We start from the raw sequence: 52,587 nt of genomic DNA, 5'->3' as shown, positions 1-52,587 counted from the left end.
CATTGTGGACGACCCCACACACCCCTCACACACACTCTTCACCCTCCTGCCGTCTGGTAAACGGTATCGAAGCATTCGGGCCCTCACAACCAGACTGTGCAATAGTTTCTTCCCTCATGCCATCAGACTCCTCAACACCTAGAACTGGACTGAAGGAAGGAACACACACACACATACATATACACACATACACACAACTGAACATCTTCCATGCACATGTTTTACACATGTTTTGCACATGTTTTATGCTGCTGCTGCTACTATTATGTTTACACATAATACATTATGTTTACATTACTTCAGTTATTTATATCAAACTCTGTATTATTTGCACTATTGTCACTTGGTCAATTTCAAACAGAACTGCGTACTGGTTGGTGTTGTAGTTACTGTACTGTCTTGTTCTGTCTTGTGCGTCCGCACGTTTGCACTTGTGCACTTTATGTTCAATTTATGTAGTCCCCGTAGTTCTGTGTCGTTCTGTGTTGTCTTATGTAGCACCTTGGTCCTGGAGAAACGTTGTTTCGTTTCACTATGTACTTGTATATGGCTGAAATGACAATAAACTCCACTTGACTTAAATGCGTGTAAAGCAGTTCTTTCCACATGACTGAGTGAAATAAACTGAACAGCTCCTCCTTCAGGCCAAAGGAGTCACAGCAGGAGATGGTCATAGAGAGAAACTCATTAACCCAGTGTTAATTATGGCTTTACAGGACTGTGACACTGATACACACCGGCATGATTAAGTAAAAAAAAAAAAAAAAAAAGATGGTCATTTGTCATACACACTTCAATAAATGACCTCATTTAAAGACACACTGCATCTCAATGCAGCATGGTATACATGATAAACACTATATATTTATATATTTGACTGAATCTTGTAAGACATATTGAGGATGAGCATTCCTTTTTATTACGCTGAGTTACAAATAAAGGAAAAAATAAACCAACAAAACAAAATAATGCTAAAGTAACAGATATATACACCAAACAAAGTAATAAACAGTAATAAAATACACTTAGGTTTAGGGGTAAATATTTAAAATATTCCAGCATACTCTATATGATAAACATAAAAAGATAAAGTATAAAAATACAGTATAACCATATATTTATACATTATAAATCAACACAACAATTATCATATAGCATGTTATAGATAAGGGATTTCACCCCTGAACCTAGAGAAATGATGAACACCCCCTTAACATGAAATTTCAACTTGGGGTAGTCTTCTCAAGTACCAGTTCCTTCCCCTTTTACGGAGTTACAGCACAACAACACGGCCGCTCGTTCTGTGAACAGTGTAAAGTTGGTCTTCTCTACTTTTAAATGAGTTTAAAGCAGTACTGGCTTTAGATCAGTTAATATATAGACAGTATAGTTTTGAGAAGGTAATCATCAACATTACAGTAATCACTAATGTACTCTAGCTTATTGCTAAGCTACTCACTGTTGTCTGCTGTAAGTGCTGTGATGCAATTTTAGTCCAAAATGTTGCATGAATGTTTATAGGGAACAGAACCAATAGTGCGGTTATAGTAGCTGTTTATGAGCTTCTACTCTGACAGAACAAACAAAAGACACGCTTTTATGGAGATGTCCATGTTTTTTTTTTTCTCCACTTTGCGAATTGCAAATTAGCTATCGATAAATGAAAAACAAATACATTTTTAGATTTCCAGTATGTACAGGCAGAAGTTTTATCAAAGTCTGGTGATGTTGATCATAATAAGCTGAATTTAACCAGGTGCTATATTTTCATTGGGCCTAACTGGATTTTGAGTTAGGATCCGCAAGTGAGTCACATTTACATTTACATTTATCTCATGGGGCTGAGGCTTTAAATATTCAAAATGTGAACGTTAGCTAACAGTTTAGTCCAAATATTTTTTTTAGTTATCCAATGTTCTCCAGTTACACTTGGTTGCACATGATATACACATCAAGACATCAGAAGGTATCAAAAAATAAAAAATAAAAAAGCTCATGTGGCATCTGGAGAGTTTCTAGAAGCTTTCCACTGACCAGGTGGGAGCTGTGGTGAGGTTGAATAAATGGGTGAATGTTGATTAATTCACTCTGCTGTAGATCACAGTGGGATCCTCAGCATTGGAAGGCCTGCAGAAAAAGAGTAAATGATCAGAGTAAGATCCAGCAGAAGATCATTTCCAGCTCTGTTGGAGTGGAGGAAACAGACGGGCTCCTCTCACCTGTAGTCAGCACCGGTGCGAGTAAATCTAATACTAGCGTACTGAACCTCCTTGTCCTCAGAGGCAGAAGCTTTCACAGCAGAACTCTCAGCGCTTCCGGGGTCACCGGCACTCCGGCGTACAACTCTGGCATACAGGACTTCATCCTGATCGGCTGATGCTGAATCAGGTACAGTGTTGATTGGATTTGTCATTGCTAAATTGGCATAAAGATCATCCTGAGGTGGGAGAACATGACATCACAGAGACAGAGGAGTGAAAATGGTGAACATCTACATCACAGTGTCGTAGAATTCTGGATTGTGATTGGTCAGAGGGTGTTGATTAATTTTCTATAACAGCAGCTCTGACAGTAGGGTGGCTGCAAATCACAGGTTTATAGTAATGCACTCATTCGTTATACGTTATCGTTTCTATAGTAACGGCTCATTCACAGGGGTGTGTACAGTGGATGCTGCACATAAACAGATTAAAAAATGGGTATAATCATTGATATGGTTAAGTCTTCTGTAAGGAGACATGTATTTAACATTTATGGAAGGAGTCTCCAGTGTCTTTGTAGCAGTCAGAGGTAAAGCTGTAACTTTAAGTTTTTTTGACATCTTCAGGACAGAGGACTTTACGCTTTGCAGTATCTGAGGGAACGACTGTTTATAGCTGCGATAACATAAATGTGAACAGGAACTAACTTGTTTCACGGATGTCCCACAACATTAAATGTAACTTTAAACAGATAAAAGTATGTAGTGTGGTACTGAAATAAATAAACAAGTAGAACTGGGGATGCCTCTGTCACATAAAGCAGGTGCAGGCGAGTTTAGGCCGATGCAAATGCAGTAAAGGTTTTACTGAAGAGAGGCAGGCAGACGAATCCAAAACGACAGACAGAATCAGCATCAATGAGTATGCGGGGGTCAGACAATCAGCAAACAGAGAACGCTGGGCAAAGGCAGAACACGAAAACCGAGAACTAAACGAAGTCGAGAAACCAGGAAAACAAACACAGAACAAAGGCTTGGTATGGATTAGGCCACAAAACAATGAAACAATACTTTGCAACTTTACAATGAACCAAAACCCAGACGTGTGCTGTCACGGTCCAAGCTGCATAACACGCTGACACTCAGCACGGTTATACCCGACTGCCACCACCGCCAGGAAGTCCAGTCCTTCTTGTCACTAATTTGTGTTTCTGATATATCAATAAAATATAATTCAAACAGGATGGAAGCTATGGATGAAAACATATTTCTGACATTTGACCTTGATGTGACCTTGACCCTGATTGGATCAATTCCAAAATGTATTCAAGTAAAAATCTATTCATCTACAGCTTATAATGTTAATGCCAAATAAACAAACACTCAACACTTGTTCTTGAGATTTTTTGCTTACAAGTTGTATGCACAGAAGGACCTAGTGGCGGGGGCAAAAAAATTGTAATCCCTGGCAAATCGCTGTTGTATAAGAGGAATAAAACAGTTAGGCACATGCTGTTATAGGAAATTAATCACAGTTGGGGTGGTAACAATAACTCACCACTCCATTGTTGGTTATTTTGCTATAATAGAAATACACTGGAGTTTTTAAATGATAGTATAAACACACTTCTCAACAATTATCTGTACATTTATTTACCTGTTTTGAACTTTGGTCTGCTGTTGAACCATTTCTTTTCTTTTTCCTGTTGAAAAAAAAAAAAACAACAATAAAATATCTACATTGAATGAAATATAATAAATCCATTAGTCCTGTCACAGTAAACATTAAACATACAAAATATGGCCAAAAGTATGTGCACCCCAACCATCACACCCATATGTGGTTCTTCCCCAAACTCTAACCACAAAGTTGGAAGAACACAATTGTATAGAATGTCTCTGTATGCTGTAGCATTACAATTTCCCTTCACTGGAACTAAAAGGCCCAAACCTGTTCCAGCATGACAATGCCCCTGTACACAAAGCGAGCTCCATGGAGACATGGTGTGTGAAGGCTGGAGTGGAAGATCTCAAGTGTCCTGCACAGAGCCCTGACCTCAACCCCACTGAACACCTTTGGGATGAACTGGAACACTGACTGCACCCCCAGACCTCCTCAACATCCCAACATCAGTGGCTGATCTCACTAATGCTCTTGTAGCTGAATGAACACAAATCCCCACAGCCACGCTCCAAAATCTAATTTAAAAGCCTTCCCAGAAGAGTGGAGCTTATTATAACAGCATAATAAAGATGTTCAACAAGCACATATGGGTGTGATGGTCAGGAGACACATACTTTTGACCATGTAGTGTACATAAAACTTGGTCAATTAAAAACAGGAGTGTTTACTAGAAAAATATTCAAACGTGCAGAGCTGTACAACAGAAAATATTGTAAAAATTCTGACTATGACCTCACTCCAATTTTTATATTAAGGTGAAAAAGAAATCTTGTATTTTCTTACCTTATAAACATGAAGGTGATAATCAGACAAACACCCACAAACACAACAGCCCCAACACCTGCGTACACACCTAAGCTCTGAAACCCTGTGTGGACGATGATGTGATAATGATTCAGTGTTAAATATTTATCAGTGTGATTCTGAGTTATCGATTTACATCATCGCTCTCACCGTTTAAAGTGACGGACACTGCAGCTGATCTCTCAGAGCCGTGCTTATTCTCAGCCTCGCAGTAGTACTGTCCACTCTGTAGAGCCCTGTAACTCTGTCCAGATCCTACAGGTGATGATTCTTTCTCCTTAAACCAGGTGTAGTTCTCCACAGGTGGGTTAGCATCACTGCTGCAGGTCAGAGTCACTGAACTGCCCTCCACTATCTCACCAGAGGAGCTGATGGACACTGAGACATTCTTTGGAGGATCTAAAATGGGTAGGGAAGTTAGACTTTAAATTAAATCTATGATAGTTTTATCTCTTATTGGCTGGGAGGAGATCTTCAGCTTTAACTTACACAGAACATTCAGTGTTACACCGATGGAGTCCTGATGTCCGACTTCATTACTGCACTTGCACTTGTACTCTCCACTGTCCTCAGTTCTGATCTTGGAGATGATGTAGGCCTTTCCTTTTGCTACTGATGTCTTCCCCTTAAACCAGGTGTAGATCTCTACAGGTGGGTTAGCATCACTGCTGCAAGTCAGAGTCACTGAACTGCCCTCCACTATCTCACCAGAGGAGCTGATGGACACTGAGACGTTCTTTGGAGGATCTAAAATGGGTAGGGAAGTTAGACTTTAAATTAAATCTATGATAGTTTTATCTCTTATTGGCTGGGAGGAGATCTTCAGCTTTAACTTACACAGAACGTTCAGAGTTACACCGATGGAGTCCTGATGTCCGACTTCATTACTGCAACTGCACTTGTACTCTCCACTGTGCTCAGTTCTGATCTTGGAGATGTTGTAGGTCTTTCCTTTTCCTACTGATGTTGTCCCCTTAAACCAAGTGTAGATCTCCACAGGTGGGTTAGCATCACTGCTGCAGGTCAGAGTCACTGAACTGCCCTCCACTATCTCACCAGAGGAGCTGATGGACACTGAGACGTTCTTTGGAGGATCTAAAATGGTTAGGGAAGTTAGACTTTAAATTCAATCTATGATAGTTTTATCTCTTATTGGCTGTGAGGAGATCTTCAGCTTTAACTTACACAGAACATTCAGAGTTACACCGATGGAGTCCTGATGTCCGACTTCATTACTGCACTTGCACTTGTACTCTCTACTGTCCTCAGTGCTGATCTTGGAGATGATGTAAGTCTTTCCTTTTCCTACTGATGTCTTCCCCTTAAACCAGGTGTAGATCTCCACAGGTGGGTTAGTATCACTGCTGCAGGTCAGAGTCACTGAACTGCCCTCCACTATCTCACCAGAGGAGCTGACGGACACTGAGACGTTCTTTGGAGGATCTAGAGAGTTCCATGATAAGAGTGAGGAAAGCAGTTCATGATCATAATCAGTGATTTTCTTGATTCCTTTACTTTCATTAAATATCATGTGCTTCATCATCAATTGAGTTACACTATATATAAGAAAAGATAAATAAAGCTCACATCTGACGCTGAGGGTTTGAGCAGGAGAGGGGAGATGTTCATATCCTCTTACAGCACAGCTATAACTGCCTGCATCCTCACTGCTGACCCGCTGCAGGTGGACTTCATTGCTCTTGGTGGTCTTTGTGGCTGTTTTTGTACCAGATGAATGTGGGATCAGTCAGACTGCAGGTGGTTTTACAGGTCAGAACGGCTGATTGTCCCTCTGTCACTTCTGCAGGAGTGATCACCTGAAGATCTTAAACAATGAGAGAAACATTAATCTGCTTCAGTGAATAATCTACCAGCTCGTTTCCCTCAATCAGTCCTTCACAGTTTTTCTGCAGATAAAGAAAATAAACTCTGTGTTTTCCTCAACCACCAGTAAAGCTAAAAGTTGTCAAACAAACAAATAAGCAAACAAACAAACAAATAAATAAATAGTAGGCCCTGATTTACTAAGTGTTTGTGCGTGTGTGTGTGTGTGTGTGTGTGTGTTTGTGATAACAATGGCAAATTGTCAATTTTGGGTTTGAATATGAGATTTGGAGGTTTTCTATGTACTAACTAGTAAAAACTAGTGGGTGGAGTCAATGCAAATAAAATAATTTAGCACCTACAGTGTGAGTTATTGTCTTATAGAAATGAAAAACTGGTTTAAAATTCTCACAGTAAAGTTTTAGATTAGATACTCACCACAATTTTAATCATATCTACCTTATTAACAGAAATATGCTAACGTCTGTACTCTTTCATTTTTCCTTCATATTGTGGTTTGAAGTTTTCAGCACATCATATGACTTTTTATTGACATTATACTCGACCCGTAATTACACATACATGCGGCTGATATTAAATATAAAACCAACTTTATCACAGAAATATAATCTTAATTCTGAGAATCTTTCTTACTGTGATTATTTTTAGGAACTGAACATAAAGTCTTTATAAATGTACATTTTTCCTTTAAGTGGTGAACATGGGATTATATAAAGATCTATTTATACCAAAGTCAGCATTTTTAAATTGCTTAAAACTTGTTAGTCTTCAAATTTAGCGGTTTTTATTACATGCTATTGTAATAAATTCATCTTTTGTGTCCTCTGTTATCATGTGTAATGGTAGCGTGGAACTACATTACCCATCAGCCCCTGTCACGTCACCCTCAGCTGTGTCTCAATATACCTTCTTATGCTATTTAAGTTCTGGTGGTTGTGTGTTTCTTGGTCAAGCTTTTTGTTGTTGTTAGTTGTTATCTTTGTAAATCTAAGCTTTTAAGTGTTTAATTTAAAAAAAATAATAATAATAATTCAATAAGAACATTCAATTCAATTCAATTCATTTTTATTTGTATAGCGCTTTTTTACAAAGGTCATTGTCTCAAAGCAGCTTTACACAAACAAAAATATATTTTTCTTTATATATAATATTTTTCTTTATATTAAATATTTTTCTATATTTTCTTATTTTATGTCGGAACAGTTGTATAAAGCATTTCACTGCAAGTCGTACTGTATATGGTTATGCATGTGACAAATAAAATTTTAATCTTAATTTGAATATATGTATCAGTTTATCTGTTCATTCCATGTAATATATTCACAGTACAACATTTAAACACATGTTGAGTGAAAACAAAGATACTAACCGAACTCGAAAATCTGCTGTAAAGTTTTGTTGAGAGTGCAAACATACTCAAATGCATACACATCTCTAATCTGTACCCATGTGGATATCACACAAGTAGTTATTGATATATTCTTGACAGATTTCATACCATAAACAATGGCCAACCTATGAGCCATTTGCTGAACATAAACAATGTAGAGAGAATAAGGAAATACTATAAAGTTACTTGGTACATCATAATCGTAATCCTCCAATTAATATTACAATTACTGGTCAAGAAGACGCATATAATGGCAGATAAACCCTAGAGGTTATTTATATAGCAAGTAATAATTATCATTACTATTTTATACTATATTATTATAATAATCATCCTGCATTCTAAAATACATGTGAATGACTTAATGTTTTGTATGTGAATGTAACACTCACTATCACTATCAACTCACATGTTAGAGATCTTCATTAATCTGCTACCAAACTCTCACACTCCTGTATCTACAGAGAGATTATGGCCTGAGTGATATATTTAGAAAATAAGATGATTTTATTTACCTGTAACAGTGAGTGTAACTCCAGGAAAACCCTGGAATTTTTCTTTGTGTTCGTTTGTTATGATTCTCAAGCAGTACATGTGTTCATCTGTTTTCTTCACGTCTCTCAGTCTGAGGGGGAAGTGTTTCTGTTCATCTCCTAAATACTCCACTCTGCCTGAGTAACCTGGTTCATTACGCAGATCAGTCGGCTCTTTACCCTGAACTGGGTTTATTAACCAAAACCTCTTCTTCACTGTAAGACGTGTTGGGTGTGTGTAAGTGCAGTTCATAAACACTGTAGATCCTTTTAAAGCACAGAGATTTAGTTGGCTGTATTTCACACTCCATTCATTCCCAAGAGCTCCTGAAACATGATACATGAAAGAGGTGATTAGAGGTCATTATCCTGAGCCCCATAAAACACTGAGCTAGCTTACAGCTTCACTTCTCGTCCTCTAGAACTCCGGGTTGGAGAAATAAAACCAGTTCTTTACCACTGGAAGAAAATCGTGTACAGGATTTGGACATAGCAGTGTGTTTTAAATTCAGAGCTCGTAATGTGGAATTAACATTTAACAGCATCCACTACTATTCAGTCGTCACTTACGTCTGTTTTTCTTTAAATCCAGCGTCACTGATAGACAAATTGTAACAAGAATATTTCACCTGGACTTCAGGTTTTGCGGGCAGGAGATGATGTTATTGTTTATTCCATTTTATATCTTACTAAGAGTTGAGTTAAGCACACACACATCAGTATTCAGACCTCAGATTAAAGTTGTATTTATTGTCTCTGGGGTGTGTAGTTGTGATGATGTTAATGTGTGACTCACCTGAGATCAGGAACAGAAAGATCAGATAAAGTGGAGAAGCCATTCTGAGGGACATCATTGCTGGAAAGCTTCTATAGAAATGAAAATATATAAAATTTACTTATAATAAGTCACAACAACAACATACAATCTACTAAGCTGTTAATCCTCCAAATAATTAAGAAATAACAGACAATTATCACAGCATCCAACAGAAGACTTTCATTAGCAGAGGAATTATTTATTTTTATAGCACAGTTCAGTTGAATTCTGGTTTCTGATTGGTCAGAAGGTGTTGATTGATTCTCTATAACAGCAGCTCTGATAGTAGTGCAGCTGCAAATCACAGGTTTATTTTAAGGCGCTATACTTCTGATACATTATTGTTTCTATAGTAACAGTTCATTCACAGGGACTTGTACAGTGAACGCTCCACATAAATGGATTAAACAAATGACTGTAATCATTGATAAGGAGAAACATTCTGTAAGGAGACAATTATTTAATGGAAGGAGTCTCCAGTGTCAGAGCTTTGTAATAGTAAGAGGTAAAGCTGTAGCTTTAAGTTTTCTGACATTTTCAGGACAGATGAGTTTATGCTTTACATTACACAGATTAAACAGATAAAAAAGTATGATGTGTCATTTGTTGAGAAAAAATGTAATTGTGGGCAGATTATTGTGGTGTAAAAGGAATAAACAGTGGGAACGTGCTGTTATAAGAAAAGAATCAACTTCAGGGTGGTAACAGTAACTCCACTTCATCACACCACCCCATCACTCAGTATTTTACACCACACACACACACTGTTTTATTTTTTCTTCAACAATAATCATATTATATTCTCTGAATATGAGGACTGCTCTTTTTAACTGTTTATAGAGCTTTTTAATTAATCACAATAATCAAACATTCACAAGCCACAAAAGAAAACCTGTACATGAATTCACTGTTACCAAATCTACTCAGAGAAGCTCACACATGCTTAAAACATTGCTTACTTGTCATGCACTAATGTGCATAGTCTTAGAATTGTCATTATTTGCATATCAGAATCTGAGAATTGAAGGAGAAGTGTTCTGGAAAGATGTAGAATAGTAGACAAAAAAGTAAAAGTAGAATAGTAGACAAAAATCACACATATTTTACAAACCAGAATGCTTTAAAACAAAAAGATGCAGTGCTATCAGTTAAGATAAAGAATCGTCTAAAAAGAGAATAATTATGTAGATTTATTACTTGTGCATGAAGCTAAGCAAATATTTCAAGTGTAAGTAGTGCATGCACTCGTGGGACAGACAGCAGTGATTATTGATTCGTGGAAAGAGCAGGTATATAGAAGACAAACTGAACATGAAACTCTAGCTGTATGAAACACATTTGATAAATGAATAGAGCTAAATGTATTGGCCCCGATGGCCTTCCACACTACATCACCACAGTACCACCTACAGCCACAGCTACATAATCAGCCTTTCTCTTCTCTGCTCCTGGAGTACTCCTGCTCTACTAATGTCAGTGTTTTCCCTTTTCCCAACACACCTCATTCAACTCATCAGATAATTAACAGATAATTGTCAATAAACATGACAATAGGTGTGGGCCACATGACCAAAATATCAAATCACACTTCATACCATACATGAAGACATTTTCAGGGTACACAATATGTATCACTATATAAACACTTGCTAGGGAACTGTCAGCAAAATTTAAAGAAAAAAAAAAAGAAGAAACTGTTACTACACTTACTACGGCCTGTCAGTAAGTCTGTGCGTTACCATGGCAACATGCAGCCTTGGCTTCTTTGAGAACTATTTCTATCGACGGAGCAAAAATAACCAACATATTTGGCCATATTGTGTCTGACATGTCAGTTACTTGATATTAATTTCTTATTAATAGAATTGTCACACTTGCAATCGTGCTGTTTATCTGTGGCCTCGTGCCTACGGCCACATCACAGCCACGCCCAGATTCCGTATAACAGCATTCTTGCTCATGTCTTATTGCTTAATTAACTTTAAAAATAATTATTTATCATAAAAAAATAAGGAAACATAAAAAATATTAGCAAAAAATTGCAACATTTTGCCATTTTAAATATCCAATACAAATATTTTAATATTGAGTTTGAAATTGTTATAAAAATACACAAAAAGCCACAATTATCACAGATACAATTTATCATGAAATCAGTATTATATCCATAATTCCCATCACAGATAAGCGAAAAAAAAAAAAGTTACCAAAAGTCATGTAGCTCCCAATTTAACAACACAAACTACAACCGCACTGAAAAAAACCAACAAGTAGCCTCTCTATGTTCAGGAAATGTACATATACTGAGGAAATTTTGTAAAATATTAAACGTTAATGTTTTCTTACTGTGCCTTCTCGACCTTGATGTCCAGCAACCAAACTACGACTAAAGAAAAGCGTGAGAGAAAGAGTGTGTGGTTAAGAGGTGTTGCTGATGTGTGTGAAAACACGCCTTTTTGTTTCCTCTTTATTGCTGATTCAGTCCCTACTTCAGAATTGGAGAAAATATTCAGACAAAGAAAGATAAGAGATACACGTTTTTAATGAATCTAAAAGAAAATACTCTACATGCTCCCTAAATATATTTTTAAGAAACCCTAAGAGACTAGCACTGAAGCAGAGAGTTTTCGCCTCGAGTAGGATGAAGTCATTTTTGGGAAATGTGCTGCGTGCTTGTGCATTTATTAATAAAACTGATGTATTTCAAAATTAATTACATCAGACTTTTTTAAAAATTATTATTAAATAAGCCAAAAAAAAACTTTACTAGTATTTTCAAACATGTGTCACTGCATCAGCAAGACTGTCTTTGCACCAGAGTAAAAACTGTGAATGCGTTGTGTACAGTACATTTCAACACATCAGTCCAATGTGTGAACAAATGAAACCATTGCCATGCCAACTGAGGAAGTGAAACAACACCCCAAACCACAAAACACACACTACACAATGTTTAAAACTGTCTGTTTTATTTTTAAAATGAGTAATTTATAGGTATTATGAGTATTTATCTAATTGTGTGGTATATTTTATCTTATTATGAGACTTTCTATCCTCCCTAATGTGATACAACAAGCATTAGGAGTTTTTATCATCTATATCTAAATTACGAAGTAAGCCAATGCCCTTTATAAATAAACAGCTCAGCTCATTGCTTAAAAATGATCTAATGCTGGTGCTAATCTTTGCTAATGCTAATCTTTACTAATGCAAACTCTAGTTAAAATGTACTCTAGGGGCCTCCGTACATCCTGGGGCAGATCTCTGTGAACATGGGCAGGAATGGGGTCAGCTCAGGGAGCAAAAAAAACAAAAAAATCATTCAAATGTTGATCCCAGCTACTTAACCTTTAGACTCTGGACTAATGCAGCTTTAACAGGAAGTGTTGGTGTTGAATTGTCCTGTAGTGCAGTACCGCTGCTCTGCCACAAGGGGCAGTCATGAGCAGTTACTTTTCTAAACACTAATCTCACATTTCAATCCTGTCTTCAATGCCTCCCTTCATCACTCTGAAGTTTATATTGTAATACTGTAATACTGAATATTGTATCAGTAAAAGGTTAGAATGTTGTGACAAGAAAAAGCTCCCAATTCCTGAGAAGACAGATTTTTATTTAATAGTGATTGAATGTATTATGAAATGAAAGTTTCTGTTTGTGTAAGCTAAATGTGTGTAAAGCAACTCTTTCCACATGACTGAGTGAAATAAACTCAACAGCTCCTCCTTCAGGCCAAAGGAGTCACAGCAGGAGATGGTCATAGAGAGAAACACATTAACCCAGTGTTAATTATGGCTTTACACGACTGTAAACACTGATACACATGATGAATTAAAAAAGAAAAGTAAATAAATACATAAATAAAGATGATCATTTATCACACACACTTCAAGTGAATGACCTCATTTAAAGACACACTGCATCTTAATGCACCAGTGTATAAATGATAAACACTATATATTTATGTATTTCACTGCATCCTGTAAGACTTATTGAACATGAGGCTTCTTTTTTAATATACTGAGATACAAATGTAACCAGGTGGTGTTTGAATATATAACCCCGAAAAGAAAAAAAGTGTACTTCCCCTTTAAGAGAGCGGCCGCTGAATATGACGCGTTAAGAGTGCGATCTAGAGACAGACGGCTTAAGCAGTGCATGAGAGACGGATCCGATAGTGTATCATCCTGAGTTAAATCCATTATCTACGTGAGTAAATGTGATGATAATCATTTAATCTGGCGTAATAGGCTGTGTTTATTTCATCCTGTGTATGTAACATGTGTATTTTATGGTTAGGGTTCGGGATGATCGCAGATTGTACGTCGTTGCACGTGAGTGTTATGAGTTCTCGGTAAAACAGAATTCGGTGACTGGCCAATGTAATGTTTATGTGCATAAGTTCATGTGCATGTTATATTTGATTTTTGTGTAATAGTATTGGAATTGACGTGAGGAAAATGCTGACAGTGGGTTTTGTGTTTATGTGTAGGGTGCCACTACCGTGTTTGTGTGATTCTAAAGAGTATTGTTTCACCCTAAAAGTGTGCCCTAACATTGGTAATAATTCAAAGTTCGGAAGATTTGACACTTTATTTTAGTTAGCTGTAATGTTTGTAGGAATATTTCTGCGAAATCTGAGTTTGAAGATTATACACTATTATAGTGACCCCCGTGTGGTGAATTTGAGTATTGCTATCTTTGAATGTAATTTGAGTGATACTGAATTATCACCTGTTATTTGTTTAACTATTTATTTGAAATCATTTAAAATCACAACAAAAGAAATCTAAACAACTGATTGAGTTAGAATAAAATATGCAAATATAAAACGTGATTCAGTGTCAGTTGATTTATTTTGTTAACTGGCAACACAATTAAAGAAATAAAACAGAAAACACAAAATAGTCATAAAATACCAGATATAAACTAGTAAATGTAATATTTACAATAAAATATACTAAGGCTTGTGATTAAATATTTAAATATGTTACTACATATGTAATAAACATAATGATGGTAAATTATCATAAATATATTGCAAAATATAAATGAGCAAAAACATTTATTACCATGTTGCAGGTAACTGTCGTCGCTATTCCTTCATGTTGGTGGCTTTCCCAGACTTTGTAAGGAAGGAATTTTTTTAAACTGGCCCTTTATGAATTTTAGTTGAATACTAAAGCTTTAGAAGAAAGCTCTTTGGATTAAAGATCATCTCAAAAATTTTAAAGACCAATAAAATTCTAGAGGGGATCTTTAATCCAAATAGCTTTCTTCTATTATAAAGTGGGGTACTTTCTGATTAAGTCAACAACATTGTCATGCTGGTTGTCTGGTAGATAAGAAAGGCATGACTCGAAAGTAGTCAGGACAGCAGAATTTAGCAATTTCCCACAAGAGATTTCAGCATTTTTATCTTCCAATTCGTCTACTTCAGGGGTATACGGATGATCAACTACATTAACCACTGATACTGGTTCAACAGGAACAACAGGTTTAATCATATCCCTTGAGATATAAGTCTTTAACATTTTTATGTGACACACTCTGCTTTTACGATGTCGATCAGGGGTATGGATGGCGTAATTAATGTCACTTAGCTTTTTCTCAATCACACATGGACCAGAGAATCTTCCCTGCATGGCAGAGCCAGGAACAGGGAGTAGCACCAACACAGCATCACCTGGTTGAAAACTGCTCACAATACATTTCTGGTCGTAACGGGTCTTCATCTTAGATTGAGCTACAGAAAGATGGGCTTTAGCAATATCCCAAGCCTTGTGAAGTTGCTGACCAAAAGACCTAACATAATCTTAGATAGACACACTTTTTATATGCAAAGCCAAATCTATTCCTTTTTATTGATTCAACTCTCTAATCAGTCACTCAAACCTTCATATTCAACTTTCATTTTCTAATGCATTCGTGCGGCTTCAGAATAAACTCAGGACATCACTGTAGAATTGTAAAACATTTTTTTCCCCCCATCACATCAACCTAAACTCACTCAACTATCAAATCCTCCTCTAGAGGGTAGTGTAGCTCTGCTGTGTGTGGAACGGAGCAGTGGACATCTTTAACTTCAGCTGTTACACTCCATAAAAATAAAACAAGCAGCTGCATATTCACAAACAACAGCAACCTGTGAGCTCTTATGTTGACGTGCAATGAAGAGTGATGAGTGAACTGCGTTTGTCTGATCATATAACAGTCTCGATCAGATTTACAGAGTGGTATGAAATGCTTCATGTGATTTACGCTGATGATGTTGTTAGACTCCTCTCCATCTGGTGTTCAGTCAGAAGAATACGTGTTATCTTTCTTACTAATAATTTTTTTTTCCCGCATATATTTCTATTGGTTTTTATATTTCAATATTTCTTTGTTGTGTTTTGCCCAAATCCATTTCTTAATCTGTGCTGGTGCTCTGTACACAGTTCAAATCACTGGAATCACCTGATTTATGATCTATAGCCCAGAAACCCCACAGCAGCCTGCAGCTGGACGCACTACAATAACAGATGCACTTCATCATTCTGACCATCAGGTGTCACTATCACACACTGAGGTGAAAATATTTGCGTAATGAACTCTTTATCGATACATTTGGCTACTATCACTAGTTACTGCACTTTTTATGAAGTGAAATTTCAAGCATTTTTTCAGCACTTTACAATAAATATTCAGAAGGTGTTGATTAATTTTCTATCACAGCAACTCTGATAATAGAAGTAGCAGTAGTAGTAGTAGTAATGACTTGTATGATGCTCCAGTAGCACTCTGAGGTTGATTATTGTTTTAACAAAAGTTAACCAAAAATGACCATTTTTGAGTTTGGGCGTATATGTGTGTGTGTTTGTGTGTTGTAGTTAATAGAAATAAAATAAGTTCTTGTATTCAGCAGTTCTGTGGTTGAGCAAGAAAAAGTGAAAGACTGAGTATATTACAGTTTCCAGTTTTAGATTTAGTCTTATTTTAATCCATCTTGGCTCAACATCTTACCGTCCAGAGCTGTGAAGATTCAATTCAATTCAATTCATTTTTATTTGTATAGCGCTTTTTACAAAGGTCATTGTCTCAAAGCAGCTTTACACAAACAAAAGTAAAGTGAAGTGTGTGTGTGTGCCGTCTCTGATGAGCAAGCAGGGCGACGGTGGCAAGGAAAAACTCCCTGAGATGGTGATAGGAAGAAACCTTGAGAGGAACCAGGCTCAACAGAGAACCCATCCTCATATGGGTTTACACTGTAGTGTGCGTGTGTGTGAGCACAATGTGTGTTGGTGTAGTCCATGGAAAACAGCTGAAGCGTTTTCGTGGCAGTATGAAGCATTGCCGGTGGACAGGTCCAGAGTGAAGGGGGGGAGGTCTGGATCACCGGCAGCTCAGGAGTGTAGCTCGGCAGAAGGAGAAGGAAAGTGGTTAGGTACACTCACAGTCACCGTGTGGAGATAAAACTCAACATCCACGAGTCCCCCAGATCTACTCCTTTGATAAAAACACTAGTCGCTAAATGCTAGGTTAAATAAATAAGTCTTCAACCTCGACTTAAACACTGAGACCGTGTCTGCTTCACGTACATTAACTGGGAGACTATTCCATAATTTTGGGGCTTGGTAAGAGAAAGCTCTGCCCCCTGCCGTGGTTTTGGCAACGCGTGGTACTGATAGACAGCCTGCATCCTTAGAGCGAAGTAGGCGCGGCGGAACGTAAGGTACTAACATATCGCTTAAATACTGCGGAGCGAGACCGTTTAATGCTTTATAGGTTAGGAGTAATATTTTAAAATCGATGCGGAATCTTACTGGGAGCCAGTGTAATGTAGATAAGACTGGCGTGATATGCTCATACTTCCTAGTCCTAGTCAGGACCCTCGCTGCTGCGTTCTGAACTATCTGAAGCTTATTTATGCATCTAGATGAGCATCCAGATAGTAAAGCATTACAGTAATCTAATCTGGACGTGATAAATGCATGGACTAGTTTTTCAGCATCACTTAGCGAAAGTATATTTCTAATCTTAGCAATATTTCTGAGGTGGAAAAATGCTAACCTGCTTACATTATCTACATGCGCCTCAAATGAGAGATTAGAGTCTATAATCACACCGAGATCTTTTACTGTTAGACTACTTGAAACAGAGAGACCATCTAAAGTAACAGTGTGATCTCTAAACTTACTTCTAGCGGCTTGTGGTCCCAGTACCAGAACCTCTGTTTTTTCTGGGTTTAGCAGGAGAAAGTTGCTTAGCATCCAGTCTCTTATGTCTATCGCACATGCCTCAACTTTCTTTAACTGGCTATTCTCATCTGGCCTAGCTGAGACGTATAACTGTGTGTCATCAGCATAACAATGGAAGCTAATATTATGTTTATGGATTATGTTACCTAAAGGGAGCATGTATAACGTGAAAAGCAGTGGGCCTAAGACTGAACCCTGCGGAACGCCATATTCTACTCGATAACGAGCTGAGTGGTCACCGTTTAAATCTACAAACTGATAGCGATCGGTTAAATAAGATCTAAACCAGTCGAGGGCTGAGCCCTTAATTCCTACGACCTTTTCCAGTCTGTGAAGAAGGATATTATGGTCGATAGTGTCGAACGCTGCGCTAAGGTCGAGTAAAATTAATAGACTAATGCAACCCCGATCAGAGGCTAATAGCAAGTCATTGACTACTTTGACTAATGCTGTCTCTGTGCTGTGGTGGGGCCTGAAACCTGACTGATAAAGTTCATAGATATTATTACTTTGTAGATATGAAATTAGCTGCTGCGCTACTACTTTCTCTAGTATTTTAGATAGAAAGGGAAGGTTTGAAATCGGCCTATAGTTAGTTAAGTTGTTAGGGTCAAGGTCTGGTTTCTTCACTAGTGGTTTAATAACAGCTAATTTAAGTGATTTTGGAACGTACCCATTGCTCAGTGAGGAGTTAATTATTTTAAGCAGGGGTTCAGTTACGGTTCCAACTATTTGCTTAAGAAGACGTGTTGGTACCGGATCTAATAGACAGGTTGACCTCAAGATGACCTCAGTGTACACATCACTACTGACTCTGTCCTCTGCACACTAGTTATTATAATAAACAATTATGAGCTACACATAGATAAAAATTAGAATCGCTGAAGATGAACAACTGACAACCTGTGGTTTGGTTTAAGGAAGTGAAGATGCCCTACTTTTACATTGGGTTAATCAAGTGAAACAAGAAATCCCCCCTTTCTCAAAACATATTAACATAGGGAATAAGTCAGATGATTCAGGGCCATATTTAATTATATTTATATTTATATATTTATAATTATATTTAATTGGCCACAGCAGACACCCATGCTCTGTTTGGACAGATGAAGAAATAAAAGTTTTATCTGGCAACATGAAATGTCACTGCAACCCAAATTAACACTTAAGTCAGTGTAACCCAGAAAACTTTCTGCTTGTCTCTGAAGTACATATGTATATGTGTGTGTGTGTGTGTGTGTATATATATATATATATAATGTATGTATTTGTATATATTATTTGTCTGAGCTTAGCCTCATCTCCATTTCTGAAGAAGAGACTAATTCAACAGAAAAGGAAACAAAATGGTGTTTGGATGTTGGATGTAGTTAAGGAGGCAAAGTAAGAAAATATAGTCCAATATATTTTAGATAATAAATGCACTCATAAGACTAATATCTACATTTCCTGAACATGGAAAGTCTCAGTGTAGTTTTTTAAAGCAGTTAAGTTTGTGTTGCTGACTTTCAGAAGCATTTAATGGTCACCTCTCAGTGCTGTGAGATATAGATATAGAATATTGACTTTATGACAAATAATGGCTGAGATAATTGTGGTAGTGTCAGTATTTTTGTAACACATTTAATCTCTGATTGGAGGCAGAAGATTAAATGTTAAAATATTTGTATTAATATGTAAAATTGCAAAAGGTTAACTCGTTAGATTTTTATATTTTTTTTCTCATTTTCAGTGGCAAATAATTATATTTTATGATAAATAAAATGAACTTTTTTTTATATATATTTTGCAGTTTGTCATAAAACTGTTTATATTTTGATACTTATCTTGTACCCTAATATTTCTACAAGTATCATGATATTTTTTAGATATTTTGGACCTACTTCCTCATGCTGTGAGTCCTGTTACAGGAGTAATCTTGTCTTGTCTCATATAATGTTTTTGTCTTATATAGCATTTTCCTGCTTTAAGACACTCACCTCTGCTTTGTTAATTATCTGTTGAGTTCAATCAGGTGAGTTGGGAAAAGCGAAAACAAAGACATTTACAGGAATTTATAGGAGGCATCGGGATGGAGGAGGAGGACCTGGTCTCCAGGCTGGAACTCTCGGGGTTGTGCGGGACGATTGGCGGTCCTCCTCTGTTCTTGCTGGGAAGCCTCCATGTGCTCCCAGACAATGGGAATCACCCGGTCGATCTGTTCTTGCATCTCCTGAACGTAAACGTGGAGGGAGCACTAGGGGTAGGGTTGCTTTTCCCATGCCTCCCGGGCCACGTCCAGCAGTCCTCGAGGTCGCCGTGTGAAGAGGAGCTCAAAGGGGGTTAACGCCTGGGGGGTCTCTCGGACACCTTTAATCTAACTACAACAAAAGATAGAAAATAAATCTTCAGCATCCAGGACGCTCTAACTACCTATTCTAATTAGCCAAACCAAAAGTACAGAGGGTGGTGCTCGCTCCTAACCTAGTGTGTCTGTTACCAAAAACGGACCTCCTGCGTGACGTACTTACCTGTCCCCAACACTAACAGAGTCACAACCACGGGAACGAACAAATTAACCATACAAACAAGTGACTAAAACAAAGCTGGGAAACATGGAACAATTGACATACAAGGACAAACACAGTAAGGCAGCGTAACTCAACACAGAACAAAACAGAGGTACAATAAGGTTTTAGTTTTACACGACCAGGACGACAACGACTTCTCATGAATGAATGGCAGCGGGTTTGAAATAGGCGAGGTCAGAGGTTGATTGGATGTCACGGCCGTTGACATCAACGGGGTTAATTGAGACAGACAGGAACGTTATCTAATGAGGCAACCACTGCAGAAAGAGAGAAAGAGAGGGCGGGCGAGAGAAAAGGGGGAGGGAACAAAACACAAAAAACATACCCCAGAAAGTAACATGTTTCAACAGCTCATTTGTCTGGGGGTGGTCCACAGACGTCCTCAGGTGCTTCATCTGCAACAGCCAACACAGATCCGCCATTAGTTTTGATATAAAGGGCACACCTTGGTCGGTGAGGATGTCCTTTGGGATTCGAACCTGGCTGAATAGGAGCAGGAGGTCACGGACGATGTCCCGGGAGGTGGCCTTCCGAAGTGGAACTGCCTCAGGGTATCGAGTGGCATAGTCCACGATGACCAGTATGTATTCGTGGCCCCAGGCAGACTTTGGCATTGGCCCCACGAGGACCATGCCTATCCTCTCGAAGGGGACGCCGATAATGGGGAGAGGGATGAGGGGCACGGGAGCAAGCTTGTAGGGGGTGGTCCTTTGACACTGGGGGCACTGCTGGCAGAACACGTGGACCTCAGCTTCCATCCTAGGCCAGAGAAAGTGATCCTTCAGTTTGAGTCTGAGGTCTGAGTGGGCCAGGTGCATGAGGGCTTCGGTTCTGCCGAGGGGGACCACAAGCAGCTCGCAGGGCTGGCCTTGCCACTCTGTCTTGTAGTACAGGAGGCCCCCATGAACCAGGGAGTGGGCAGCTGGGAGTCGCTGCTCGGGATTCTGAAGGACCTCCTCGATGACTTGCACCTGGCCCCAACAGTTCTTCAGTCTGGCGTAGTACATCTGCTCCCAGCCGAAATTCCCCTTCCGGGTGACCTGGGAAAACACAGAAGCGAGAGGGTTAGTAGGGATGGAGGTATCACCTGCTGAGGTTGCCTCGGAGTCTCCTTCGCTCTGGGCCAAACAGGCCCACCGGACTCGTGGCCACGTTGCTCTGGTTCTCTGCCTCCTTGGTGATCTCGGGGCCTTGGCAGTGGAGAATCCCGGCCAGTCTCATCCCAGGACCCAGGGCACGGGGAATTCTGGGATGAGGCCTATGAGGACCGGTAGTTCCCTGGTTTCAGGTCTCATGCTGACTCGGGCCGCTGGTACCTCGTGGATGTCCCCGTGCACACGGGTGACTGTCAGGGAGCCATTGGCCTTGGGGTTGGACAGGAGGGAATGCAGGGCCAGGGTGATGGTGCTCTCTGAGTCTAGTTGGGCCTGCTGTTGACCTCGACAGGGATAGTAGGGAGGCTGGGAGGGGTGACTGTGGAGGGTGCATCTAGCGAGCCAGGGCTTGTTAGCATGTCGGGGGTGGCCGGTCCAGTGTGGTGGGTATGGACTCGTCCCTGCTGGTATCCCCTTGGGAGTGCTGTTCAAGGCATCTCATCAGCGAAGGCTGGAAGGCTCCAGGAGCTCTTGCGTGGTGACCTGAAGGTTTTTGGCCAACTCCTGGGTCACTGCCTGCTGCTGTAGATGGGTCTGCAGGAACTGTTGGTATATGGGGTCCATCTTGATGTTGGGGTCTGTGTTCATGCCCGCATACTTCACCACTGTGACAGCACGGGACCACAGAAAGGCAGAACACACGAGGCAGGAGTGAGGGGAACATGCTCTTTATTTTAGAAGGGGGTGCAGCAGCAAGTGGGGGTGAAAGTGAAAGTTGCTGGTGAAGTGGGATGAGGGCGTGGTCATCCCAGAGATCACACTCTTTTACTTCCCTCTCTTGGAACTGTCTTTAGTGTCTCAGCAACTGAATTAAATTGTTTTAGAGCCTATCTCTCAGAATGTAGGCAGTTTGTCTCTCTGGGTGGATGCAGGTCAGAAATGGGTTCAGTTCGCTGTGATGTCCCTCAGGGTTCAATCTTGGGCCCCTTACTTTTTAGCATTTATCTTTTTCCTCTTGTTCAACTCTTAAGATCTCTCAGTCTTGATTATCATTTTTATGCAGACGACACATTGATTTGCATTCATTCTAAACCTGGTGATAACGTGGCAGTCACTTTTCTTTCACATTGTATTTCTGAGATAAAAATACGCATGGCTCAAAACTTAACAGTAATAAGACTGAAGTAATGCTCACTGGCTCTCGTCACCAACTTCGTAAAGCTGCTGCTTTAAATTTAACAATGGATGGCTCTGCTTTAGAGTTTCAAACAAAATTCATAAACCTAGGAGTTATATTTGATGCAAGTCTGTCTTTTGATCCATATGTGCGGAATGCTTTTAAAACATCCTTCTTTTGTCTCAGAAATATTGCAAGATTGTGGCCTGTTATCTTTTTCTGTGGCTGAAAAGTTGATCAACACTTTTGTCATCTCTCACAGTGATTATTGCTGTGTGTTCCTTGCTGAGGTCTCTAAGTCTACAATAAATAAACTGCTTTACGTGTAAAAATTCTGCAGCTAGAATCCTAACTAGGTCCAGGACAAGTGATCATATCACTCCTGTTTTGGAATCCTTGCACTGGCTCCCTGTCAGGTTTCGTGTAGATTTTAAAATTCTTATGCTTACTCACAAGGCTTTGCATGGTTTGGGTGGTTTTGCATAGTTTTAACCCATTACACCCCAAAATGTGGTCTTTTAACTGCCCCTCAGACTTGTTGGTGTACTATGGGTGATAGCGCCTTCTCTTCTTATGCTCCAAAACTGTGGAACTTACTACCATCTGATCTTAGAGAAGCCCAATCTTTTAGTATATTTAAATCTTCTTTTGAAACTTTTCTTTAAGATTATTTTTACTTGATTACTTTGTTTTTTGTTATTTAATTATTATTATTACTATTATTATTATTAATAATACTTGTTTATTTTATTATTAACTGTTTTTTGATACATGTTTATATACTCTTATGTAAAGCGCCTTGAGAGGCCTTTTAAAGGCACTATATAAAATAAAGTTTTATTATTATTATTATTATTATGTAAAGTATCAGATTACCGACTGGATAAGATCAGCGCTATAAATCTGGACACCATGTGTAACTGCACTCACAGTCTAAGGAATGTGAATATCAAACATCTTTTTATGTGCAAGTTTATTTAAGTGTGTTAGAGCCTCTGTAACATGGAGTTTTACTTGAGTATGATATTTCAGAACTGTTTCCACCTAAAAACTCCACAGCAGCCTGCAGCAGGATGCAGAAGAATAATAGATGCACTTCATCCTTTTGACCACCAGGTGTCACTATCACACACTGCAATGAAAAACTTTGGGTAATGAATCGATATAGTAAGAAGGAAAGCTTCATTCTGCCATCACTAGTTAGTACACTTTTCAAAAGTCAAATTTGAAACATTTTCAGCACTTTAACGTCAATATTCAGAGTTTTTCCCTGCTATAATGCAGATCAACACTTTAAGTTTAATATAAAATAGGTTTAATTTATGTTAAATACACTTCAGGATTATCCTTACTCCAGAAGTGTGTGTGTGTGAGAGAGAGAGAGAGAGAGAGAGAGAGAGAGAGAGAGAGAGAGAGAGAGAGAAGTGTAAATAATTAATTTTTAAGACTGAATAGTTCTGTGAGGTTTCTGTGAAAGTTTTGCCTTTATCAATAACAACTGACATGTGATTACAGAAATCACTCACACAGACCCAAAGTATAACTTTTATAATTGATACAACACCAAATTTATGTCTATCTGCTCCAAATCTCAATAGTGACATGAGCACTTCACATACAAAGTGATATAATATGTTTATTTGGAGTGAGACAAATTTAAACAACAATGTATATAACTAGCTTTGGCTAGTTGAAGTGTCTGTGGTGCGATATATACAAGCACTTTATCCTGGTCAGAGTCACAGTGAATCAGGAGTCTATTCCAGAAACACTGGGTGCCAATCAGGACCTATGACTATTACAGCACGCGCACACACACGCACACACTGTTTAATTTCTTACTAAATACACATTCTCTGCTGAATATTTACATTCTGGACATCAGTTGAGCTTCAATGCCTTTAATCGCTTCAAATATTCACAATAAAGAAATAATCACTAATAAGTGAAAACTCAACAGCTGACTGGAACAGTCCTAACCTGCTGGCAGTAGAAAAAAGTACTTCACACACTGCTATAAAATGATTAAAGCTGCTTTAAATGTCTGTAAGTTGCTGATGTTGCTGGTGTAAAGGAGCGATTCAGTTTCTCCACTTCAGTGAGGAGCTCTCTCTATTCATCATCTGTTTCAGGACTCAATTTATTCATCATGTTTTTCAAAGTCTGAAAGAAAAAACATACAGTAACATCAGAAACGTGTGTTACAGCAGAACATTACTAACATTTATTTACACCAGTCATCATCACACACTCTCTGATTTACTTTTATTAATATTACTGATTAAGAAATAAATATAAATTTACTGTTGTAGCTCTCACATCTTCAAATTACAATAAGTAATATGATCACATTACTCTAATCTAATGGTGATTTTGGGTCTAAAAGCTAAAACTCACTGCTGCAGTCTAGTAGTCAGAGGATGTGGGTGTGTCAGCAGGAGGACGGGGATGAAAAGTCTGTGAAAAAAGAACGAGGCCATGCCTTGTTGACTTTGAATAATCAGGTGTGTAACTCCATAGTAAAATCAAAAAGAGAAAAAACAACTTGCGCTGCATAAATCTGAATTTAATAGAACATAGATTTACAACAATAAAATACATAATCGTTTGCTTAGACCATCATCATCAAACATACTACAAGTGACTGTAAACACTTTTTCAGTAACCACTTACTGCAAGTGTGTGATACACATCATCAGCTGTCCGGCCTGCGAGATCGAGAGCTGCGTACGTGTCGTCTTTAGCACTCGGCCCAGCGGTCTGCAGAGAGGAGGGGAGGAGAACGTGAGCAGGTTCGGCTGAAGATCTTTACAGTAAGAGTTTATGAACAAAGAAATCACCTGATAGATATTTCTCTAATAACTCACCTGATAGTCACCATCATTTTCCTTTTTCTTCTTTCTCCTGCATCTGCTCACACAAAGTCGAATATTTATTCAATTCAATGGAATTCAGTTTATTTCTAGAGCACATTTAAAACAGCCGAATCTGATCAAAGTGCTGTACAGCTGAGAGGAATCGAGATAAAAAAGGCACCTCAACATTACAGCACAAGACAGTGTAATATAAAACAAAACACACTAAAAGATAATAAAATATACAAAGTATAAATCTCCTTATTAAAATGACTAATTAGACACATGACTTAAAAAAACAAGGGTTAGATACAGTCATACGCCAAAGAGAAAAGATGGGTCTTAAGGCAAGATTTAAATTCTTCAGTAGTAGAAGCAGATCAGGTAGTGTATACGACAGTCTAGAGGCAGCTACTGAGGACGCACAGTCACCCTTGTATTTTAATCATGAACAAATTTATCCATAAGAAACATCTTAAGAGGAATTAGTGATGAATTTATCAGCATTAATATTCTCACCTCAGCCAGAAGAGTGCAGAGAGAAGAGCTGCAAGCCCAAAAAGTCCAACTCCAACAGCCACATACACAATCAAAGAACCATGAAGGAAACCTACCCACACACACACACACACACACACAAACAGGAAGAGCAGAAATGAAAAGATTTTATAAAAAGAAAATCCATAGTGTATGATGTATAACAGAGCAGAGATCAAACATGGACGTATAATCATCGCTCTCACCGTTTAAAGTGACGGACACTGCAGCTGATCTCTCAGAGCCGTGTTTATTCTGAGCCTCGCAGTAGTACTGTCCACTCTGTAGAGCTCTGTAACTCTGTCCAGATCCTACAGGTGATGATTCTTTCTCCTTAAACCAGGTGTAGATCTCCACAGGTGGGTTAGCATCACTGCTGCAGGTCAGAGTCACTGAACTGCCCTCCACTATCTCACCAGAGGAGCTGATGGACACTGAGACGTTCTTTGGAGGATCTAGACAGTTCCATGATAAGAGTGAGGAAATCAGTTCATGATCATAATCAGTGATTTTCTTGATTCCTTTACTTTCATTAAATATCATGTGCTGCATCATCTATTGAATTACACAATATATAAGAAAAGATAAATAAAGCTCACATCTGACGCTGAGGTTTTCAGCAGGAGAGGGGAGATGTTCATATCCTCTTACAGCACAGCTATAACTGCCTGCATCCTCACTGCTGACCCGCTGCAGGTGGACTTCATTGCTCTTGGTGGTCTTTGTGGTTAAACCATGTCTGGTTTTGTACCAGATGAATGTGGGATCAGTCAGACTGCAGGTGGTTTTACAGGTCAGAACGGCTGATTGTCCCTCTGTCACTGCTGCAGGAGCGATCACCTGAAGATCTTAAACAATGAGAGAAACATTAAATCAGGAAAGCTGTCCTGAAGCAAGGAAAGCGTCTAATTTAAAACTCTGCTCTCTCATAGTCTTTTTCAATTTAATGGTACTCATTTCAGTATTATTTTCAGTGTTTATAACCTTCTTAACTCTGGAGGCTAGTCACTTTTTGTCAAATTAATGATCAGATCAATCAGAGAAAACACTTTGTACTTTGACAAAAAATATTGACCTAAGCAGTATGAATGTTTCAGAGACTCTCATTAATCAGGTATAAAACTCTCAAACCTTTTTCAGTATGAACATAATAATGACATTCATAAGTTTCAATAATCTGGTACAAAACTCTGACACTTCTGTGTGTAAAGAGAGATTATCACCTGAGTGACATACAGTGGCCCTAAAAATACTTGAACACTGAAGCCACACAAACATATGAATTTCACTACATTAGAAATCAACATTTCAAACCAAATGGCATTTATTTTAAAGAAGGATACCACAAGCACACTTTTTAAGCAAAACATTTCCCACAAAAACAGTTATTTTTAAAAATATAAAATAATAAATATACTGTTCAAAATTAGACAAAAAATTATTTGGACACTTAATATGATGAATTTGTACAGTTAATATGATGAACTACACCACGTGTTACTCTGCTAGGAGCGTCTGTATGAAATTAAATGTAATTAGCTACATACATCCACTATAAATTAGCTTGGGAGCAGTTAAAGTTCAAAGATGAAGGACTTCTTGAGTGAAAACAGACGACATACAGACAGACCCTGAAAGCCCACTATCAGCCTGAACAGGATAATTGTGAGTAAAATCAAGAAAAACAGATGAGAAACAGCAGCAAGGATTGCTTCAGACATCAATGATACAGATACAATGTGCACAAACTATTCAAAACAGGCTCAACGAGCATGGCTACAGAGGGAGAGTAGTGCAGCGGAAACCATTCATCAGCCTCAAGAATAAGAAAGCAAGGGTGAAATGTGCAAAAGAACATGCACAAAAAGAAAGCAGTTTCTGGCCATCTATCTTATTTTCAGATGAATCCTAATGGAACTTGGATGGATCTGATGTTGGAGTGTTTGTGTGGAGAAAGTCAGGATAAGAACTCCAAACACAGCACTAAGGGTATTATAAAGCACAGAGGAGGCTGGGGCTGTTTTTCCTACAGTGGTGTTGCTGAGCTTGGGTTCATTGATGGCATCATGAACTCAGAAGTGGACTGAGGTATTCTGGATGGAAACTTGCAGAAATCAGCAAAGAAATTATTCATGAGACAGAAATGGATTTTTCAGCAGGATAATGATCCAAAGCACCAGCGGCTTTTTCAAAGAACACTTCCCAGAACACTGACCTAAACTTTATAAAGCATCCATGGTTGCAGTGGAGAAGAAATTAACAGATTGTCAATGTCAGTGGATGAACTGAAAGATTTGTTGGTTGAAACTTAAAGAAAATTCCACCAAAATTTACAGAAACAGGCTGATTTCAGGCCCAGGCATTGTCAAGAAGTTCAGCAAAACAAAAGATGACAAACTAAACACTGGAACTGTGATCTTTAATGAAGGAACTATTGAGTGTCTACATACTTTTCCTCTAAATATTATTTTAATACTTTTAGTGTAATATAGTTTTGGGAAGTGTTTTGCTTTAAAATTAATGATATTAGGTTAGACAGGTTGTTTTCTAATGCAATGAAGATTATAATTGTGAAATTAATTTTAAAAAAAAAGGTTGTTAAATTGTAAGTGTGGCTTAAGTGTCAAAATGCTTTTTAGGACCACTGCATGTAGAAAATGAAATGATTTTATTTACCTGTAACAGTGAGTGTAACACCGGGTACACCCATCCATCGTTCTTTTTGATCATTTGTTATGATTCTCAAGCAGTACATGTGTTCATCTGTTTTCTTCACATCACTCAGTCTGAGGGAGAAGTGATTCTGTTCATCTCCTAAATACTCCACTCTGCCTGAGTAACCTGATTCATTACGCAGATCAGTCGGCTCTATACCTGGAACTGGGTTTATTAACCAAAACCTGTTCATCACTGTAAGACGTGTTGGGTGTGTGTAAGTGCCGTTCATAAACACTGTAGATCCTCTTATAGCACAGAGATTTAGTTGGCTGTATTTCACACTCCATTTATTCCCAAGAGCTCCTGAAACATGATACATGAAAGAGGTGTTTAGAGGTCATTATCCTGAGCCCCATAAAACACTGAGTTAGCTTACAGCTTCACTTCTGTCCTCTGGAACTCTGGGTTGGAGAAATAAAACCAGTTCTTTACCACTGGAAGAAAACCGTGTGCAGGATTTGGACATAGCAGTGTGTTTTAAATTGAGAACTCGTAATGTGGAATTAACATTTAACAGCATCCACTACTATTCAGTCGTCACTTACGTCTGTTTTTCTTTAAATCCAGCGTCACTGATAGACAAATTGTAACAAGAATATTTCACCTGGACTTCAGGTTTTTGGGCAGGAGATGATGTTATTGTTTATTCCATTTTATATCTTACTAAGAGTTGAGTTAAGCACACACACATCCGTATTCAGACCTCAGATTTAACTGCAGACTAAAACACCATTCACACGTTATGTGAGAGTTATGCACGGGGGCGGGGTTTTTAAAAAACAGAGGCGTGTCTTAGTTAAACGGGATTCTGACCACGAACTTAATCCCATTTTTCTCACGTAATATCAGCTCAAGGGAGGAGCAGTGTTATATTTATAATGTTACAATTATAACAAGTATCAAAATATACTGGTGGTTAAAGTTGTATTTATTGTCTCTGGGGTGTGTAGTTGTGATGATGTTAATGTGTGACTCACCTGAGATCATGAACAGAAAGATCAGATAAAGTGGAGAAGCCATTTTGAGGGACATCATTGCTGGAGAGCTTCTATAGAAAAAAAAAAAGGAAAACCTATAAAATTTGCTTATAAAAAGTCACAACAACAACATACAATCTACTGAGCTGTTAATCCACGTTTTCTTTGGAGAAATAATTAAGTAATGACATACAATTATCACAGCATCCATCAGAAGTCTTTCAATAGCTGAGGGATTATTTATTTTAATACCACAGTGCAGTTGAATTCTGGTTTCTGATTGGTCAGAAGGTGTTGATTAATTCTCTATAATTAATGAACATCTTGTACAGCGAACGCTTCACATAAATGGATTAAACAAATGACTATAATCATTGATATGGTGAAGTTTTCTGTAAGGAGAAATTTATTCAGTGGAAGGAGTCTCCAGTGTCAGAGCTTTGTAATAGTAAGAGGTAAAGCTGTAACTTTAAGTTTTCTGACATCATCAGGACAGAGAAGTTTACATTACACAGAACATTAAATATAACATTAAACAGGAAAAAGTATGATGTTTATGACAAATATTCACAAGCCACAAAAGAAAACCTGTACATGAATTGACTGTTACCAAATCTACTCAGAGAAGCTCACACATGCTTAAAACATTGCTTACTTGTCATGCACTAATCTGCATAGTCTTAGAATTGTCATTATTTGCATATCAGAATCTGAGAATTGAAGGAGAAATGTTTTGGAAAGATGTCTAAAATAGAATAGTACACAAAAATCACATATATTTTACAAACCAGGATGCTTTAAAACAAAAAGTTGCAGTGCTAACAGTTAAGATAAAGAATCGGGTAAAAAGAGAATAATTATGTAGATTTATTTCTTGTGCATGAAGCTAAGTAAATATTTCAAGTTTAAATAGTGCATGCACTCGTGGGACAAACAGCAGTGATGATTGATTCGTGGTCTCGCTGGTTCATAAGTTTCAATATTGTCACCAATAAACTCAATTAAACAGCAGAAGATTTCATCAGAAACTAAGAATGGAAAGAGCAGGTATATAGAAGACAAACTGAACATGAAACTCTAGCTGTATGAAATACATTTGATAAATGAATAGAGCTACATGTATTGGCCCCGATGGCCTTCCACACTACATCACCACAGTACCACCTACAGCCACAGCTACATAATCAGCCTTTCTCCTCTCTGCTCCTGGAGTACTCCTGCTCTACTAATGTCAGTGTTTTCCCTTTTCCCAACACACCTGATTCAACTCATCAGATAATTAACAAAGCAGACGTGAGTGTGTTAAAGCAGGAAAATGCTATATAAGATAACATTACTCCTGTAGCAGGACTCAGAAACATGACAATAGGTGTGGGTCACATGACCAAAATATCAAATCACACTTCATACCATACATGAAGACATTTTCAGGGTACACAATATGTATCACTGTATAAACACTTGCTAAGGAACTGTCAGCAAAATAGTAAAAGAAAAAACAAAAAAACAATGAAACTGCTACTACACTTACTACGGCCTGTCAGTCAGTCTGTGCGTTACCATGGCAACATGCAGCCTTGGCTTCTTTGGGAACTATTTCTATCGAAGGAGCAAAAATAACCAAAATATTTGCCCATATTGTGTCTGACATGTCATTTACTTGATATTAATTTTTATTAATAGAACTGTCACACTTGCAATCGTGCTGTTTATCTGTGGCCTCGTGCCTACGGCCACATCACAGCCACGCCCATATTCAGTTTAACAGTTTAACACATTCTTGCTCATGTCTTATTGCTTAATTGACTTTAAAAGTAATTATTTATCATTAAAGGTAAGGAAACAAAAAATATTAGTAAAAAATTGCAACATTTTGCCATTTTAAATATTCAATACAAATATTTTAACATAGAGTTTGAAATTATTATAAAAAGAACACAAAAAGCCACAATTATCACAGACACAATTCATCATGAAATCAGTATTATATCCATAATTCCCAGCACAGATAAGCGATCGGTAAAATCGATAAAAGTTGCCAAAAGTCACGTAGTTCCCAATTGAACAGCACAAACTACAACCGTGTTGGAAAAAACAACACTGAGCCTCTCTATGTTCAGGAAATGTACATATACTGAGGAAATTTAGTAAAATATTAAACGTTAATGTTTTCTTACTGTGTCTTCTCGACCTTGATGTCCAGCAACCAAACTACGACTAAAGAAAAGCGCGAGAGAAAGAGTGTGTGGTTAAGAGCTGTTGCTGATGTGTGTGAAAACACGCCTTTTTGTTTCCTCTTTATTGCTCCCTAAATATATTTTTAAGAAACCCTAAGAGACTAGCACTGAAGCAGAGAGTTTTCGCCTCGAGTAGGATGAAGTCATTTTTGAGTAATGTGCTGCATGCTTGTGCATTTATTACCTCAGATGTTTCATACAAAAGCAAATTAATTACAATAGATTACTTTTTATTAATTAAGCCAAAAAAAAACTTTACTAGCATTTTCAAACATGTGTTACTGCATCAGCAAGACTGTCTTTGCACCAGAGTAAAAACTGTGTATGCATTGTGTACAGTACATTTTAACACATCAGTCCAATGTGTGAATGAATCAACCCATTGCCATGCCAACTGAGGAAGTGAAACAACACCCCAAACCACAAAACACACACTACACAATGTTTAAAACTGTCTGTTTTATTTTTAAAATTAGTACTTTATAGGTATTATGAGTATTTATCTAATTGTGTGGTATATTTTATCTTTCTGTCTTTCTTAGACTTTCTATACTTCCTAATGTGATACAACAAGCATTAGGTATTTTTATCATCTATATTTAAATTACGAAGTAAGCCAATACCCTTTATAAATAAACAGCTTAGCTCATTGCTTGAAAATGATCTAATGCTGATGCTAATCTTTGCTAATGCTAACTCTAGTTAAAATCTACTCTAGGGGCCTCCGTACATCCTGGGGCAGATCTCTGTGAACATGGGCAGGAATGGGGTCAGCTCAGGGAGTAAAAAAAAATCATTCAAATGTTGAACCCAGCTACTTAACCTTTAGACTCTGGACTAATGCAGCTTTAACAGGAAGTGTTGGTGTTGAATTGTCCTGTAGTGCAGTACCGCTGCTCTATGAGTCATAGTCATCAGTCATGAGTCATGAGCAGTTACTTTTCTAAACACTAATCTCACATTTCAATCCTGTCTTCAATGCCTCCCTTCATCACTCTGAAGTGTGTATCACCTACATCACAGGGTGTGAGTGTGTAGCGTGGAAAAGATTTTTAATATAATATTGAATATAATAGCAGAATACCGAAAGTAATACTGTAATACTGAATATTGCATCAGTATAAGTTTAGGATGTTGTGAAAGCAAAAAGCTCCCAATTCCTGAGAAAACAGATTTTTATTTAATAGTGCATGAATGTATTATGAAATGAAAGTTTCTGTTTGTGTAAGCAGAACTCAGAATAAATGTGTGTAAAGCAGTTCTTTCCACATGACTGAGTGAAATGAACTCAACAGCTCCTCCTTCAGGCCAAAGGAGTCACAACAGGAGATGGTCATAGAGAGAAACTCATTAACCCAGTGTTAATTATGGTTTTACAGGACTGTAAACACTGATACACACCGGCATGATGAAGTAAAAAAAAAAAGTAGATGGTCATTTATCATACACACTTCAAGTGAATGACCTCATTTAAAGACAAGCTGCATCTTAATGCACATGATACATGATAAACACTATATATTTATATATTTGACTGAATCCTGTAAGTCATATTGAGGATGTGCATTCCTTTTCATTATGCTGAGTTATAAATAAAGGAAAAAATAAACCAACAAAACAAAATAATGCTAAAGTAACAGATATATACACCAAACAAAGTAATAAACAGTAATAAAATACACTTAGGTTTAGGGGTAAATATTTAAAATATTCCAGCATACTCTATATGATAAACATAAAAAGATGAACTATAAAAACACAGTATGACCATATATTTATACATTATAAATCAACACAACAATTATCATATAGCATGTTATAGATAAGGGATTTCAGACCTGAACCTAGAGAAATGATGCATATTCCTTTGACTATCCTCCACAGACACACACACACACACACACACACACAATGCTATTAGACTTAATTAAATTCTATAAATACATTTGTCTCTTTTAATAAAGCTTGACTCCATGTTACAGCTGTTCTAACTGACAATCTCCTGCCCCCTTCCCCCAGTTCACTCTAGTAACCCTAACACTAATGCTGTGTTCGAGGCAAAGATGCAACTTGTAATTTCCCGCCTACAACCAGTAAAAAAAAAAAAAAAAACACAGAAAACACTCCTTAACATGAAATTTCAACTTGGGGTAGTCTTCTTAAGTACCAGTTCCTTCCCCTTTTACGGAGTTACAGCACATCAACACGGCCGCTCGTTCTGTGAACAGTGTAAAGTTGGTCTTCTCTACTTTTAAATGAGTTTAAAGCAGTACTGGCTTTAGATCAGTTAATATATAGACAGTATAGTTTTCAGAAGGTAATCATCAACATTACAGTAATCACTAATGTACTCTAGCTTATTGCTAAGCTACTCACTGTTGTCCGCTGTAAGTGCTGTGATGCAATTTTAGTCCAAAATGTTGCATGAATGTTTATAGGGAACAGAACCAATAGTGCGGTTAAAGTAGCTGTTTATGAGCTTCTGCTCTGACAGAACAAACAAAAGACACGCTTTCATGGAGATGTCCATGTTTTTTTTTTTTTCTCCACTTTGCGAATTGCAAATTAGCTATCGATAAATGAAAAACAAATACGTTTTTAGATTTCCAGTATGTACAGGCAGAAGTTTTATCAAAGTCTGGTGATGATGATCATAATAAGCTGAATTTAACCAGGTGCTATATTTTCATTGAGCCTAACTGGATTTTGAGTTAGGATCCGCAAGTGAGTTACATTTACATTTACATTTATCTCATGGGTCTGAGGCTTTAAATATTCAAAATGTGAACGTTAGCTAACAGTTTAGTCCAGATATTTTTTTTAGTTATCCAATGTTCTCCAGTTACACTTGGTTGCACATGATATACACATCAAGACATCAGAAGGTATCAAAAAAAAAAAATAAATAAAAAAGCTCATGTGGCATCTGGAGAGTTTCTAGAAGCTTTCCACTGACCAGGTGGGAGCTGTGGTGAGGTTGAATAAACGGGTGAATGTTGATTAATTCACTCTGCTGTAGATCACAGTGGGATCCTCAGCATTGGAAGGCCTGCAGAAAGAGAATAAATGATCAGAGTAAGATCCAGCAGAAGATCATTTCCAGCTCTGTTGGCGTGGAGGAAACAGACCGGCTCCTCTCACCTGTAGTCAGCACCAGTGCGAGTAAATCTAACACTAGCGTACTGAACCTCCTTGTCCTCAGAGCCAGAAGCTTTCACAGCAGAACTCTCAGCGCTCCCGGGGTCACCGGCACTCCGGCGTACAACTCTGGCATACAGGACTTCATCCTGATTGGCCGAAGCTGAATCAGGTACAGTGTTGATTGGATTTGTCATTGCTACACTGGCATAAAGATTATCCTGAGGTGGGAGAACATGACATCACAGAGACAGAGGAGTGAAAATGGTGAACATCTACATCACAGTGTCGTAGAATTCTGGGTTGTGATTGGTCGGAAGGTGTTGATTAATTTACTATAACAACAGCTCTGACAGTAGGGCAGCTGCGAATTACAGGTTTATAGTAACGCACTCATTCATTATACGTTATCGTTTCTATAGTAACGGCTCCTTCACAGGGGTGTGTACAGTGGATGCTCCACATAAACAGATTAAAAAATGGGTATCTAAGGGAACGACTGTTTATAGCTGCGATAACATAAATGTGAACAGGAACTGACTTGTGTCACGAATGTCCCACGATATTAAATGTAACTATAAACAGATAAAAGTATGAAGTGTGGTACTGAAATAAATAAACAAGTAGAACTGGGGATGCCTCTGTCACGTAAAGCAGGTGCAGTAAACTGAGAATGCTGGGCAAAGGCAGAACACGAAAACCGAGAACTAAACAAAGTCAAGAAACCAGGAAAACAAACACAGAACAAAGGCTTGGTATGGATCAGGCTGCAAAACACTGAAACAATACTTTGCAACTTTACAACGAAACACAAGGGTATAAATAGACAGACTAATCAAGGGCAAATCAAGAACAAGTGATAACGATGATTACACGTGAGGAACACAAACGATAACAAGACAGGAATCAAAACCCGGACGTGTGCTGTCGCTGTCCAAGCTGCATAACGTACTGACACTCAGCGCGGGGGGTAAACCTGACTGCCACGCCCATCAGCAAGTCCAGTCCTTCTTGTCACTAATTTGTGTTTCTGATATATCTATAAAATATAATTCAAACAGGATGGAAGCTATCAATGAAAACATATTTCTGACATTTCACCTTGATGTGACCTTGACCCTGATTGGATCAATTTCAAAATGTAATCTATTTATCTACTGCTTATAATGATAATGCCAAAAAAGTCCTACAAACACTCAACACTTGTTCTTTTCGCTTAGAAGAATCTCAGATGTATGCACAGAAGGACCTAGTGGTGGGGGCAAAAAAATTGTAATCCCTGGCAAATCGCTGTTGTATATCACAGTTGGGGTGGTAACAGTAACTCACCACTCCGTTGTTGGTTATTTTGCTATAATAGAAACACAGTGAAGTTTTTAAATGACAATATAAACACACTTCTCAACAATTATCTGTACATTTATTTACCTGTTTTGAACTTTGGTCTGCTGTTGAACCATTTCTTTTCTTTTTCCTGTTGAAAAAAACAACAACAAAATATTTACATTGAATGAAATATAATAAATCCATTAGTCCTGTAACAGTAAACACTAAACATACACAATATGGCCAAAAGTACGTGCACCCCGACCATCACCCCTATATGTGGTTCTTCCCCAAACTCTAACCACAAAGTTGGAAGAACACAATTGTATAGAATGTCTCTGTATGCTGTAGCATTACAATTTCTGTTCACTGGAACTAAGAGGCTCAAATCTGTTCCAGCATGACAATGCCCCTGTGCACAAAGCGAGCTCCATGAAGACATGGTGTGTTAAGGTTGCAGTGGAAGAACTCGAGTGTCCTGCACAGAGCCCTGACCTCAACCCCACTGAACACCTTTGGGATGAACTGGAACACCGACTGCACCCCAGACCTGCTCGACATTCCAACATAAGTGCCTGACCTCACTAATGCTCTTGTAGCTGAATGAACACAAATCCCCACAGCCACGCTCCAAAATCTAATGAAAAGCCTTCCTAGAAGAGTGGAGCTCATTATAACAGCAAAGGGGAATAAATCTGGAATAAGATGTTCAACAAACACATATGGGTGCGTTGGTCAGGGGTGCACATACTTTTGACCATACAGTGTACATAAAACTTGGTCAGTTAAAAACAGGAGTGTTTACTAGAAAAATATTCAAACATGCAGAGCTGTACAACAGAAAATAATGTAAAGATTCTGACTATGACCTCACTCCAATTTTTATATTAAGGTGAAAAAATTCTTGTATTTTCTTACCTTATAAACAAGAAGGTGATAATCAGACAAACACACACAAACACAACAGCCCCAACACCTGCGTACACACCTAAGCTCTGAAACCCTGTGTGGACGATGATGTGATAATGAATCAGTGTTAAATATTTATCAGTGTGATTCTGAGTTATAGATTTACATCATCGCTCTCACCGTTTAAAGTGACGGACACTGCAGCTGATCTCTCAGAGCCGTGTTTATTCTTAGCCTCGCAGTAGTACTGTCCACTCTGTAGAGGTCTGTAACTCTGTCCAGATCCTACAGGTGATGATTCTTTCTCCTTAAACCAGGTGTAGTTCTCCACAGGTGGGTTAGCATCACTGCTGCAGGTCAGAGTCACTGAACTGCCCTCCACTATCTCACCAGAGGAGCTGATGGACACTGAGACCTTCTTTGGAGGATCTGGAGAGTTCCATGATAAGAGTGAGGAAATCAGTTCATGATCATAATCAGTGATTTTCTTGATTCCTTTACTTTCATTAAATATCATGTGCTTCATCATCAATTGAGTTACACAATATATAAGAAAAGATAAATAAAGCTCACATCTGACACTGAGGGTTTGAGCAGGAGAGCGGAGATGTTCATATCCTCTTACAGCACAGCTATAACTGCCTGCATCCTCACTGCTTACCCGCTGCAGGTGGACTTCATTGCTCTTGGTGGTCTTTGTGGTTAAACCATGTCTGGTTTTGTACCAGATGAATGTGGGATCAGTCAGACTGCAGGTGGTTTTACAGGTCAGAACAGCTGATTGTCCCTCTGTCACTGCTGCAGGAGCGATCACCTGAAGATCTTAAACAATGAGAGAAACAGTAATTCAGGAAAGCTGTCCTGAAGCAAGGAAAGCATCTAATTTAAAACTCTGCTCTCTCATAGTCTTTTTCAATTTAATGGTACTCATTTCAGTATTATTTTCAGTGTTTATAATCTTCTTAACTCTGGAGGCTAGTCACTTTTTGTCAAATTAATGATCAGATCAATCAGAGAAAACACTTTGTACTTTGACAAAAAATATTGACATAAGCAGTATGAATGTTTCAGAGACTCTCATTAATCAGGTATAAAACTCTCAAACCTTTTTCAGTATGAACATAATAATGACATTCATAAGTTTCAATAATCTGGTACAAAACTCTGACACTTCTGTGTGTAAAGAGAGATTATCACCTGAGTGACATACAGTGGCCCTAAAAATACTTGAACACTGAAGCCACACAAACATATGAATTTCACTACATTAGAAATCAACATTTCAAACCAAATGGCATTTATTTTAAAGAAGGATACCACAAGCACACTTTTTAAGCAAAACATTTCCCACAAAAAAAATTATTTTTAAAAATATAAAATAATAAATATACTGTTCAAAATTAGACAAAAAATTATTTGGACGCTTAATATGATGAATTTGTACAGTTAATATGATGAACTACACCACGTGTTACTCTGCTAGGAGTGTCTGTATGAAATTAAATGTAATTAGCTACATACATCCACTATAAATTAGCTTGGGAGCGGTTAAAGTTCAAAGATGAAGGACTTGTGAGTGAAAACAGACGACATACAGACAGACCCTGAAAGCCCACTAACAGCCTGAACAGGATAATTGTGAGTAAAATCAAGAAAAACAGATGAGAAACAGCAGCAAGGATTGCTTCAGACATCAATGATACAGATACAATGTGCACAAACTATTCAAAACAGGATCAACGAGCATGGCTACAGAGGGAGAGTAGTGCAGCGGAAACCATTCATCAGCCTCAAGAATAAGAAAGCAAGGGTGAAATGTGCAAAAGAACATGCACAAAAAGAAAGCAGCTTCTGGCCATCTATCTTATTTTCAGATGAATCCTAATGGAACTTGGATGGATCTGATGTTGGAGTGTTTGTGTGGAGAAAGTCAGGATAAGAACTCCAAACACAGCACTAAGGGTATTATAAAGCACAGAGGAGGCTGGGGCTGTTTTTCCTACAGTGGTGTTGCTGAGCTTGGGTTCATTGATGGCATCATGAACTCAGAAGTGGACTGAGGTATTCTGGATGGAAACTTGCAGAAATCAGCAAAGAAATTATTCATGAGACAGAAATGGATTTTTCAGCAGGATAATGATCCAAAGCACCAGCCGCTTTTTGAAAGAACACTTCCCAGATCACTGACCTAAACTCTATAGAGCATCCATGGTTGCAGTGGAGAAGAAATTAACAGATTGTCAATGTCAGTGGATGAACTGAAAGATTTGTTGGTTGAAACTTAAGAAAACCATGTGCAGGATTTGGACATAACAGTGTGTTCTAAATTGAGAGCTTGTAAGAAAATTCCACCAAAAGTTACAGAAACAGGCTGATTTCAGTCCCAGGCATTGTCAAGAAGTTCAGCAAAACAAAAGATGACAGACTTTTAAACACTGGAACTGTGATCTTTAATGTAGGAACTATTGAGTGTCTACATACTTTTCCTCTAAATATTATTTTTATACTTTTAGCGTAATATAGTTTTGGGAAGTGTTTTGCTTGAAAAGTTTGCTTGTGGCGTCTCTCTTTACAATTAATGATATTATGTTTGACAGGTTGTTTTCTAATGCAATGAAGATTATAATTGTGAAATTAATTTAAAAAAAAAAGGTTGTCAAATTGTAAGTGTGGCTTAAGTGTCAAAATACTTTTTAGGACCACTGTATGTAGAAAATGAAATGATTTTATTTACCTGTAACAGTGAGTGTAACTCCGGGTTCACCCACCCATCGTTCTTTTTGATCATTTGTTATGACTCTGATGCAGTACATCTGTTCATCTGTTTTGTTCACGTCACTCAGTCTGAGGGAGAAGTGATTCTGTTCATCTCCTAAATACTCCACTCTGCCTGAGTAACCTGATTCATTACGCAGATCAGTCGGCTCTATACCTGGAACTGGGTTTATTAACCAAAACCTGTTCTCCACTGTAAGACCTGTTGGGTGTGTGTAAGTGCCGTTCATAAACACTGTAGATCCTCTTATAGCACAGAGATTTAGTTGGCTGTATTTCACACTCCATTTATTCCCAAGAGCTCCTGAAACATGATACATGAAAGAGGTGATTAGAGGTCATTATCCTGAGCCCCATAAAACACTGAGTTAGCTTACAGCTTCACTTCTGTCCTCTGGAACTCCGTGTTGGAGAAATAAAACCAGTTCTTTACCACTGGAAGAAAACAATGTGCAGGATTTGGACATAGCGGTGTGTTTTAAATTGAGAACTCGTAATGTGGAATTAACATTTAACAGCATCCACTACTATTCAGTCGTCACTTACGTCTGTTTTTCTTTAAATCCAGCGTCACTGATAGACAAATTGTAACAAGAATATTTCACCTGGACTTCAGGTTTTTGGGCAGGAGATGATGTTATTGTTTATTCCATTTTATATCTTACTAAGAGTTCAGTTAAGCACACACACATCAGTATTCAGACCTCAGATTTAACTGCAGACTTAAACACTATTCACACGTTGTGTGAGAGTTATGCACGGGGGAGGAGTTTTTCAAAAACAGAGGCGTGTCTTAGTTAAACGGGATTCTGACCACGAACTTAATCCCATTTTTCTCACGTAATATCAGCTCAAGGGAGGAGCAGTGTTATATTTATAATGTTAGTTATAACAAGTATCAAAATATACTGGTGGTTAAAGTTGTATTTATTGTCTCTGGGGTGTGTAGTTGTGATGATGTTAATGTGTGACTCACCTGAGATCATGAACAGAAAGATCAAATAAAGTGGAGAAGCCATTTTGAGGGACATCATTGCTGGAGAGCTTCTACAGAAAAAAAAGGAAAACCTATAAAATTTGCTTGTAATAAGTCACAACAACAACATACAATCTACTAAGCTGTTAATCCTCCTTTTCTTTGGAGAAATAATTAAGTAATGACATACAATTATCACAGCATCCATCAGAAGTCTTTCATTAGCTGAGGGATTATTTATTTTAATACCACAGTGCAGTTGAATTCTGGTTTCTGATTGGTCAGAAGGTGTTGATTAATTCTCTATAATTAATCAACACCTTGTACAGTGAACGCTTCACATAAATGGATTAAACAAATGACTATAATCATTGATATGGTGAAGTTTTCTGTAAGGAGAAATTTATTCAGTGGAAGGAGTCTCCAGTGTCAGAGCTTTGTAAAGGTAAAGCTGTAACTTTAAGTTTTCTGACATCATCAGGACAGAGAAGTTTATGCTTTACATTACACAGAACATTAAATATAACATTAAACAGGAAAAAGTATGATGTTTATGACAAATATTCACAAGCCACAAAAGAAAACCTGTACATGAATTCACTGTTACCAAATCTACTCAGAGAAGCTCACACATGCTTAAAACATTGCTTACTTGTCATGCACTAATCTGCATAGTCTTAGAATTGTCATTATTTGCATATCAGAATCTGAGAATTGAAGGAGAAATGTTTTGGAAAGATATCTAAAGTAGAATAGTACACAAAAATCACATATATTTTACAAACCAGGATGCTTTAAAACAAAAAGATGCAGTGCTATCAGTTAAGATAAAAAATTGTCTAAAAAGAGAATAATTATGTAGATTTATTACTTGTGCATGAAGCTAAGTAAATATTTCAAGTTTAAATAGTGCATGCACTCGTGGGACAAACAGCAGTGATGATTGATTCGTGGTCTCGCTGGTTCATAAGTTTCAATATTGTCACCAATAAACTCAATTAAACAGCAGAAGATTTAATCAGAAACTAAGAATGGAAAGAGCAGGTATATAGAAGATAAACTGAACATGAAACTCTAGCTGTATGAAACACATTTGATAAATGAATAGAGCTACATGTATTGGCCCCGATGGCCTTCCACACTACATCACCACAGTACCACCTACAGCCACAGCTACATAATCAGCCTTTCTCCTCTCTGCTCCTGGAGTACTCCTGCTCTACTAATGTCAGTGTTTTCCCTTTTCCCAACACACCTGATTCAACTCATCAGATAATTAACAAAGCAGACGTGAGTGTGTTAAAGCAGGAAAATGCTATATAAGATAACATTACTCCTGTAGCAGCACTCAGAAACATGACAATAGGTGTGGGCCACATGACCAAAATATCAAATCACACTTCATAATATACATGAAGACATTTTCAGGGTAGACAATATGTATCACTGTATAAACACTTGCTAAGGAACTGTCAGCAAAATAACAAAAAAAAAAAAGAAACTGTTTTAGAAACTACACTTACTACGGCCTATCAGTCAGTCTGTGTGTTACCATGGCAACATGCAGCCTTGGCTTCTTTGGGATCTATTTCTATCGACGGAGCAAAAATAACCCAAATATTTGGCCATATTGTGTCTGCCATGTCAGTTACTTGATATTAATGTCTTATTAATAGAATTGTCACACTTGCAATCGTGCTGTTTATCAGTGGCCTCGTGCCTACGGCCACATCACAGCCACGCCCATAATCAGTTTAACAGTTTAACACATTCTTGCTCATGTCTTATTGCTTAATTGACTTTAAAAATAATTATTTATCATTAAAAGTAAGGAAATAAAAAATATTAGTAAAAAATTGCAACATTTTGCCATTTTAAATATCCAATACAAATATTTTAACATCGAGTTTGAAATTATTATAAAAAGAACACAAAAAGCCACAATTTTCACAGACACAATTCATCATGAAATCAGTATTATATCCATAATTCCCAGCACAGATAAGCGATCGGTAAAATCGATAAAAGTTGCCAAAAGTCACGTAGTTCCCAATTTAACAACACAAACTACAACCGTGTTGGAAAAACAACACTGAGCCTCTCTATGTTCAGGAAATGTACATATACTGAGGAAATTTAGTAAAATATTAAACATTAATGTTTTCTTACTGTGCCTTCTCGACCTTCATGTCCAGCAACCAAACTACGACTAAAGAAAAGCGTGAGAGAAAGAATGTGTGGTTAAGAGGTGTTGCTGATGTGTGTGAAAACACGCCTTTTTGTTTCCTCTTTATTGCTCCCTAAATATATTTTTAAGAAACCCTAAGAGACTAGCACTGAAGCAGAGAGTTTTCGCCTCGAGTAGGATGAAGTCATTTTTGGGTAATGTGCTGCGTGCTTGTGCATTAATTACCTCAGATGTTTGATACAAAAGCAAATTAATTACAATAGATTACTTTTTATTAATTAAGCCAAAAAAAAAAACTTTACTAGCATTTTCAAACATGTGTTACTGCATCAGCAAGACTGTCTTTGCACCAGAGTAAAAACTATGCATGTGTGTACAGTACATTTTAACACATCAGTCCAATGTGTGAATGAATCAACCCATTGCCATGCCAACTGAGGAAGTGAAACAACACCCCAAACCACAAAACACACACTACACAATGTTTAAAACTGTCTGTTTTATTTTTAAAATGAGTAATTTATAGATATTATGAGTATTTATCTAATTGTGTGGTATATTTTATCTTTCTGTCTTTCTTAGACTTTCTATCCTCCCTAATGTGATACAACAAGCATTAGGTATTTTTATCATCTATATCTAAATTACGAAGTAAGCCAATACCCTTTATAAATAAACAGCTTAGCTCATTGCTTGAAAGTGATCTAATGCTGATGCTAATCTTTGCTAATGCTAACTCTAGTTGAAATCTACTCTAGGGGCCTCCGTACATCCTGGGGCAGATCTCTGTGAACATGGGCAGGAATGTGGTCAGCTCAGGGGGAAAAAAAAAATCATTCAAATGTTGAACCCAGCTACTTAACCTTTAGACTCTGGACTAATGCAGCTTTAACAGGAAGTGTTGGTGTTGAATTGTCCTGTAGTGCAGTACCGCTGCTCTGCCACAAGGGGCAGTCATGAGCAGTTACTTTTCTAAACACTAATCTCACGTGTCAATCCTGTCTTCAATGTCTCCCTTCATCACTCGGAAGTGTGTATCACCTACATCACATGTCTATGAGTGTGTAGTTTCGAGAAGATTTATAATATAATATTGAATATAATAGCAAAATACCAAAAGTAATACTGTAATACTGAATATTGCATCACTATAAGTTTAGGATGTTGTGACAGGAAAAAGTTCACTTCCTGAGAAGACAGATTTTTATTTAATAGTGAATGAATGTGTTGTGATATGAAAGTTTCTGAAATGAACTCAACAGCTCCTCCTTCAGGCCAAAGGAGTCACAGCAGGAGATGGTCATAGAGAGAAACACATTAACCCAGTGTTAATTATGGCTTTACAGGACTGTGAACACTGATACACACCGGCATGATTAAGTAAAATAAAAAAAAATTGGATGGTCATTTATCATACACACTTCAAGTAAATGACATCATTTAAAGACACACTGCACCAGTGTATACGTGATAAACATTATACACAATTATCCATAACATTAAAACCACCTGCCTAATATTACGTAGTTCCCCCTTGTGCTGCCAAAACATCTCTGACCTGTCGAGGCATGGACTCCACAAGACTTCTGAAGGTGTGCTGTGGTATCTGGAACAAGATGTTAGCAGCAAATCCTTTAAGTCCTGTAAGGGGCCTCCATGGATCAGACTTGTTTGTCCAGCCCATCACAGATGCTCGATCAGATTGAGATCTGGGGAATTTGGAGGCCAAGTCAACACCTTGAACTCTTTGACATGTTCCATAAACTTTTCCTGAACAATTTTTGCAGTGTGGCAGGGTGCATTATCCTGCTGAAAGATGCCACTGCCATTACGGAATAGAGTGGCCATGAAATATTGTACTTGGTCTGCAACTATGCACATGGTCCGTTTCAAAGAAACATCCATATGAATGCCAGAACCCAAAGCATCACACTGACTCTGCCGGCTTGTCTTCTTCCCATAGTGCATCCTGGTGCCATCTCTTCCCAAGGTAAGCAACGCACACACACCCTGCCATCTACATGATGGAAAAGAAAACTTGATTCATCAGACCAGGCCACCTTCTTCTATTGCTCGATGGTCCAGTTCTGAGGCTCACATGCCCATTGTAGGTGCTTTCGGTGGTGGACAGGGGTCAGCATGGGCACTCTGACAGGTCTGCAGCTACGCATCCCCATATGCAGCAAGTTGCTATGCACTGTGTGTTCTGACACCTTTTTATTAACTTTTTTCAGCAATTTGTGCTATAGTAGCTCTTCTGTGGGATCAGACCAGATGGACTAGTCTTCGCTCCCCACGCACATCAATGAGACGTCCATGACCCTGTCACTGGTTCACTGGTTGTCCTTCCTTGGACTACTTTGGTACACACTAACCACTGCATACTGGAAACACCCCACAAGACCTGCCATGACCTGACCCAGTCATTCAGCCATCACAGTGTGGCCCTTGTCAAAGTCACTCAGACTCTGACGCTTGCCCATTTTTCCTGCTTCCAACACATCAACTTCTAGAATTGACTGTTCAATTCAATTCAGTTCAATTTGTTTCCAGAAATAAATACATTCAAATTGAATTAAATGATAATAAATTGTAAATATGTGAATTTATCCCTAATGAGCAAGCCAGAGGCAATGGTGGCAAGAAAAAAAATTCCCTGAGACGATATGAGGAAGAAACCTTGAGAGAAACCAGGCTCAAAAGGGAACCCATCCTCATCTGGGTGCTAACGGATAATGCAATTATAAATAAATCCCTTCTACAACTGTGTACTACATGGACATAGTGCAATTGTGCAATCAGTAAATTCATATTCATATTTCAAAATATAATTGTTATAAACTTATAAATGAGCAAAAGCATTTATTATCATATAGCATGTTGCATGTAACTGACATCGCTATTCCGTCATGTTGGTTGCTTTCCCAGACTTTGTAAGGAAGGAATTTTTGAAACTGGACCTTTATGAATTTTAATTGAATACTCATGCTTTAGAAGGAAGCTCTTTGGATTAAAGATTTTTTCTGGAATTATATTGATCTTTAACCTGGATTTTTAAGTAGGATGCAGAGTTCATAATGAGTCCTTCACATATCCAAACTGTGAATGGCAGCTAACAGATTAATCCTGACAAATGTTTACACTTTACACAATATTCTCCAGTTCTGTTGTTTAAAGTTGTCATGATTTGATTTCTTGTCGATTTCATAAAGCAAGTGTCCAGAAGACATCAGAAAGTCTAAAGACGGCTTTACACTGTATGATTTTCAGCCCGATTTTGCTGACACAGACAAAACTTACACGTTGTAAAAGAAATGTTTGTTTGTGAGCTGAGACCGGAGGTCTTACAATTCACAATGCGACACGCTCACCAGCGGATGATTAAGTGCCACTGGTCTGGCAGGATGAGATCTGTTAAAGCACTGCTGAAATCGTACAGTGTAAAACCAGCTTAATTTACAAATTAGCCATCGATGTTTCTAGAAGCTTTCCACTGACCAAGTAGGTGTTGTGATGAGGTTGAATAAATGGATGAATGGAAACTTTGTTGAGTACTTATCATTGTGCCTCGTGTCTCATGCGGTGAAATTAACGTGCTTCTGCAGATGTAGCATCAGATGGCTAAATGGAATACATTCACTTACCCTTAATGAGGGAGTTTGTTCATTTTATGTTTTTCTTATTTCAGTGGTTTATGTCTGCAGTGTTTTCACCCTGTCTAATAATACATTTTGATGTATTCCTCAGACACGATTATCATTGCTGCGGAGAATAAAAGAAAGAACAGACAACCAGATTATTGTGTGCGTCGTCCATTTAAAGTTTGTGACGGTTGTGTGGGATGTGTTAAGGCCACATTGGGGACAACAATCGTTACAGCAACACACCTGATTCAACTCATCAGATGATTAACAAAGCAGACATGAGTGTGTTAAAGCAGGAAAATGCTATATAAGATAACATTACTCCTGTAGCAGGACTCAGAAACATGACAACAGGTGTGGGCCACATGACCAAAATATCAAATCACACTTCATACCATACATGAAGACATTTTCAGGGTACACAATATGTATCATTATATAAACACTTGCTAAGGAACTGTCAGCAAAATATCAAAAAAAAAAGAAACTGTTTTAGAAACTACACTTACTACGGCCTGTCAGTCAGTCTGTGTGTTACCATGGCAACATGCAGCCTTGGCTTCTTTAGGAACTATTTCCATTGACGGAGCAAAAATAACCAAAAAATTTGGCCATATTTTGTCTGACATGTCAGTTACTTGATATTAATTTCTTATTAATAGAACTGTCACACTTGCAATCGTGCTGTTTATCTGTGGCCTCGTGCCTACGGCCACATCACAGCCACGCCCATATTCAGTTTAACAGCATTTTTGCTCATGTCATATTGCTTAATTGACTTTAAAAATAATTATTTATCATTAAAAAAATAAGGAAATATAAAAAAAATATTAGCAAAAAATTGCAACATTTTGCCCTTTTAAATATTCAATACAAATATTTTAATATTGACTTTGAAATTGTTATAAAAATACACAAAAAGCCACAATTATCTCAGACACAATTCATCATGAAATCAGTATTATATCCATAATTCCCAGCACAGATAAGCGATCGGTAAAAGTTGCCAAAAGTCACGTAGCTCCCAATTTAACAACAAAAACTACAACCGCATTGAAAAAAAACCAACACTGAGCCTCTCTATGTTCAGGAAATGTACATATACTGAGGAATAAATATTAAAATATTATTAAAATTAAATTAAAAAATTAAAATATTAAACATTATGTTTTCTTACTGTGCCTTCTTGACCTTCATGTCCAGCAACCAAACTACGACTAAAGAAAAGCGTGAGAGAAAGAGTGTGTGGTTAAGAGGTGTTGCTGATGTGTGTGAAAACACCCCCTTTTTGTTTCCTCTTTATTGCTGATTCAGTCCCTACTTCAGAATAGGAGAAAATATTCAGACAAAGAAAGATAAAAGATATACATTTTAAATGAATCTAAAGAAAATTCTCTATAGTAATCTGTAGTGCTTGTGCATTTATTACCTCAGAAGTTTTATACAAAAGCAAATTAAATACACCAGACTTTTTTTATTAATTAAGGCAAAAATAAAACTTTATTAGCATTTTCAAACATGTGTTATTGCATCAGCAAGACTGTGTTTGCACCAGAGTAAAAACTGTGTATGCATTGTGTACAGTACATTTTAACACATCAGTCCAATGTGTGAACAAATGAACCCATTGCCATGCCAACTGAGGAAGTGAAACTACACCCCAAACCACAAAACATACACTACACAATGTTTAAAACTGTCTGTCCTATTTTTAGGTATTATGGGTATTTATCTAATTGTGTGGTATATTTCATCTTGGGGCAGATCTCTGTGAACATGGGCAGGAATGGGGTCAGCTCAGGGAGTGGAAAAAAAAACAAATATATTCAAATGTTGATCCCAGCTACATAACCTTTAGACTCTGGACTAATGCAGCTTTAACAGGAAGTGTTGGTGTTGAATTGTCCTGTAGTGCAGTACCACTGCTCTGCCACAAGGGGCAGTCATGAGCAGTTACTTTTCTAAACGCTAATCTCACATTTCAATTTCTGTTTGTGTAAGCAGAACTCAGATGGCAGTCCAAGTCCAAGATGGCGGCGCGGCAGTAGCACGCAGCGACCACTCCGGATACAAAATGGTGCTTTTTTCGTCCTTAGGCCGACTTTTTAACAGCACATGGACATCGGAGCTACCGGTGTTCGTGTATACCACCGCCAGACAGACACAACAATACAGCCACTCTGCAGGATGATCTGGTGGAGAAGCTAGGCGATCTCGGCTTGCTGCGGGGACCAGGCCTCCAGCCCTCGGCGTCGCCTGATGCCGGTGGCCGGGGGAGGGGACGTCGCAAGCGGTGCGCGAGAAAGCAGAAGCGCGACAAGAGGGCGGGGGTTCGTACTAGGCTAAAAACAAACCCTAGCCGTCCGGCTCTCCCATCCATCCTGCTCTCCAATGTCTGCTCCCTGGACAATAAACTGGATTACATCCGACTCCAGAAAACTACGTGGCGTGAGTTCAGAGACTGCTGCGTCTTTGTTTTCACGGAGACGTGGCTCAGCGACAGAGTTCCGGACGCTGCCATTCAGCTAGACGGGCTAGCCTCGTTTCGAGCCGACAGAAACACTGCTCTGTGCGGTAAGGCTCGCGGCGGTGGCTTGTGTTTACATCAACACGGAATGGTGCAAGAACTCTGTACTAGTCTCTAGTTACTGCTCATCGCTGGTGGAGTTTGTGACTGTTAGATGCAGACCTTTATATTTACCACAGGAATTCACTATCATCCTCATAATTGGTGTATACATTCCCCCCAGTGCTAACGCTAATGCTAAGGAGGCGCTCTGTGAACTGTATGGGGCTATTAGCGAGCTGCAGAACTCAAACCCTGACGGACTGTTTATTGTTGCCGGAGATTTCAACTATTCAAATCTCAAGTCAGTGCTCCCTAAATTCCATCCGCATGTGGACTTTGCAACAAGAGGGAAGAACGTGCTGGACCTTGTTTACACAAACATCCAGGCGCATACTGGGCGGAGCCCCGCCCCCACCTCGGCTACTCAGACCACATCTCTGTTATGCTAATCCCAGCATACAGACCGCTAGTCAGACGAACCCAACCGATTCTGAAGCAGGTGAAAACCTGGCCAGCAGGAGCCATCTCTGCTCTTCAGGACTGTTTTGAACACACTGACTGGCACATGTTCAGGGAAGCGGCAACTGACGGCGACTTCACCGACTTGGAAGAATACACGACATCAGTGACCTGCTATATCAGCAAGTGCATTGATGACGTCACTGTCTCCAAGACCATCACCTCACGCTCCAACCAGAAGCCATGGATGACTGCAGAGGTGCGCGCGCTACTGAGGACCCGGGACTCTGCTTTCAGAGCAGGCGACAAGGTGGCCCTAAGAACAGCGAGGGCCAAACTGTCCCGGGCCATCAAAGAAGCAAAGCGCGCACACGCTCAGAGAATCCACAACCACTTCAAAACCAGCAGAGACACACGGCGCATGTGGCAGGGCATCCAGAACATCACAAATTACAGGACACCACCATCTGCCTGTGACAGTGATGCCTCCCTCCCAGATGCGCTGAACGACTTCTACGCCCGGTTCGAGGCACAGAACGGCGTGACGGCGAGGAAGACCACCCCTTCTCCCAATGGCCAGGTGCTGTGTCTAACCACGGCCGACGTGAGAAAGACAGATCTACACAGAGTCAACCCACGAAAGGCTGCTGGACCAGACAACATTCCTGGCAGGGTGCTCAGGGGATGTGCAGACCAGTTGGCAGATGTTTTCACGGACATCTTCAACACCTCCCTGTGCAGCACCGTTGTTCCGACGTGCTTCAAGGCCACCACCATCGTCCCCGTGCCAAAGAAGTCTTCAGTGTCCTGCCTCAATGACTACCGTCCCGTTGCACTTACACCCATCATCATGAAGTGCTTCGAGAGGCTCGTCATGAGGCACATCAAGACCCTGCTGCCTCCCTCACTGGACCCCCTGCAATTCACTTACCGCCCCAACCGCTCAACAGATGACGCCATCACCACCGCCCTCCATCTGGCCCTCACCCACCTGGACAATAAAGACACTTATGTTAGAATGCTGTTCATAGACATTAGTTCAGCATTCAATACAATCATTCCTCAGCACCTGATTGGAAAGCTGAACCTGCTGGGCCTGAACACCTCCCTCTGTAACTGGATCCTGGACTTCCTGACCGGGAGACCTCAGTCAGTCCGGATCGGGAACAGCATCTCCAACACCACCACACTGAGCACTGGAGCCCCACAGGGCTGTGTGCTCAGTCCATTGCTGTTCACTCTGCTGACTCACGACTGTGTAGCAATGCACGGCTCAAATCACATCATCAAGTTCGCCAATGACATGACCGTGGTGGGTCTCATCAGCAAGAACGACGAGTCAGCATACAGAGATTAGGTGCAGCGGCTAACGGACTGGTGCAGAGCCAACAACCTGTCCCTGAATGTGGACAAAACTAAAGAGATGGTTGTTGACTTCAGAAGAGCACAGAGTGACCACTCTCCGCTGAACATCGGCGGCTCCTCCATGGAGATCGTCAAGAGCACCAAGTTTCTTGGTGTTCACCTGGCGGAGAACCTCACCTGGTCGCTCAACACCAGCTCCATAACAAAGAAAGCCCAGCAGCGCCTGTACTTTCTGCGAAGGCTGAGGAAAGCGCATCTCCCTCCCTCCATCCTCACCATGTTCTACAGAGGGACTATCGAGAGCATCCTGAGCAGCTGCATCACTGCCTGGTTCGGGAATTGCACTGTCTCAGATCGCAAGACCATGGAGCGGATAGTGAGGACAGCTGAGAAGATCATCGGGGTCTCTCTTCTCTCCTTCTCGGACATTTACACCTCCCGCTGCATCCGCAAAGCCACCAGCATTGTGGACGACCCCACACACCCCTCACACACACTCTTCACCCTCCTGCCGTCTGGTAAACGGTATCGAAGCATTCGGGCCCTCACAACCAGACTGTGCAATAGTTTCTTCCCTCATGCCATCAGACTCCTCAACACCTAGAACTGGACTGAAGGAAGGAACACACACACACATACATATACACACATACACACAACTGAACATCTTCCATGCACATGTTTTACACATGTTTTGCACATGTTTTATGCTGCTGCTGCTACTATTATGTTTACACATAATACATTATGTTTACATTACTTCAGTTATTTATATCAAACTCTGTATTATTTGCACTATTGTCACTTGGTCAATTTCAAACAGAACTGCGTACTGGTTGGTGTTGTAGTTACTGTACTGTCTTGTTCTGTCTTGTGCGTCCGCACGTTTGCACTTGTGCACTTTATGTTCAATTTATGTAGTCCCCGTAGTTCTGTGTCGTTCTGTGTTGTCTTATGTAGCACCTTGGTCCTGGAGAAACGTTGTTTCGTTTCACTATGTACTTGTATATGGCTGAAATGACAATAAACTCCACTTGACTTAAATGCGTGTAAAGCAGTTCTTTCCACATGACTGAGTGAAATAAACTGAACAGCTCCTCCTTCAGGCCAAAGGAGTCACAGCAGGAGATGGTCATAGAGAGAAACTCATTAACCCAGTGTTAATTATGGCTTTACAGGACTGTGACACTGATACACACCGGCATGATTAAGTAAAAAAAAAAAAAAAAAAAAGATGGTCATTTGTCATACACACTTCAATAAATGACCTCATTTAAAGACACACTGCATCTCAATGCACCAGGGTATACATGATAAACACTATATATTTATATATTTGACTGAATCTTGTAAGACATATTGAGGATGAGCATTCCTTTTTATTACGCTGAGTTACAAATAAAGGAAAAAATAAACCAACAAAACAAAATAATGCTAAAGTAACAGATATACACCAAACAAAGTAATAAACAGTAATAAAATACACTTAGGTTTAGGGGTAAATATTTAAAATATTCCAGCATACTCTATATGATAAACATAAAAAGATAAACTATAAAA

The 52,587-nt window shown here is 38.7% G+C and overlaps 3 protein-coding genes across 3 annotated transcripts; all 3 read right to left on the bottom strand.

The window, feature by feature from the left end:
• Positions 1–2,078: 2,078 nt before the first annotated feature.
• Positions 2,079–9,307, bottom strand: LOC128317547 (B-cell receptor CD22-like). Its single transcript, XM_053229902.1, is given in 10 exon segments — positions 2,079–2,127; positions 2,220–2,437; positions 4,825–5,087; positions 5,178–5,435; positions 5,526–5,783; positions 5,874–6,131; positions 6,276–6,397; positions 6,399–6,513; positions 8,439–8,783; positions 9,253–9,307. Coding segments are annotated over 10 exon segments (1,941 nt in total).
• Positions 9,308–25,821: 16,514 nt separating this feature from the next.
• Positions 25,822–29,496, bottom strand: LOC128317546 (B-cell receptor CD22-like). Its single transcript, XM_053229901.1, has 4 exons — positions 29,442–29,496; positions 28,423–28,767; positions 26,346–26,594; positions 25,822–26,201 (listed from the first exon to the last, which is right to left on the bottom strand). Exons 1-4 carry the CDS (start codon positions 29,494–29,496, stop codon positions 25,876–25,878), a joined length of 975 nt encoding a protein of 324 aa, XP_053085876.1. The 3' UTR covers positions 25,822–25,875.
• A 5,182-nt stretch (positions 29,497–34,678) lies between these two features.
• LOC128317545 (B-cell receptor CD22-like) lies at positions 34,679–40,857 on the bottom strand. Its single transcript, XM_053229900.1, has 6 exons — positions 40,803–40,857; positions 39,786–40,130; positions 37,625–37,873; positions 37,218–37,480; positions 34,820–35,037; positions 34,679–34,727 (listed from the first exon to the last, which is right to left on the bottom strand). The coding sequence occupies exons 1-6, from the start codon at positions 40,855–40,857 to the stop codon at positions 34,679–34,681; spliced, it is 1,179 nt and encodes a 392-aa protein (XP_053085875.1).
• Positions 40,858–52,587: the final 11,730 nt, after the last annotated feature.

Source organism: Pangasianodon hypophthalmus, chromosome 26 (assembly GCF_027358585.1).
Source record: "Pangasianodon hypophthalmus isolate fPanHyp1 chromosome 26, fPanHyp1.pri, whole genome shotgun sequence".
NCBI classification, from domain to species: Eukaryota; Metazoa; Chordata; class Actinopteri; order Siluriformes; family Pangasiidae; genus Pangasianodon; species Pangasianodon hypophthalmus.
Note: the sequence above shows the minus strand (reverse complement) of the source record. Positions and strands in the feature narration are given on the sequence as shown.

What these genes read in the sequence shown, in the direction of transcription:
- LOC128317546 (XM_053229901.1), bottom strand. Translation starts at nt 29,496, where the DNA reads ATGTCCCTCAAAATGGCTTCTCCACTTTATCTGATCTTTCTGTTCATG. An exon ending in CTTTCTGTTCATGATCTCAG is followed by an intron (nt 28,768 to 29,441) that starts GTGAGTCACACA and finishes ATCATGTTTCAG; the next exon opens with GAGCTCTTGGGAATAAATGG. An exon ending in TGAAAACCTCAGCGTCAGAT is followed by an intron (nt 26,202 to 26,345) that starts GTGAGCTTTATT and finishes GGAACTGTCTAG; the next exon opens with ATCCTCCAAAGAACGTCTCA.
- LOC128317545 (XM_053229900.1), bottom strand. Translation starts at nt 40,857, where the DNA reads ATGTCCCTCAAAATGGCTTCTCCACTTTATTTGATCTTTCTGTTCATG. An exon ending in CTTTCTGTTCATGATCTCAG is followed by an intron (nt 40,131 to 40,802) that starts GTGAGTCACACA and finishes ATCATGTTTCAG; the next exon opens with GAGCTCTTGGGAATAAATGG. An exon ending in CGCACTGGTGCTGACTACAG is followed by an intron (nt 34,728 to 34,819) that starts GTGAGAGGAGCC and finishes CTCTTTCTGCAG; the next exon opens with GCCTTCCAATGCTGAGGATC.